Below are 72089 nucleotides of genomic sequence, written 5' to 3'. Positions count from 1 at the left end.
CAAGCCTAGCTGCCAGAGATGTTGTAGAATTTTCAAGTCAATATTGTGTTGATGATGGTGGTTCATGCCACTTGGTTTGCAAGGATGAAAGGTTGGAACATGGGCAATCATCCTGGAGATGGTAATGGTAATATTTCTATTGGCAGGCAGAATTGGAACATGAAATTTAAGGATGCTACCTCTGCTGCTCAAGTAGCGAATGAGTTTGCAGAACATGCAAGCCTAGCTGCCAAAGCTGTTGTAGAACTTTCAAGGCAATATTGTGTTGATAATGGTGGTTCATGCCACTTGGTTTTCAAGGATGAAAGGCTGGAACATGTGCAATCGTTTCCTGGAGATGGTAATGGTAATAATTCTATTGGCAGGCATAATTGGAATATGAAATTTAAGGAAGCTACCTCTGCTGCTCAAGCAGCGGTTGAGTGTGCAGAACATGCAAGCCTAGCTGCCAAAGCTGTTGTAGAACTTTCAAGTCAATATTGTGTTGATAATGGTGGTTCATGCCACTTGGTTTTCAAGGATGAAAGGTTGGAACATGGGCAATCATTTTCTGGAGATGGTAATGGTAATATTTCTATTGGCAGCCAGAATTAGAACATGAAATTTAAAGATTCTACTTCTGCTGCTCAGGTAGCGACTGATTTTGCAGAACATGCAAGCCTAGCTGCCAGAGCTGTTCTAGAACTTTCAAGGCAATATTGTGTTGATGATGGTGGTTCATGCCACTTAGTTTTAAAGGATGAAAGGTTGGAACATGGGCAATCATTTCCTGGAGATGGTAATGGTAATTTTTTTATTGGCAGGCATAATTGGAATAGGAAATTTAAGGATGCTACCTCTGCTGCTCAAGCAGCGGTTGAGTTTGCCAAACATGCAAGCCTAGCTGCCAGAACTGTTGTAGAACTTTCAAGGCAATATTGTGTTGATGATGGTGGTTCATGCCACTTCGTTTTCAAGGATAAAAGGTTGGAACATGGGCAATCACTTCCTGGAGATGGTAATGGTAATATTTCTATTGGCAAGCAGAATTGGAACATGAAATTTAAGGATGCTACCTCTGCTGCTCAAGTAGCGACTGAGTTTGCAGAACATGCAAGCCTAGCTGCCAGAGCTGTTCTAGAACTTTCAAGGCAATATTGTGTTGATGATGGTGGTTCATGCCACTTAGTTTTAAAGGATGAAAGGTTGGAACATGGGCAATCATTTCCTGGAAATCGTAATGGTAATTTTTCTATTGGCAGGCATAATTGGAATATGAAATTTAAGGATGCTACCTCTGCTGCTCAAGCAGTGGTTGAGAATGCAGAACATGCAAGCCTAGCTGCTAGAGCTGTTGTAAGATTTTCAAGGCAATATTGTGTTGATGATGGTGGTTCATGCCACTTGGTTTTCAAGGATGAAAGGTTGGAACATGGGAAATCATTTCCTTGAGATGGTACTGGAAATTTTTCTATTGGCAGGCAGTATTGGAACATGAAATTTATGCATGCTATCTCTACTGCTCAAGCAGCGGCTAAGTTTGCAGAACATGCAAGCCTAGCTGCCAAAGCTGTTGTAGAACTTTCAAGGAAATATTGTGTTGATGATGGTGGTTCATGCCACTTCGGTTTCAAGGATGAAAGGTTGGAACAAGGACAATCGTTTCCTGGAGATGGTAATGGTAATTTTTTTATTGGCAGGCAGAATTGGAACATGAAATTTAAGGATGCTACCTCTGCGGCTCAAGTTGCGGCTGAGTGTGCAGAACATTCAAGCCTAGCTGCCAGAGCTGTTGTAGAACTTTCAAGTCAATATTGTGTTGAAGATGGTGGTTCATGCCACTTGGGATTCAAGGATGAATGGTTGAAATAAGGGCAATCCTTTCGTGGAGATGGTAATGGTAATTTTTCTATTGGCAGCCAGAATTAGAACATGAAATTTAAGGATTCTACCTCTGCTGCTCAAGTAGCGACTGAGTTTGCAGAACATGCAAGCCTAGCTGCCAGAGCTGTTCTAGAAATTTCAAAGCAATATTGTGTTGATGATGGTGGTTCATGCCAATTAGTTTTAAAGGATGAAAGGTTGGAACATGGGCAATCATTTCATGGACATGGTAATGGTAATTTTTCTATTGGCAGGCATAATTGGAGTATGAAATTTAAGGATGCTACCTCTGCTACTCAAGCAGCGGTTGAGTTTACAGAACATGCAAGCCTAGCTGCCAGAGCTGTTGTATAACTTTCAAGGCAATATTGTGTTGATGATGGTGGTCCATGCCACTTGGATTTCAAGGATGGAACATGGGCAATCATTTCCTGGAGATGGTAATAGTAATATTTCTATTGGCAGGTAGAATTGGAACATGAAATTTAAGGATGCTACCTCTGCTGCTCAAGCAGCGGTTGAGTTTGCAGAACATGCAAGCCTAACTGCCAGAGCTGTTGTAGGATTTTCAAGGCAATATTGTGTTGATGATAGTGGTTCATGCCACTTGGTTTTCAAGGATGAAAGGTTGGAACATGGGCAATCATTTCCTTAAGACGGTACCGGAAAATTTTTTATTGGCAGGCAGTATTGGAACATGAAATTTAAGCATGATATCTCTACAGCTCACGCATCGGCTAAGTTTGTAGAACATGCAAGCCTAGCTGCCAAAGCTGTTGTAGAACTTTCAAGGAAATATTGTGTTGATGATGGTGGTTCATGCCACTTGGGTTTCAAGGATGAAAGGTTGGAACAAGGGCAATCGTTTCCTGGAGATGGTAATGGTAATTTTTCTATTGCTAGGCGGAATTGGAACATGAAATTTAAGGATGCTACCTCTGCTGCTCAAGTAACGGCTGAGTGTGCAGAACATGCAAGCCTAGCTGCCAGAGCTGTTGTAGAACTTTCAAGTCAGTATTGTGTTGATGATGGTGGTTCATGCCACTTGGGATTCAAGGATGAAAGGTTGGAATAAGGGCAATCGTTTCTTGGAGATGGTAATGGTAATTTTTCTATTGGCAGCCAGAATTAGAACATGAAATTTATGGATTCTATCTCTGTTGCTCAAGCAGCGGCTGAGTTTGCAGAACATGCAAGCCTAGCTGCCAGAGCTGTTGTAGAACTCTCAAGGCAATATTATGTTGATGATGGTGGTTCATGCCACTTGGGTTTCAAGGATGAAAGGTTGGAACAAGGGCAATCGTTTCCTGGAGATGGTAATGGTAATTTTTCTATTGGCAGGCATAATTGGAACATGAAATTTAAGGATTCTACCTCTGTTGCTCAAGCAGCGGTTGAGCTTGCAGAACATGCAAGCCTAGCTGCCAGAGCTGTTGTAAAAGTTTAAAGGCAATATTGTGTTGATGGTGGTGGTTCATGCCACTTAGTTTTCAAGGATGAAAGGTTGGAACATGGGCAATCATTTCCAGGAGATGGTAATGGTAATATTTCTATTGACAGGCAGAATTGGAACATGAAATTTAAGGATGCTACCTCTGCTGCTCAAGTAGCGACAGAGTTTGCAGAACATGCAAGCCTAGCTGCCAGAGCTGTTGTAGAACTTTCAAGGCAATATTGTTTTGATGATGGTGGTTCATGCCATTTAGTTTTAAAGGCTGAAAGGTTGGAACATGGGCAATCATTTTCTGGAGATGGTAATGGTAATTTTTCTATTGGCAGGCATAATTGTAATATGAAATTTAAAGATGCTACCTCTGCTGCTAAAGCAGGGGTTGAGTTTACAGAACATGCAAGCCTAGCTGCCAGAGGTGTTGTAGAACTTTCAAGGCAATATTGTGTTGATGATGGTGGTTCATGCCACTTGGGTTTCAAGGATGAAAGGTTGGAACAAGGGCAATCGTTTCTTGGAGATGGTAATGGTAATTTTTCTATTGGCAGGTATAATTAGAACATGAAATTTAAGGATGCTACCTCTGCTGCTCAAGTAATGACTGAGTTTGCAGAACATGCAAGCCTAGGTGCCAGAGTTGTTATAGAACTTTAAAGGCAATATTGTGTTGATGGCGGTGGTTCATGCCACTTAGTTTTCAAGGATGAACGGTTGAAACATGGGCAATCATTTCCTGGAGATGGTAATGGTAATATTTCTATTGGCAGGCATAATTGGAATATGAAATTTAAGGATGCTACCTCTGCTGCTCAAGTACCGGTTGAGTTTGCAGAACATGCAAGCCTAGCTGCCAGAGCAGTTGTAGTATTTTCAAGGCAATATTGTGTTGATGATGGTCGTTCATGCCACTTGGTTTTCAAGGATGAAAGGTTGGAACATGGGCAATCATTTCCTGGAGATGGTAATGGTAATATTTCTATTGGCAGGCATAATTGGAATATGAAATTTAAGGATGCTACCTCTGCTGCTCAAGTAGCGACTGCGTTTGCAGAACATGCAAGCCTAGCTGCCAGAGCTGTTGTAGAACTTTCAAGACAATATTGTATTGATGATGGTGGTTCATGCCACTTAGTTTTCAAGGATGAAATGTTGGAACATGGGCAATCATTTCCTGGAGATGGTAATGGTAATTATTCAATTGGCAGGCATAATTGGAATATAAAATTTAAGGATGCTACCCCTGCTGCTCAAGCAGCGGTTGAGTTTGCAGAACATGCAAGCCTAGCTACCAGAGCTGTTGTAGGATTTTCAAGGCAATATTGTGTTGATGATGGTGGTTCATGCCACTTGGTTTTCAAGGATGAAAGGTTGGAACATGGGCAATCATTTCCTTGAGATGGTACTGGAAATTTTTCTATTGGCAGGCAGTATTGGAACATGAAATTTAAGCATGCTATCTCTACTGCTCAAGCAGCGGCTAAGTTTGCAGAACATGCAAACCTAGCTGCCATAGCTGTTGTAGAACTTTCTAGTCAATATTGTGTTGATGATTGTGGTTCATGCCACTTGGAATTCAAGGATGAAAGGTTGGAATAAGGGCAATCGTTTCCTGGAGATGGTAATGGTAATTTTTCTATTGGCAGCCAGAATTAGAACATGAAATTTAAGGATTCTACCTCTGCTGCTCAAGTAGCGACTGAGTTTGCAGAACATGCAAGCCTAGCTGCCAGAGCTGTTCTAGAACTTTCAAGGCAATATTGTGTTGATGATGGTTGTTCATGCCACTTAGTTTTAAAGGATGAAAGGTTGGAACATGGGCAATCATTTCCTGGAGATGGTAATGGTAATTTTTCTATTGGCAGGCATAATTGTCATATGAAATATAAAGATGCTACCTCTGCTGCTCAAGTAGTGGTTGAGTTTACAGAACATGCAAGCCTAGTTGCCAGAGCTGTTGTAGAACTTTCAAGGCAATATTGTGTTGATGGTGGTGGTTCAGGACACTTGGGTTTCAAGGATGAAAGGTTGGAACAAGGGCAATCATTTCCTATAGATGGTAATGGTAATTTTTCTATTGGCAGGTAGAATTGGAATATGTAATTTAAGGATGCTACCTCTGGTGCTCAAGCAGCGGTTGAGTTTACAGAACATGCAAGCCTAGCTGCCAGAGCTGTTGGAGGATTTTCAAGGCATTATTGTGTTGATGATGGTGGTTCTCGCCACTTCGTTTTCAAGGATGAAAGGTTTGAACATGGGCAATCATTTCCTTGAGATGGTAATGGTAATTTTTCTATTGGCAGGCAGTATTGGAACATGATATTTAAGCATGCTATCTCTACTGCTCAAGCAGCGGCTGAGTTTGCAGAACATGCAAGCCTAGCTGCCAGAGGTGCTGTAGAACTTTTAAGTCAATATTGTGTTGATGATGGTGGTTCATGCCACTTGGGATTCAAGGATGAAAGGTTGGAACAAGGGCAATCGTTTCCTGGAGATCGTAATGGTAATTTTTCAATTGGCAGGCATAATTGGAATATGAAATTTAAGCATGCTATCTCTGTTGCTCAAGCAGCAGCTGAGTTTGCAGAACATGCAAGCCTAGCTGCCAGAGCTGTTGTAGAACTCTCAAGGCAATATTGTGTTGATGATGGTGGTTCATGCCACTTGGGTTTCAAGGATGAAAGGTTGGAACAAGGGCAATCGTTTCCTGGAGATGGTAATGGTAATTTTTCTATTGGCAGGCATAATTGGAACATGAAATTTAAGGATGCTACCTCTGTTGCTCAAGTAGTGGTTGAGCTTGCAGAACATGCAAGCCTAGCTACCAGAGCTGTTGTAAAACTTTAAAGGCAATATTGTGTTGATGGTGGTGGTTCATGCCACTTAGTTTTCAAGGATGAAAGGTTGGAACATGGGCAATCATTTCCTGGAGATGGTAATGGTAATATTTCTATTGGCAGGCAGAATTGGAACATGAAATTTAAGGATGCTACCTCTGCTGCTCAAGTAGTGACTGAGTTTGCAGAACATGCAAGCCTAGCTGTCAGAGCTGTTGTAGAACTTTCAAGGCAATATTGTTTTGATGATGGTGGTTCATGTCATTTAGTTTTCAAGGATGAAAGGTTGGAACATGGGAAATCATTTCCTGGAGATGGTAATGGTAATTTTTCTATTGGCAAGCATAATTGGAATATGAAATTTAAGGATGCTACCTCTGCTGCTCAAGCAGCGGTTGAGTTTGCAGAACATGCAAGCCTAGCTGCCAGAGCTATTGGAGGATTTTCAAGGCAATATTGTGTTGATGATGGTGGTTCATGCCACTTCGTTTTCAAGGATGAAAGGTTGGAACATGGGCAATCATTTCCTTGAGATGGTAATGGTAATTTTTCTATTGGCTGGCAGTATTGGAACATGAAATTTAAGCATGCTATCTCTACTGCTCAAGCAGTGGATGAGTTTGCAGAACATGCAAGCCTAGCTGCCAAAGGTGCTGTAGAACTTTTAAGTCAATATTGTGTTGATGATGGTGGTTCATGCCACTTGGGATTCAAGGATGAAAGGTTGGAACAAGGGCAATCGTTTCCTAGAGATGGTAAGGGTAGTTTTTCTATTGGCAGGCAGAATTGGAACATGAAATTTAAGGATGCTACCTCTGCTGCTCAAGTAGCTACTGAGTTTGCAGAACATGCAAGCTTAGCTGCCATAGCTGTTGTAGAACTTTCAAGGCAATATTGTGTTGATGATGGTGGTTCATGCCACTTAGTTTTCAAGGATGAAAGGTTGGAACATGGGCAATCATTTCCTGTAGATTGTAATGGTAATTTTTCAATTGGCAGGCATAATTGGAATATAAAATTTAAGGATGCTACCTCTGCTGCTCAAGCAGCGGTTGAGTTAGCAGAACATGCAAGCCTAGCTCCCAGAGCTGTTGTAGGATTTTCAAGGCAATATTGTGTTGATGATGGTGGTTCATGCCACTTGGTTTTCAAGGATGAAAGGTTGGAACATGGGCAATCATATCCTTGAGATGGTACTGGAAATTTTTCTATTGGCAGGCAGTATTGGAACATGAAATTTTAGCATGCTATCTCTACTGCTCAAGCAGCGGCTAAGTTTGCAGAACATGCAAGCCTAGCTGCCAGAGCTGTTGTAGAACTTTCAAGTCAATATTGTGTTGATGATGGTGGTTCATGCCACTTGGGATTCAAGGATGAAAGGTTGGAACAAGGGAAATCGTTTCCTGGACATGGTCATGGTAATTTTTCTATTGGCAGGCATAACTGGAACATGAAATTTAAGGATGCTACCTCTGCTGCTCAAGTAATGACTGAGTTTGCATAACATGCAAGCCTAGCTGCCAGAGCTGTTGTAGAACTTTCAAGTCAATATTGTGTTGATGATGGTGGTTCATGCCACTTGGGATTCAAGGATGAAAGGTTGGAAAAAGGGCAATCGTTTCCTGGAGATGGTAATGGTAGTTTTTCTATTGGCTGGCAGAATTGGAACATGAAATTTAAGGATGCTACCACTGCTGCTCAAGTAGCAGCTGAGTGTGCAGAACATGCAAGCCTAGCTGCCAGAACTGTTGTAGAACTTTCAAAACAATATTGTGTTGATGATGGTGGTTCATGCCACTTGGGATTCAAGGATGAAAGGTTGGAATAAGGGCAATCGTTTCCTGGAGATGGTTATGGTAATTTTTCTATTGGCAGCCAGAATTAGAACATGAAATTAAAGGATTCTATCTCTACTGCTCAAGTAGCGACTGAGTTTGCAGAACATGCAAGCCTAGCTGCCTGAGCTGTTCTAGAACTTTCAAGGCAATATTGTGTTGATGATGGTGGTTCATGCCACTTAGTTTTAAAGGATGAAAGGTTGGCACATGGGCAATCATTTCCTGGAGATGGTAATGGTAATTTTTCTATTGGCAAGCATAATTGTAATATGAAATTTAAAGATGCTACCTATGCTGCTCAAGCAGCGGTTGAGTTTACAGAACATGCAAGCCTAGCTGCCAGATCTGTTGTAGAACTTTCAAATCAATATTGTGTTGATGATGGTGGTTCATGCCACTTGGGTTTCAAGGCTGAAAGGTTGGAACAAGGGCAATCGTTTCTTGGAGATGGTAATGATAATTTTTCTATTGGCAGGCATAATTGGAACATGAAATTTAAGGATGCTACCTCTACTGCTCAAGTAATGACTGAGTTTGCAGAACATGCAAGCCTAGCTGCCAGAGCTATTCTAGAACTTTAAAGGCAATATTGTGTTGATGGTGGTGGTTCATGCCAATTAGTTTCCAAGGATGAAAGGTTGGAACATGGGCAATCATTTCCTGGAGATGGTAATGGTAATATTTCTATTGGCAGGCATAATTGGAATATGAAATTTAAGGATGCTACCTCTGCTGCTCAAGTAGCGGTTGAGTTTGCAGAACATGCAAGCCTAGCTGCCAGAGCTGTTGTAGTATTTTCAAGGCAATATTGTGTTGATGATGGTAGTTCATGCCACTTAGGTTTCAAGGATGAAAGGTTGGAACATGGGCAATCATTTCCTTGAGATGGTAATAGTAATTTTTCTGTTGGCAGGTAGAATTGGAACATGAAATTTAAGGATGCTACCTCTGCTGCTCAAGCAGCGGCTGAGTTTGCAGAACATGCAGGCCTAGATGCCAGAGCTCTTGTAGAACTTTCAAGGCAATATTGTATTGATGATGGTGGTTCATGCCACTTAGGTTTCAAGGATGAAAGGTTGGAACATGGGCAATCATTTCCTGGAGATGGTAATGGTAATTTTTCTATTGGCAGACAGAATTGGAACATGAAATTTAAGGATGCTACCTCTGCTGCTCAAGTAGCGACTGAGTTTGCAGAACATGCAAGCCTAGCTGCCAGAGCTGTTGTAGAACTTTTAAGTCAATATTGTGTTGATGATGGTGGTTCATGCCACATGGGATTCAAGGATGAAAGGTTGGAACATGGGAAATCATTTCTTGGAGATGGTAATGGTAATTTTTCTATTGGCAGGCATAATTGGAATATGAAATTTAAGGATGCTACCTCTGCTGCTCAAGCAGTGGTTGAGTTTGCAAAACAAGCAAGCCTAGCTGCCAGAGCTGTTGTAGGACTTTCAAGGCAATATTGTGTTGATGATGGTGGTTCATGCCACTTGGTTTTCAAGGATGAAAGGTTGGAACATGGGCAATCATTTCCTTGAGATGGTAATGGTAATTTTTCTATTGGCAGGCAGTATTGGAACATGAAATTTAAGCATGCTATCTCTATTGCTCAAGCAGCGGGTGAGTTTGCAGAATATGCAAGCCTAGCTGCCAGAGCTGTTGTAGAACTTTCAAGGCAATATTGTGTTTATGATGGTGGTTCATGCCACTTTGGTTTCAAGGATGAAAGGTTGGAACAAGGGCAATCGTTTCCTGGAGATGGTATTGGTAGTTTTTCTATTGGCATGCAGAATTGGAACATAAAATTTAAGGATGCTACCTCTACTGCTCAAGTAGTGACTGAGTTTGCAGAACATGCAAGCCTAGCTACCAGAGCTGTTGTAGAACTTTCAAGGCAATATTGTGTTGATGATGGTGGTTCATGCCACTTGGGTTTCAAGGCTGAAAGGTTGGAACATGGGCAATCATTTCCTGTAGATTGTAATGGTAATTTTTCAATTGGCAGGCATAATTGGAATATAAAATTTAAGGATGCTACCTCTGCTACTCAAGTAGCTACTGAGTTTGCAGAACATGCAAGCTTAGCTGCCATAGCTGTTGTAGAACTTTCAAGGCAATATTGTGTTGATGATGGTGGTTCATGCCACTTAGTTTTCAAGGATGAAAGGTTGGAACATGGGCAATCATTTCCTGTAGATTGTAATGGTAATTTTTCAATTGGCAGGCATAATTGGAATATAAAATTTAAGGATGCTACCTCTGCTGCTCAAGCAGCGGTTGAGTTAGCAGAACATGCAAGCCTAGCTCCCAGAGTTGTTGTAGGATTTTCAAGGCAATATTGTGTTGATGATGGTGGTTCATGCCACTTGGTTTTCAAGGATGAAAGGTTGGAACATGGGCAATCATATCCTTGAGATGGTACTGGAAATTTTTCTATTGGCAGGCAGTATTGGAACATGAAATTTAAGAATGCTATCTCTACTGCTCAAGCAGCGGCTAAGTTTGCAGAACATGCAAGCCTAGCTGCCAGAGCTGTTGTAGAACTTTCAAGTCAATATTGTGTTGATGATGGTGGTTCATGCCACTTGGGATTCAAGGATGAAAGGTTGGAATAAGGGAAATCGTTTCCTGGACATGGTCATGGTAATTTTTCTATTGGCAGGAAGAATTGGAACATGAAATTTAAGGATTCTACCTCTGCTGCTCAAGTAGCGACTGAGTTTGCAGAACATGCAAGCCTAGCTGCCATAGCTGTTCTAGAACTTTCAAGGTAATATTGTGTTGATTATGGTGGTTCATGCCACTTAGTTTTAAAGGATGAAAGGTTGGAACATGGGCAATCATTTCCTAGAGATGGTAATGGTAATTTTTCTATTGGCAGGCATAATTGTAATATGAAATTTAAAGATGCTACCTCTACTTCTCAAGCAGCGGTTGAGTTTACAGAACATGCAATCCTAGCTGCCAGAGCTGTTGTAGAACTTTCAAGGCAATATTTTGTTGATGATGGTGGTTCATGCCACTTGGGTTTCAAGGATGAAAGGTTGGAACAAGGGCAATCGTTTCTTGGAGATGGTAATGGTAATTTTTCTATTGGCAGGCATAATTGGAACATGAAATTTAAGGATGCTACCTCTGCTGCTCAAGTAATGACTGAGTTTGCATAACATGCAAGCCTAGCTGCCAGAGTTGTTATAGAACTTTAAAGGCAATATTGTGTTGATGGTGGTGGTTCATGCCACTTAGTTTTCAAGGATGAAAGGTTGAAACATGGGCAATCATTTCCTAGAGATGGTAATGGTAATATTTCTATTGGCAGGCATAATTGGAATATGAAATTTAAGGATGCTGCCTCTGCTGCTCAAGTAGCGGTTGAGTTTGCAGAACATGCAAGCCTAGCTGCCAGAGCTGTTGTAGTATTTTCATGGCAATATTGTGTTGATGATGGTGGTTCATGCCACTTGGTTTTCAAGGATGAAAGGTTGGAACATGGGCAATCATTTCCTAGAGATGGTAATGGTAATATTTCTATTGGCAGGCATAATTGGAATATGAAATTTAAGGATGCTACCTCTGCTGCTCAAGTAGCGACTGCGTTTGCAGAACAGGCAAGCCTAGCTGCCAGAGCTGTTGTAGGATTTTCAAGGCAATATTGTGTTGATGATGGTGGTTCATGCCACTTCGTTTTCAAAGATGAAAGGTTGGAACATGGGCAATCATTTCCTTGAGATGGTAATGGTAATTATTCTATTGGCAGGCAGTTTTGGAACATGAAATTTAAGCTTGCTATCTCTACTGCTCAAGCAGCGGCTGAGTTTGCAGATCGTGCAATTCTAGCTGCCAGAGGTGCTGTAGAACTTTTAAGTCAATATTGTGTTGATGATGTTGGTTCATGCCACTTGGGATTCAAGGATGAAAGGTTGGAACAAGGGCAATCGTTTCCTGGAGATGGTAATAGTAGTTTTTCTATTGGCAGGCATAATTGGAACATGAAATTTAAGGATGCTACCTCTGCTGCTCAAGTAGTGACTGAGTTTGCAGAACATGCAAGCCTAGCTGCCAGAGCTGTTGTAGAACTTTCAAGGCAATATCGTGTTGATGATGGTGGTTCATGCCACTTAGTTTTCAAGGATGAAAGGTTGGAACATGGGCCATCATTTCCTGGAGATGGTAATGGTAATTTTTCTATTGGCAGGCATAATTGTAATATGAAATTTAAAGATGCTACCTCTACTGCTCAAGCAGCGGTTGAGTTTACCGAACATGCAAGCATAGCTGCCAGAGCTGTTGTAGAACTTTCAAGGCAATATTGTGTTGATGATGGTGGTTCATGCCACTTGGGTTTCAAGGATGAAAGGTTGGAACAAGGGCAATCGTTTCTTGGAGATGGTAATGGTAATTTTTCTATTGGCAGGCATAACTGGAACATGAAATTTAAGGATGCTACCTCTGCTGCTCAAGTAATGACTGAGTTTGCATAACATGCAAGCCTAGCTGCCAGAGCTGTTGTAGAACTTTCAAGTCAATATTGTGTTGATGATGGTGGTTCATGCCACTTGGGATTCAAGGATGAAAGGTTGGAAAAGGGCAATCGTTTCCTGGAGATGGTAATGGTAGTTTTTCTATTGGCTGGCAGAATTGGAACATGAAATTTAAGGATGCTACCACTGCTGCTCAAGTAGCAGCTGAGTGTGCAGAACATGCAAGCCTAGCTGCCAGAACTGTTGTAGAACTTTCAAAACAATATTGTGTTGATGATGGTGGTTCATGCCACTTGGGATTCAAGGATGAAAGGTTGGAATAAGGGCAATCGTTTCCTGGAGATGGTAATGGTAATTTTTCTATTGGCAGCCAGAATTAGAACATGAAATTAAAGGATTCTATCTCTACTGCTCAAGTAGCGACTGAGTTTGCAGAACATGCAAGCCTAGCTGCCTGAGCTGTTCTAGAACTTTCAAGGCAATATTGTGTTGATGATGGTGGTTCATGCCACTTAGTTTTAAAGGATGAAAGGTTGGCACATGGGCAATCATTTCCTGGAGATGGTAATGGTAATTTTTCTATTGGCAAGCATAATTGTAATATGAAATTTAAAGATGCTACCTATGCTGCTCAAGCAGCGGTTGAGTTTACAGAACATGCAAGCCTAGCTGCCAGATCTGTTGTAGAACTTTCAAGGCAATATTGTGTTGATGATGGTGGTTCATGCCACTTGGGTTTCAAGGCTGAAAGGTTGGAACAAGGGCAATCGTTTCTTGGAGATGGTAATGATAATTTTTCTATTGGCAGGCATAATTGGAACATGAAATTTAAGGATGCTACCTCTACTGCTCAAGTAATGACTGAGTTTGCAGAACATGCAAGCCTAGCTGCCAGAGCTATTCTAGAACTTTAAAGGCAATATTGTGTTGATGGTGGTGGTTCATGCCAATTAGTTTCCAAGGATGAAAGGTTGGAACATGGGCAATCATTTCCTGGAGATGGTAATGGTAATATTTCTATTGGCAGGCATAATTGAAATATGAAATTTAAGGATGCTACCTCTGCTGCTCAAGTAGCGGTTGAGTTTGCAGAACATGCAAGCCTAGCTGCCAGAGCTGTTGTAGTATTTTCAAGGCAATATTGTGTTGATGATGGTGGTTCATGCCACTTGGTTTTTAAGGATGAAAGGTTGGAACATGGGCAATCATTTCCTGGAGATTGTAATGGTAATATTTCTATTGGCAGGCATAATTGGAATATGAAATTTAAGGATGCTACCTCTGTTTCTCAAGCAGCGGTTGAGTTTGCAGAACATGCAAGCCTAGCTGCCAGAGATGTTGTAGAATTTTCAAGTCAATATTGGGTAGATGATGGTGGTTCATGCCACTTGTTTTTCAAGGATGAAAGGTTGGAACATGGGCAATCATTTCATGGAGATGGTAATGGTAATATTTCTATTGGCAGACAGAATTGGAACATGAAATTTAAGGATGCTACCTCTGCTGCTCAAGTAGCGACTGAGTTTGCAGAACATGCAAGCCTAGCTGCCAGAGCTGTTGTAGAACTTTTAAGTCAATATTGTGTTGATGATGGTGGTTCATGCGACATGGGATTCAAGGATGAAAGGTTGGAACATGGGAAATCATTTCTTGGAGATGGTAATGGTAATTTTTCTATTGGCAGGCATAATTGGAATATGAAATTTAAGGATGCTACCTCTGCTGCTCAAGCAGTGGTTGAGTTTGCAAAACAAGCAAGCCTAGCTGCCAGAGCTGTTGTAGGACTTTCAAGGCAATATTGTGTTGATGATGGTGGTTCATGCCACTTGGTTTTCAAGGATGAAAGGTTGGAACATGGGCAATCATTTCCTTGAGATGGTAATGGTAATTTTTCTATTGGCAGGCAGTATTGGAACATGAAATTTAAGCATGCTATCTCTATTGCTCAAGCAGCGGGTGAGTTTGCAGAATATGCAAGCCTAGCTGCCAGAGCTGTTGTAGAACTTTCAAGGCAATATTGTGTTTATGATGGTGGTTCATGCCACTTTGGTTTCAAGGATGAAAGGTTGGAACAAGGGCAATCGTTTCCTGGAGATGGTATTGGTAGTTTTTCTATTGGCATGCAGAATTGGAACATAAAATTTAAGGATGCTACCTCTACTGCTCAAGTAGTGACTGAGTTTGCAGAACATGCAAGCCTAGCTACCAGAGCTGTTGTAGAACTTTCAAGGCAATATTGTGTTGATGATGGTGGTTCATGCCACTTGGGTTTCAAGGCTGGAAGGTTGGAACAAGTGCAATCATTTCTTGGAGATGGTAATGGTAATTTTTCTATTGGCAGGCATAATTGGAAGATGAAATTTAAGGATGCTACCTCTGCTGCTCAAGTAATGACAGATTTTGCAGAACATGCAAGCCTAGCTGCCAGAGCTATTGTAGAACTTTCAAGTCAATATTGTGTTGATAATAGTGGTTCATGCCACTTGGGATTCAAGGATGAAAGGTTGGAAAAAGGGCAATCATTTCCTGGAGATGGTAATGGTAATTTTTCTATTGGCATCTAGAATTGGAACATAAAATTTAAGGATTCTACCTCTGCTGCTCATGTAGCGACTGAGTTTGCAGAACATGCAAGCCTAGCTACCAGAGCTGTTGTAGAACTTTCAAGGCAATATTGTGTTGATGATGGTGGTTCATGCCACTTAGTTTTCAAGGATGAAAGGTTGGAACATGGGCAATCATTTCCTGGAGATGGTAAAGGTAATTTTTCTATTGGCAGGCATAATTGGATTATGAAATTTAAGGAAGCTACCTCTGCTTCTCCATCTACGGTTGAGTTTGCAGAAAATGCAAGCCTAGCTGCCAGAGCTGTTGTAGTATTTTCAAGGCAATATTGTGTTGATGATGATGGTTCATGCCACTTGGTTTTCAAGGATGAAAGGTTGGAACACGGGCAATCATTTCCTGGAGATGGTAATGGTAATATTTCTATTGGCAGGCATAATTGGAATATGAAATTTAAGGATGCTACCTCTGTTTCTCAAGCAGTGGTTGAGTTTGCAGAAAATGCAAGCCTAGTTGCCAGAGATATTGTAGAATTTTCTAGGCAAAATTGTGTTGATGATGGTGGCTAATGCCACTTGGTTTTCCAGGATGAAATGTTGGAACATGGGCAATCATTTCCTGGAGATGGTAATGGTAATATTTCTATTGGCAGGCATAATTGGAATATGAAATTTAAGGATGCTACCTCTGTTTCTCAAGCAGCGGTTGAGTTTGCAGAACATGCAAGCCTAGCTGCCAGAGATGTTGTAGAATTTTCAAGGCAATATTGTGTTGATGATGGTGGCTAATGCCACTTAGTTTTCAAGGATGAAAGGTTGGAACATGGGCAATCATTTCCTGGAGATGGTAATGGTAATATTTCTATTGGCATGCATAATTGGAATATGAAATTTAAGAATGCTACCTCTGCTTCTCAAGCAGCGGTTGAGTTTGCAGAACATGCAAGCCTAGCTGCCAGAGCTGTTGTAGAACTTTCAAGGCTATATTGTTTTGATGATGGTGGTTCATGCCACTTAGTTTTCAAGGATGAAAGGTTGGAACATGGGAAATCATTTCCTGGAGATGGTAATGGTAATTTTTCTATTGGCAGGCATCATTGGAATATAAAATTTAAGGATGCTACCTCTGCTGCTCAAGCAGTGGTTGAGTTTGCAGAACATGCAAGTCTAGCTGCCACAGCTGTTGTAGGATTTTCAAGGCAATATTGTGTTGATGATGGTGGTTCATGCCACTTCGTTTTCAAAGATGAAAGGTTGGAACATTGGCAATCATTTCCTGGAGATGGTAATGGTAATATTTCTATTGGCAGGCATAATTGGAATATGATATTTAAGGATGCTACCTCTGCTTCTCGAGCAGCGGTTGAGTTTGCAGAACATGCAAGCCTAGCTGCCAGAGGTGCTGTAGAACTTTTAAGTAAATATTGTGTTGATGATGGTGGTTCATGCCACTTGGGATTCAAGGATGAAAGGCTGGAACATGGGCAATCATTTACTGGAGATGGTAATGGTAATATTTCTATTGGCAGGCATAATTGGAATATGAAATTTAAGGATGCTACCTCTATTGCTCAAGCAGCGGTTGAGTTTGCAGAACATGCAAGCCTAGCTGCCAGAGATGTAGTAGAATTTTCAATGCAATATTGTGTTGATGATGGTTGTTCATGCCACTTGGTTTTCAAGGATGAAAGGTTGGAACATGGGCAATCATTTCCTGGAGATGGTAATGGTAATATTTCAATTGGCAGGCAGAATTGGAACATGAAATTTAATGATGCTACCTCTGCTGCTCAAGTAGCGACTCAGTTTGCAGAACATGCAAGCCTAGCTGCCAGAGCTGTTGTAGAACTTTCAAGGCAATATTACGCTGATGTTGGTGGTTCATGCCACATAGTTTTCAAGGAGGAAAGGTTGGAACATGGGCAATCATTTCCTGGAGATGGTAATTGTAATTTTTCTATTGGCAGGCATAATTGGAATATGAAATTTAAGGATGCTACCTCTGCTGCTCAAGCAGCGGTTGAGTTTGCAGAACATGCAAGCCTAGCTTCCATAGCCGTTGTAGGATTTTCAAGGCAATATTGTGTTGATGATGGTGGTTCATGCCACTTGGTTTTCAAGGATGAAGGGTTGGAACATGGGCAATCATTTCCTTGAGATGGTACTGGTAATTTTTCTATTGGCAGGCAGTATTGGAATATGAAATTTAAGCATGCTATCTCTACTGCTCAAGCAGGGCTGAGTTTGCAGAACATGCAAGCCTAGCTGCCAGAGCTGTTGCAGAACTTTCAAGGAAATATTGTGTTGATGATGGTGGTTCATGCCACTTGGGTTTCAAGGATGAAAGGTTGGAACAAGGGAAATCGTTTCCTGGAGATGGTAATGGTAATTTTTCTATTGGCAGGCAGAATTGAAACATGAAATTTAAGGTTGCTACCTCTGCTGCTCAAGTAGCGGCTGAGTGTGCAGAACAGGCAAGCCTAGCTGCCAGTGCTATTGTAGAATTTTCAAGTCAATATTATGTTGATGATGGAGGTTCATGCCACTTGGTTTTCAAGGATGAAAGGTTGGAACATGGGCAATCATTTCCTGGAGATGGTAATGGTAATATTTCTATTGGCAGGCATAATTGGAATATGAAATTTAAGGATGCTACCTCTGTTGCTCAAGCAGCGGTTGAGCTTGAAGAACATGCAAGCCTAGCTGCCAGAGATGTTGTAGAATTTTCAAGGTAATATTGTGTTGATGATGGAGGTTCATGCCACTTAGTTTTCAAGGATGTAAGGTTGGAATATAGGCAATCATTTCCTTGAGATGGTACTGGAAATTTTACTATTGGAAGGCAGTATTGGAACATGAAAGTTAAGCATGCTATCTCTACTGCTCAAGCAGCGGCTGAGTTTGCAGAACATGCAAGCCTAGCTGCCAAAGCTGTTGTAGAACTTTCAAGGCAATATTGTGTTGATGATGGTGGTTCATGCCACTTGGGTTTCAAGGATGAAAGGTTGGAACAAGGGCAATCGTTTCCTGGAGATGGTAATGGTAATTTTTCTATTGGCAGGCAGAATTGGATTATGAAATTTAAGGATGCTACCTCTGCTGCTCAAGTAGCGGCTGAGTGTGCAGAACATACAAGCCTAGCTGCCAGAGCTGTTGTAGAACTTTCAAGGCAATATTATGCGGATGATGGTGGTTCATGCCACTTAGTTTTCAAGGATTAAAGGTTGGAACATGGGCAACCATTTCCTTGAGATGGTACTGGAAATTTTACTATTGGAAGGCAGTATTGGAACATGAAAGTTAAGCATGCTATCTCTACTGCTCAAACAGCGGCTGAGTTTGCAGAACATGCAAGCCTAGCTGCCAAAGCTGTTGTAGAACTTTCAAGGCAATATTGTGTTGATGATGGTGGTTCATGCCACTTGGGATTCAAGGATGAAAGGTTGGAACAAGGGCAATCGTTTCCTGGAGATGGTAATGGTAATTTTTCTATTGCCAGGCAGAATTGGATTATGAAATTTAAGGATGCTACCTCTGCTGCTCAAGTAGCGGCTGAGTGTGCAGAACATACAAGCCTAGCTGCCAGAGCTGTTGTAGAACTTTCAAGGAAATATTATGCTGATGATGGTGGTTCATGCCACTTAGTTTTCAAGGATTAAAGGTTGGAACATGGGCAATCATTTCCTGGAGATGGTAATGGTAATTTTTCTATTGGCAGGCATAATTGGAATATGATATTTAAGGATGTTACCTCTGCTTCTCAAGTAGCGGTTCAGTTTGCAGAACATGCAAGCCTAGCTGCCAGAGCTGTTGTAGAACTTTCAAGGCAATATTGTGCTGATGATGGTGGTTCATGCCACTTGGTTTTCAAGGATAAAAGGTTGGAACATGGGCAATCATTTCCTTGAGATGGTAATGGTAATTTTTCTATTGGCAGACAGTATTGGAATATAAAATTTAAGGATGCTACCTCTACTGCTCAAGTAGCGACTGAGTTTGCAGAACATGCAAGCCTAGCTACCAGAGCTGTTGTAGAAATTTTAAGGCAATATTGTGTTGATAATGGTGGTTCATGCCACTTAGTTTTCAAGGATGTAAGGTTGGAACATAGGCAATCATTTCCTGGAGATGGTAATGGTAATATTTCTATTGGCAGGCATAATTGGAATATGATATTTAAGGATGCTACCTCTGCTTCTCAAGCAGCGGTTGAGTTTGCAGAACATGCAAGCTTAGCTGGCAGAGCTGTTGTAAAACTTTCAAGGCAATATTGTGTTGATAATGGAGGTTCATGCCACTTGGTTTTCAAGGATGAAAGGCTGGAACATGGGCAATCATTTACTGGAGATGGTAATGGTAATATTTCTATTTGCAGGCATAATTGGAATATGAAATTTAAGGATGCTACCTCTATTGCTCAAGCAGCGGTTGAGTTTGCAGAACATGCAAGCCTAGCTGCCAGAGATGTTGTAGAATTTTCAATGCAATATTGTGTTGATGATGGTTGTTCATGCCACTTGGTTTTCAAGGATGAAAGGTTGGAACATGGGCAATCATTTCCTGGAGATGGTAATGGTAATATTTCAATTGGCAGGCAGAATTGGAACATGAAATTTAATGATGCTACCTCTGCTGCTCAAGTAGCGACTCAGTTTGCAGAACATGCAAGCCTAGCTGCCAGAGCTGTTGTAGAACTTTCAAGGCAATATTACGCTGATGTTGGTGGTTCATGCCACATAGTTTTCAAGGAGGAAAGGTTGGAACATGGGCAATCATTTCCTGGAGATGGTAATTGTAATTTTTCTATTGGCAGGCATAATTGGAATATGAAATTTAAGGATGCTACCTCTGCTGCTCAAGCAGCGGTTGAGTTTGCAGAACATGCAAGCCTAGCTTCCATAGCCGTTGTAGGATTTTCAAGGCAATATTGTGTTGATGATGGTGGTTCATGCCACTTGGTTTTCAAGGATGAAGGGTTGGAACATGGGCAATCATTTCCTTGAGATGGTACTGGTAATTTTTCTATTGGCAGGCAGTATTGGAATATGAAATTTAAGCATGCTATCTCTACTACTCAAGCAGGTCTGAGGTTGCAGAACATGCAAGCCTAGCTGCCAGAGCTGTTGTAGAACTTTCAAGGCAATATTGTGTTGATGATGGTGGTTCATGCCACTTGGGTTTCAAGGATGAAAGGTTGGAACAAGGGAAATCGTTTCCTGGAGATGGTAATGGTAATTTTTCTATTGGCAGGCAGAATTGAAACATGAAATTTAAGGTTGCTACCTCTGCTGCTCAAGTAGCGGCTGAGTGTGCAGAACATACAAGCCTAGCTGCCAGAGCTGTTGTAGAAATTTCAAGGAAATATTATGCTGATGATGGTGGTTCATGCCACTTAGTTTTCAAGGATTAAAGGTTGGAACATGGGCAATCATTTCCTGGAGATGGTAATGGTAATTTTTCTATTGGCAGGCATAATTGGAATATGAAATTTAAGGATGCTACCTCTGTTGCTCAAGCAGCGGTTGAGCTTGCAGAACATGCAAGCCTAGCTGCCAGAGATGTTGTAGAATTTTCAAGGTAATATTGTGTTGATGATGGAGGTTCATGCCACTTAGTTTTCAAGGATGTAAGGTTGGAATATAGGCAATCATTTCCTTGAGATGGTACTGGAAATTTTACTATTGGAAGGCAGTATTGGAACATGAAAGTTAAGCATGCTATCTCTACTGCTCAAGCAACGGCTGAGTTTGCAGAACATGCAAGCCTAGCTGCCAAAGCTGTTGTAGAACTTTCAAGGCAATATTGTGTTGATGATGGTGGTTCATGCCACTTGGGTTTCAAGGATGAAAGGTTGGAACAAGGGCAATCGTTTCCTGGAGCTGGTAATGGTAATTTTTCTATTGGCAGGCAGAATTGGATTATGAAATTTAAGGATGCTACCTCTGCTGCTCAAGTAGCGGCTGAGTGTGCAGAACATACAAGCCTAGCTGCCAGAGCTGTTGTAGAACTTTCAAGGCAATATTATGCTGATGATGGTGGTTCATGCCACTTAGTTTTCAAGGATTAAAGGTTGGAACATGGGCAACCATTTCCTTGAGATGGTACTGGAAATTTTACTATTGGAAGGCAGTATTGGAACATGAAAGTTAAGCATGCTATCTCTACTGCTCAAACAACGGCTGAGTTTGCAGAACATGCAAGCCTAGCTGCCAAAGCTGTTGTAGAACTTTCAAGGCAATATTGTGTTGATGATGGTGGTTCATGCCACTTGGGATTCAAGGATGAAAGGTTGGAACAAGGGCAATCGTTTCCTGGAGATGGTAATGGTAATTTTTCTATTGCCAGGCAGAATTGGATTATGAAATTTAAGGATGCTACCTCTGCTGCTCAAGTAGCGGCTGAGTGTGCAGAACATACAAGCCTAGCTGCCAGAGCTGTTGTAGAACTTTCAAGGAAATATTATGCTGATGATGGTGGTTCATGCCACTTAGTTTTCAAGGATTAAAGGTTGGAACATGGGCAATCATTTCCTGGAGATGGTAATGGTAATTTTTCTATTGGCAGGCATAATTGGAATATGATATTTAAGGATGTTACCTCTGCTTCTCAAGTAGCGGTTCAGTTTGCAGAACATGCAAGCCTAGCTGCCAGAGCTGTTGTAGAACTTTCAAGGCAATATTGTGCTGATGATGGTGGTTCATGCCACTTGGTTTTCAAGGATAAAAGGTTGGAACATGGGCAATCATTTCCTTGAGATGGTAATGGTAATTTTTCTATTGGCAGACAGTATTGGAATATAAAATTTAAGGATGCTACCTCTACTGCTCAAGTAGCGACTGAGTTTGCAGAACATGCAAGCCTAGCTACCAGAGCTGTTGTAGAAATTTTAAGGCAATATTGTGTTGATAATGGTGGTTCATGCCACTTAGTTTTCAAGGATGTAAGGTTGGAACATAGGCAATCATTTCCTGGAGATGGTAATGGTAATATTTCTATTGGCAGGCATAATTGGAATATGATATTTAAGGATGCTACCTCTGCTTCTCAAGCAGCGGTTGAGTTTGCAGAACATGCAAGCTTAGCTGGCAGAGCTGTTGTAGAACTTTCAAGGCAATATTGTGTTGATAATGGAGGTTCATGCCACTTGGTTTTCAAGGATGAAAGGCTGGAACATGGGCAATCATTTACTGGAGATGGTAATGGTAATATTTCTATTTGCAGGCATAATTGGAATATGAAATTTAAGGATGCTACCTCTGTTGCTCAAGCAGCGGTTGAGCTTGCAGAACATGCAAGCCTAGCTGCCAGAGATGTTGTAGAATTTTCAAGGTAATATTGTGTTGATGATGGAGGTTCATGCCACTTAGTTTTCAAGGATGTAAGGTTGGAATATAGGCAATCATTTCCTTGAGATGGTACTGGAAATTTTACTATTGGAAGGCAGTATTGGAACATGAAAGTTAAGCATGCTATCTCTACTGCTCAAGCAACGGCTGAGTTTGCAGAACATGCAAGCCTAGCTGCCAAAGCTGTTGTAGAACTTTCAAGGCAATATTGTGTTGATGATGGTGGTTCATGCCACTTGGGTTTCAAGGATGAAAGGTTGGAACAAGGGCAATCGTTTCCTGGAGCTGGTAATGGTAATTTTTCTATTGGCAGGCAGAATTGGATTATGAAATTTAAGGATGCTACCTCTGCTGCTCAAGTAGCGGCTGAGTGTGCAGAACATACAAGCCTAGCTGCCAGAGCTGTTGTAGAACTTTCAAGGCAATATTATGCTGATGATGGTGGTTCATGCCACTTAGTTTTCAAGGATTAAAGGTTGGAACATGGGCAACCATTTCCTTGAGATGGTACTGGAAATTTTACTATTGGAAGGCAGTATTGGAACATGAAAGTTAAGCATGCTATCTCTACTGCTCAAACAGCGGCTGAGTTTGCAGAACATGCAAGCCTAGCTGCCAAAGCTGTTGTAGAACTTTCAAGGCAATATTGTGTTGATGATGGTGGTTCATGCCACTTGGGATTCAAGGATGAAAGGTTGGAACAAGGGCAATCGTTTCCTGGAGATGGTAATGGTAATTTTTCTATTGCCAGGCAGAATTGGATTATGAAATTTAAGGATGCTACCTCTGCTGCTCAAGTAGCGGCTGAGTGTGCAGAACATACAAGCCTAGCTGCCAGAGCTGTTGTAGAACTTTCAAGGAAATATTATGCTGATGATGGTGGTTCATGCCACTTAGTTTTCAAGGATTAAAGGTTGGAACATGGGCAATCATTTCCTGGAGATGGTAATGGTAATTTTTCTATTGGCAGGCATAATTGGAATATGATATTTAAGGATGTTACCTCTGCTTCTCAAGTAGCGGTTCAGTTTGCAGAACATGCAAGCCTAGCTGCCAGAGCTGTTGTAGAACTTTCAAGGCAATATTGTGCTGATGATGGTGGTTCATGCCACTTGGTTTTCAAGGATAAAAGGTTGGAACATGGGCAATCATTTCCTTGAGATGGTAATGGTAATTTTTCTATTGGCAGACAGTATTGGAATATAAAATTTAAGGATGCTACCTCTACTGCTCAAGTAGCGACTGAGTTTGCAGAACATGCAAGCCTAGCTACCAGAGCTGTTGTAGAAATTTTAAGGCAATATTGTGTTGATAATGGTGGTTCATGCCACTTAGTTTTCAAGGATGTAAGGTTGGAACATAGGCAATCATTTCCTGGAGATGGTAATGGTAATATTTCTATTGGCAGGCATAATTGGAATATGATATTTAAGGATGCTACCTCTGCTTCTCAAGCAGCGGTTGAGTTTGCAGAACATGCAAGCTTAGCTGGCAGAGCTGTTGTAGAACTTTCAAGGCAATATTGTGTTGATAATGGAGGTTCATGCCACTTGGTTTTCAAGGATGAAAGGCTGGAACATGGGCAATCATTTACTGGAGATGGTAATGGTAATATTTCTATTTGCAGGCATAATTGGAATATGAAATTTAAGGATGCTACCTCTGTTGCTCAAGCAGCGGTTGAGCTTGCAGAACATGCAAGCCTAGCTGCCAGAGATGTTGTAGAATTTTCAAGGTAATATTGTGTTGATGATGGAGGTTCATGCCACTTAGTTTTCAAGGATGTAAGGTTGGAATATAGGCAATCATTTCCTTGAGATGGTACTGGAAATTTTACTATTGGAAGGCAGTATTGGAACATGAAAGTTAAGCATGCTATCTCTACTGCTCAAGCAACGGCTGAGTTTGCAGAACATGCAAGCCTAGCTGCCAAAGCTGTTGTAGAACTTTCAAGGCAATATTGTGTTGATGATGGTGGTTCATGCCACTTGGGTTTCAAGGATGAAAGGTTGGAACAAGGGCAATCGTTTCCTGGAGCTGGTAATGGTAATTTTTCTATTGGCAGGCAGAATTGGATTATGAAATTTAAGGATGCTACCTCTGCTGCTCAAGTAGCGGCTGAGTGTGCAGAACATACAAGCCTAGCTGCCAGAGCTGTTGTAGAACTTTCAAGGCAATATTATGCTGATGATGGTGGTTCATGCCACTTAGTTTTCAAGGATTAAAGGTTGGAACATGGGCAACCATTTCCTTGAGATGGTACTGGAAATTTTACTATTGGAAGGCAGTATTGGAACATGAAAGTTAAGCATGCTATCTCTACTGCTCAAACAGCGGCTGAGTTTGCAGAACATGCAAGCCTAGCTGCCAAAGCTGTTGTAGAACTTTCAAGGCAATATTGTGTTGATGATGGTGGTTCATGCCACTTGGGATTCAAGGATGAAAGGTTGGAACAAGGGCAATCGTTTCCTGGAGATGGTAATGGTAATTTTTCTATTGCCAGGCAGAATTGGATTATGAAATTTAAGGATGCTACCTCTGCTGCTCAAGTAGCGGCTGAGTGTGCAGAACATACAAGCCTAGCTGCCAGAGCTGTTGTAGAACTTTCAAGGAAATATTATGCTGATGATGGTGGTTCATGCCACTTAGTTTTCAAGGATTAAAGGTTGGAACATGGGCAATCATTTCCTGGAGATGGTAATGGTAATTTTTCTATTGGCAGGCATAATTGGAATATGATATTTAAGGATGTTACCTCTGCTTCTCAAGTAGCGGTTCAGTTTGCAGAACATGCAAGCCTAGCTGCCAGAGCTGTTGTAGAACTTTCAAGGCAATATTGTGCTGATGATGGTGGTTCATGCCACTTGGTTTTCAAGGATAAAAGGTTGGAACATGGGCAATCATTTCCTTGAGATGGTAATGGTAATTTTTCTATTGGCAGACAGTATTGGAATATAAAATTTAAGGATGCTACCTCTACTGCTCAAGTAGCGACTGAGTTTGCAGAACATGCAAGCCTAGCTACCAGAGCTGTTGTAGAAATTTTAAGGCAATATTGTGTTGATAATGGTGGTTCATGCCACTTAGTTTTCAAGGATGTAAGGTTGGAACATAGGCAATCATTTCCTGGAGATGGTAATGGTAATATTTCTATTGGCAGGCATAATTGGAATATGATATTTAAGGATGCTACCTCTGCTTCTCAAGCAGCGGTTGAGTTTGCAGAACATGCAAGCTTAGCTGGCAGAGCTGTTGTAGAACTTTCAAGGCAATATTGTGTTGATAATGGAGGTTCATGCCACTTGGTTTTCAAGGATGAAAGGCTGGAACATGGGCAATCATTTACTGGAGATGGTAATGGTAATATTTCTATTTGCAGGCATAATTGGAATATGCAATTTAAGGATGCTACCTCTGTTGCTCAAGCAGCGGTTGAGCTTGCAGAACATGCAAGCCTAGCTGCCAGAGATGTTGTAGAATTTTCAAGGTAATATTGTGTTGATGATGGAGGTTCATGCCACTTAGTTTTCAAGGATGTAAGGTTGGAATATAGGCAATCATTTCCTTGAGATGGTACTGGAAATTTTACTATTGGAAGGCAGTATTGGAACATGAAAGTTAAGCATGCTATCTCTACTGCTCAAGCAACGGCTGAGTTTGCAGAACATGCAAGCCTAGCTGCCAAAGCTGTTGTAGAACTTTCAAGGCAATATTGTGTTGATGATGGTGGTTCATGCCACTTGGGTTTCAAGGATGAAAGGTTGGAACAAGGGCAATCGTTTCCTGGAGCTGGTAATGGTAATTTTTCTATTGGCAGGCAGAATTGGATTATGAAATTTAAGGATGCTACCTCTGCTGCTCAAGTAGCGGCTGAGTGTGCAGAACATACAAGCCTAGCTGCCAGAGCTGTTGTAGAACTTTCAAGGCAATATTATGCTGATGATGGTGGTTCATGCCACTTAGTTTTCAAGGATTAAAGGTTGGAACATGGGCAACCATTTCCTTGAGATGGTACTGGAAATTTTACTATTGGAAGGCAGTATTGGAACATGAAAGTTAAGCATGCTATCTCTACTGCTCAAACAGCGGCTGAGTTTGCAGAACATGCAAGCCTAGCTGCCAAAGCTGTTGTAGAACTTTCAAGGCAATATTGTGTTGATGATGGTGGTTCATGCCACTTGGGATTCAAGGATGAAAGGTTGGAACAAGGGCAATCGTTTCCTGGAGATGGTAATGGTAATTTTTCTATTGCCAGGCAGAATTGGATTATGAAATTTAAGGATGCTACCTCTGCTGCTCAAGTAGCGGCTGAGTGTGCAGAACATACAAGCCTAGCTGCCAGAGCTGTTGTAGAACTTTCAAGGAAATATTATGCTGATGATGGTGGTTCATGCCACTTAGTTTTCAAGGATTAAAGGTTGGAACATGGGCAATCATTTCCTGGAGATGGTAATGGTAATTTTTCTATTGGCAGGCATAATTGGAATATGATATTTAAGGATGTTACCTCTGCTTCTCAAGTAGCGGTTCAGTTTGCAGAACATGCAAGCCTAGCTGCCAGAGCTGTTGTAGAACTTTCAAGGCAATATTGTGCTGATGATGGTGGTTCATGCCACTTGGTTTTCAAGGATAAAAGGTTGGAACATGGGCAATCATTTCCTTGAGATGGTAATGGTAATTTTTCTATTGGCAGACAGTATTGGAATATAAAATTTAAGGATGCTACCTCTACTGCTCAAGTAGCGACTGAGTTTGCAGAACATGCAAGCCTAGCTACCAGAGCTGTTGTAGAAATTTTAAGGCAATATTGTGTTGATAATGGTGGTTCATGCCACTTAGTTTTCAAGGATGTAAGGTTGGAACATAGGCAATCATTTCCTGGAGATGGTAATGGTAATATTTCTATTGGCAGGCATAATTGGAATATGATATTTAAGGATGCTACCTCTGCTTCTCAAGCAGCGGTTGAGTTTGCAGAACATGCAAGCTTAGCTGGCAGAGCTGTTGTAGAACTTTCAAGGCAATATTGTGTTGATAATGGAGGTTCATGCCACTTGGTTTTCAAGGATGAAAGGCTGGAACATGGGCAATCATTTACTGGAGATGGTAATGGTAATATTTCTATTTGCAGGCATAATTGGAATATGAAATTTAAGGATGCTACCTCTGTTGCTCAAGCAGCGGTTGAGCTTGCAGAACATGCAAGCCTAGCTGCCAGAGATGTTGTAGAATTTTCAAGGTAATATTGTGTTGATGATGGAGGTTCATGCCACTTAGTTTTCAAGGATGTAAGGTTGGAATATAGGCAATCATTTCCTTGAGATGGTACTGGAAATTTTACTATTGGAAGGCAGTATTGGAACATGAAAGTTAAGCATGCTATCTCTACTGCTCAAGCAACGGCTGAGTTTGCAGAACATGCAAGCCTAGCTGCCAAAGCTGTTGTAGAACTTTCAAGGCAATATTGTGTTGATGATGGTGGTTCATGCCACTTGGGTTTCAAGGATGAAAGGTTGGAACAAGGGCAATCGTTTCCTGGAGCTGGTAATGGTAATTTTTCTATTGGCAGGCAGAATTGGATTATGAAATTTAAGGATGCTACCTCTGCTGCTCAAGTAGCGGCTGAGTGTGCAGAACATACAAGCCTAGCTGCCAGAGCTGTTGTAGAACTTTCAAGGCAATATTATGCTGATGATGGTGGTTCATGCCACTTAGTTTTCAAGGATTAAAGGTTGGAACATGGGCAACCATTTCCTTGAGATGGTACTGGAAATTTTACTATTGGAAGGCAGTATTGGAACATGAAAGTTAAGCATGCTATCTCTACTGCTCAAACAGCGGCTGAGTTTGCAGAACATGCAAGCCTAGCTGCCAAAGCTGTTGTAGAACTTTCAAGGCAATATTATGCTGATGATGGTGGTTCATGCCACTTAGTTTTCAAGGATTAAAGGTTTGAACATGGGCAACCATTTCCTTGAGATGGTACTGGAAATTTTACTATTGGAAGGCAGTATTGGAACATGAAAGTTAAGCATGCTATCTCTACTGCTCAAGCAGCGGCTGAGTTTGCAGAACATGCAAGCCCAGCTGCCAAAGCTGTTGTAGAACTTTCAAGTCAATATTGTGTTGATGATGGTGGTTCATGCCACTTGGGATTCAAGGATGAAAGGTTGGAACAAGGGCAATCGTTTCCTGGAGATGGTAATGGTAATTTTTCTATTTGCAGGCAGAATTGGATTATGAAATTTAAGGATGCTACTTCTGCTGCTCAAGTAGCGGTTGAGTTTGCAGAACATGCAAGCCTAGCTACCAGAGCTGTTGTAGAACTTTCAAGGCAATATTGTGCTGATGATGGTGGTTCATGCCACTTGGTTTTCAAGGATGAAAGGTTGGAACATGGGCAATCATTTCCTTGAGATGGTAATGGTAATTTTTCTATTGGCAGACAGTATTGGAATATAAAATTTAAGGATGCTACCTCTGCTTCTCAAGCAGCGGTTGAGTTTGCAGAACATGCAAGCTTAGCTGGCAGAGCTGTAGTAGAACTTTCAAGGCAATATTGTGTTGATAATGGAGGTTCATGCCACTTGGTTTTCAAGGATGAAAGGCTGGAACATGGGCAATCATTTACTGGAGATGGTAATGGTAATATTTCTATTGGCAGGCATAATTGGAATATGAAATTTAAGGATGCTACCTCTATTGCTCAAGCAGCGGTTGAGTTTGCAGAACATGCAAGCCTAGCTGCCAGAGATGTTGTAGAATTTTCAATGCAATATTGTGTTGATGATGGTGGTTCATGCCACTTGGGATTCAAGGATGAAAGGTTGGAACAAGGGCAATCGTTTCCTGGAGATGGTAATGGTAATTTTTCTATTTGCAGGCAGAATTGGATTATGAAATTTAAGGATGCTACTTCTGCTGCTCAAGTAGCGGTTGAGTTTGCAGAACATGCAAGCCTAGCTACCAGAGCTGTTGTAGAAATTTTAAGGCAATATTGTGTTGATGATGGTGGTTCATGCCACTTAGTTTTCAAGGATGTAAGGTTGGAACATAGGCAATCATTTCCTGGAGATGGTAATGGTAATATTTCTATTGGCAGGCATAATTGGAATATGATATTTAAGGATGCTACCTCTGCTTCTCAAGCAGCGGTTGAGTTTGCAGAACATGCAAGCTTAGCTGGCAGAGCTGTAGTAGAACTTTCAAGGCAATATTGTGTTGATAATGGAGGTTCATGCCACTTGGTTTTCAAGGATGAAAGGCTGGAACATGGGCAATCATTTACTGGAGATGGTAATGGTAATATTTCTATTGGCAGGCATAATTGGAATATGAAATTTAAGGATGCTACCTCTATTGCTCAAGCAGCGGTTGAGTTTGCAGAACATGCAAGCCTAGCTGCCAGAGATGTTGTAGAATTTTCAATGCAATATTGTGTTGATGATGGTTGTTCATGCGACTTGGTTTTCAAGGATGAAAGGTTGGAACATGGGCAATCATTCCTGGAGATGGTAATGGTAATATTTCAATTGGCAGGCAGAATTGGAACATGAAATTTAATGATGCTACCTCTGCTGCTCAAGTAGCGACTAAGTTTGCAAAACATGCAAGCCTAGCTGCCAGAGCTGTTGTAGAACTTTCAAGGCAATATTACGTTGATGATGGTGGTTCATGCCACATAGTTTTCAAGGAGGAAAGGTTGGAACATGGGCAATCATTTCCTGGAGATGGTAATTGTAATTTTTCTATTGGCAGGCATAATTGGAATATGAAATTTAAGGATGCTACCTCTGCTGCTCAAGCAGCAGTTGAGTTTGCAGAACATGCAAGCCTAGTTTCTATAGCCGTTGTAGGATTTTCAAGGCAATATTGTGTTGATGATGGTGGTTCATGCCACTTGGTTTTCAAGGATGAAGGGTTGGAACATGGGCAATCATTTCCTTGAGATGGTACTGGTAATTTTTCTATTGGCAGGCAGTATTGGAATATGAAATTTAAGCATGCTATCTCTACTGCTCAAGCAGGGCTGAGTTTGCAGAAAATGCAAGCCTAGCTACCAGAGCTGTTGTAGAACTTTCAAGGCAATATTGTGTTGATGATGGTGGTTCATGCCACTTGGGTTTCAAGGATGAAAGGTTGGAACAAGGGAAATCGTTTCCTGGAGATGGTAATGGTAATTTTTCTATTGGCAGGCAGAATTGGAACATGAAATTTAAGGTTGCTACCTCTGCTGCTCAAGTAGCGGCTGAGTGTGCAGAACATGCAAGCCTAGCTGCCAGAGCTGTTGTAGAACTTTCAAGTCAATATTATGTTGATGATGGTGGTTCATGCCACTTGGTTTTCAAGGATGAAAGGTTGGAACATGGGCAATCATTTCCTGGAGATGGTAATGGTAATATTTCTATTGGCAGGCATAATTGGAATATGAAATTTAAGGATGCTACCTCTGTTGCTCAAGCAGCGGTTGAGCTTGCAGAACATGCAAGCCTAGCTGCCAGAGATGTTGTAGAATTTTCAAGGTAATATTATGTTGATGATGGTGGTTCATGCCACTTGGTTTTCAAGGCTGGAAGGTTGGAACATGGGAAATCATTTCATGGAGATGGTAATGGTAATATTTCTATTGGCAGGCAGAATTGGAACATGAAATTTAAGGATTCTACCTCTGCTGCTCAAGTAGCGATTGAGTTTGCAGAGCATGCAAGCCTAGCTGCCAGAGCTGTTGTAGAACTTTCAAGGCAATATTGTGCTGATGATGGTGGTTCATGCCACTTGGGTTTCAAGGATGAAAGGTTGGAACAAGGGAAATCGTTTCCTGGAGATGGTAATGGTAATTTTTCTATTTGCAGGCAGAATTGGAACATGAAATTTAAGGTTGCTACCTCTGCTGCTCAAGTAGCGGCTGAGTGTGCAGAACATGCAAGCCTAGCTGCCAGAGCTGTTGTAGAACTTTCAAGTCAATATTATGTTGATGATGGTGGTTCATGCCACTTGGTTTTCAAGGATGAAAGGTTGGAACATGGGCAATCATTTCCTGGAGATGGTAATGGTAATATTTCTATTGGCAGGCATAATTGGAATATGAAATTTAAGGATGCTACCTCTGTTGCTCAAGAAGCGGTTGAGCTTGCATAACATGCAAGCCTAGCTGCCAGAGATGTTGTAGAATTTTCAAGGTAATATTGTGTTGATGATGGTGGTTCATGCCACTTGGTTTTCAAGGATGAAAGGTTGGAACATGGGCAATCATTTCCTGGAGATGGTAATGGTAATATTTCTATTGGCAGGCAGAATTGGAACATGAAATTTAAGGATGTTACCTCTGCTGCTCAAGTAGCGATTGAGTTTGCAGAGCATGCAAGCCTAGCTGCCAGAGCTGTTGTAGAACTTTCAAGGCAATATTGTGCTGATGATGGTGGTTCATGCCACTTGGTTTTCAAGGATGAAAGGTTGGAACATGGGCAATCATTTCCTTGAGATGGTAATGGTAATTTTTCTATTGGCAGACAGTATTGGAACATAAAATTTAAGGATGCTACCTTTACTGCTCAAGTAGCGACTGAGTTTGCAGAACACGCAAGCCTAGCTACCAGAGCTGTTGTAGATATTTTAAGGCAATATTGTGTTAATGATGGTGGTTCATGCCACTTAGTTTTCAAGGATGTAAGGTTGGAACATAGGCAATCATTTCCTTGAGATGGTACTGGAAATTTTACTATTGGAAGGCAGTATTGGAACATGAAAGTTAAGCATGCTATCTCTACTGCTCAAGCAGTGGCTGAGTTTGCAGAACATGCAAGCCTAGCTGCCAGAGATGTTGTAGAACTTTCAAGGCAATATTGTGTTGATGATGGTGGTTCATGCCAGTTGGTTTTCAAGGATGAAAGGTTGGAACATGGGCAATCATTTCCTGGAGATGGTAATGGTAATATTTCTATTGGCAGGCATAATTGGAATATGAAATTTAAGGATGCTACCTCTGTTGCTCAAGCAGCGGTTGAGCTTGCAGAACATGCAAGCCTAGCTACCAGAGATGTTGTAGAATTTTCAAGGTAATATTATGTTGATGATGGTGGTTCATGCCACTTGGTTTTCAAGGCTGAAAGGTTGGAACATGGGAAATCATTTCCTGGAGATGGTAATGGTAATATTTCTATTGGCAGGAAGAATTGGAACATGAAATTTAAGGATGCTACCTCTGTTGCTCAAGCAGCGGTTGAGCTTGCAGAACATGCAAGCCTAGCTACCAGAGATGTTGTAGAATTTTCAAGGTAATATTATGTTGATGATGGTGGTTCATGCCACTTGGTTTTCAAGGCTGAAAGGTTGGAACATGGGAAATCATTTCCTGGAGATGGTAATGGTAATATTTCTATTGGCAGGCAGAATTGGAACATGAAATTTAAGGATTCTACCTCTGCTGCTCAAGTAGCGATTGAGTTTGCAGAGCATGCAAGCCTAGCTGCCAGAGCTGTTGTAGAACTTTCAAGGCAATATTGTGCTGATGATGGTGGTTCATGCCACTTGGGTTTCAAGGATGAAAGGTTGGAACAAGGGAAATCGTTTCCTGGAGATGGTAATGGTAATATTTCTATTGGCAGGCATAATTGGAATATGAAATTTAAGGATGCTACCTCTGTTGCTCAAGCAGCGGTTGAGCTTGCAGAACATGCAAGCCTAGCTTCCAGAGATGTTGTAGAATTTTCAAGGTAATATTGTGTTGATGATGGTGGTTCATGCCACTTGGTTTTCAAGGATGAAAGGTTGGAACATGGGCAATCATTTCCTGGAGATGGTAATGGTAATATTTCTATTGGCAGGCATAATTGGAATATGAAATTTAAGGATGCTACCTCTGTTGCTCAAGAAGCGGTTGAGCTTGCATAACATGCAAGCCTAGCTGCCAGAGATGTTGTAGAATTTTCAAGGTAATATTGTGTTGATGATGGTGGTTCATGCCACTTGGTTTTCAAGGATGAAAGGTTGGAACATGGGCAATCATTTCCTGGAGATGGTAATGGTAATATTTCTATTGGCAGGCAGAATTGGAACATGAAATTTAAGGATGTTACCTCTGCTGCTCAAGTAGCGATTGAGTTTGCAGAGCATGCAAGCCTAGCTGCCAGAGCTGTTGTAGAACTTTCAAGGCAATATTGTGCTGATGATGGTGGTTCATGCCACTTAGTTTTCAAGGATGAAAGGTTGGAACATGGGCAATCATTTCCTTGAGATGGTAATGGTAATTTTTCTATTGGCAGACAGTATTGGAACATAAAATTTAAGGATGCTACCTTTACTGCTCAAGTAGCGACTGAGTTTGCAGAACACGCAAGCCTAGCTACCAGAGCTGTTGTAGAAATTTTAAGGCAATATTGTGTTAATGATGGTGGTTCATGCCACTTAGTTTTCAAGGATGTAAGGTTGGAACATAGGCAATCATTTCCTTGAGATGGTACTGGAAATTTTACTATTGGAAGGCAGTATTGGAACATGAAAGTTAAGCATGCTATCTCTACTGCTCAAGCAGCGGCTGAGTTTGCAGAACATGCAAGCCTAGCTGCCAGAGATGTTGTAGAACTTTCAAGGCAATATTGTGTTGATGATGGTGGTTCATGCAACTTGGGTTTCAAGGATGAAAGGTTGGAACAAGGTTAATCGTTTCCAGGAGATGGTAATGGTAATTTTTCTATTGGCAGGCAGAATTGGATTATGAAATTTAAGGATGCTACCTCTGCTGCTCAAGTAGCGGCTGAGTTTGCAGAACATACAAGCCTAGCTGCCAGAGCTGTTGTAGAACTTTCAAGGCAATATTGTGCTGATGATGGTGGTTCATGCCACTTGGGTTTCAAGGATGAAAGGTTGGAACAAGGGAAATCGTTTCCTGGAGATGGTAATGGTAATTTTTCTATTGGCAGGCAGAATTGGAACATGAAATTTAAGGTTTCTACCTCTGCTGCTCAAGTAGCGGCTGAGTGTGCAGAACATGCAAGCCTAGCTGCCAGAGCTGTTGTAGAACTTTCAAGTCAATATTATGTTGATGATGGTGGTTCATGCCACTTGGTTTTCAAGGATGAAAGGTTGGAACATGGGAAATCATTTCCTTGAGATGGTACTGGAAATCTTTCTATTGGAAGCCAGAATTGGAACATGAAATTTAAGGATTCTACCTCTGCTGCTCAAGTAGTGGCTGAGTGTGCAGAACATGCAAGCCTAGCTGCCAGAGCTGTTGTAGAACTTTCAAGTCAATATTGTGTTGATGATGGTTGTTCATGCCACTTAGTTTTAAAGGATGAAAGGTTGGAACATGGGCAATCATTTTCTGGAGATGGTAATGGTAATTTTTCTATTGGCAGACATAATTGGAATATGAAATTTAAGGATGCTATATCTGCTGCTCAAGCAGCGGTTGAGTTTGCAGAATATGCAAGCCTAGCTGCCAGAGCTGTTGTAGAACTTTCAAGTCAATATTGGGTTGATGATGGTGGTTCATGCCACTTGGGTTTTAAGTGTGAAAGGTTCGAACAAGGGCAATCATTTCCTGGAGATGGTAATGGTAATTTTTCTATTGGCAAGCAGAATTGGAACACGAAATTTAAGGATTCTACCTCTGCTGCTCAAGTAGCGGCTGAGTGTGCAGAACATGCAAGCCTAGCTGCGAGAGCTGTTGTAGAACTTTCAAGTCAATATTGGGTTGATGATGGTGGTGCATGCCACTTGGGTTTCAAGGATGAAAGGTTGGAACAAGGGCAATAGTTTCCTGGAGATGGTAATGGTAATTTTTCTATTGGCAAGCAGAATTGGAACACGAAATTTAAGGATTCTACCTCTGCTGCTCAAGTAGCGGCTGAGTGTGCAGAACATGCAAGCCTAGCTGCGAGAGCTGTTGTAGAACTTTCAAGTCAATATTGTGTTGATGATGGTGGTTCATGCTACTTGGGTTTCAAGGATGAAAGGTTGGAACAAGGGCAATCGTTTCCTGGAGATGGTAATGGTAATTTTTCTATTGGCAGGCAGAATTGGAATATGAAATTTAAGGATGCTACCTCTGCTGCTCAAGCAGCGGTTGAGTTTGCAGAACATGCAATCCTAGCTGCCAAAGCTGTTGTAGAACTTTCAAGTCAATATTGTGTTGATGATGGTGGTTCATGCAACTTGGGTTTCAAGGATGAAAGGTTGGAACAAGGGAAATCATTTCCTGGAGATAGTAATGGTAATTTTTCTATTGGCAAGCAGAATTGGAACATGAAATTTAAGGATGCTACCTCTGCTGCTCAAGCAGCGGCTGAGTTTGCAGAACATGCAAGCCTAGCTGCCAAAGCTGTTGTAGAACTTTCAAGGCAATATTGTGTTGATGATGGTGGTTCATGCTACTTGGGTTTCAAGGATGAAAGGTTGGAACAAGGGCAATCATTTCCTGGAGATGGTAATGGTAATTTTTCTATTGGCAGGCAGAATTGGAATATGAAATTTAAGGATGCTACCTCTGCTGCTCAAGCAGCGGTTGAGTTTGCAGAACATGCAAGCCTAGCTGCCAGAGCTGTTGTAGGATTTTCAAGGCAATATTGTGTTGATGATGGTGGTTCATGCCACTTGGTTTTCAAGTATGAAAGGTTGGAACATGGGCAATCATTTCCTTGAGATGGTACTGGTAATTTTTCTATTGGCAAGCAGAATTGGAACATGAAATTTAAGGATTCTACCTCTGCTGCTCAAGTAGCGGCTGAGTGTGCAGAACATGCAAGCCTAGCTGCCAGAGCTGTTGTAGAACTTTCAAGTCAATATTGTGTTGATGATGGTTGTTCATGCCACTTAGTTTTAAAGGATGAAAGGTTGGAACAAGGGCAATAGTTTCCTGGAGATGGTAATGGTAATTTTTCTATTGGCAGACATAATTGGAACACAAAATTTAAGGATGCTACCTCTGCTGCTCAAGTAGCGGCTGAGTGTGCAGAACATGCAAGCCTAGCTGCGAGAGCTGTTGTAGAACTTTCAAGTCAATATTGGGTTGATGATGGTGGTTCATGCCACTTGGGTTTCAAGGATGAAAGGTTGGAACAAGGGCAATAGTTTCCTGGAGATGGTAATGGTAATTTTTCTACTGGCAAGTAGAATTGGAACACAAAATTTAAGGATGCTACCTCTGCTGGTCAAGTAGCGGCTGAGTGTGCAGAACATGCAAGCCTAGCTGCCAGAGCTGTTGTAGAACTTTCAAGTCAATATTGTGTTGATGATGGTGGTTCATGCCACTTGGGATTCAAGGATGAAAGGTTGGAACAAGGGCAATAGTTTCCTGGAGATGGTAATGGTAATTTTCTACTGGCAAGTAGAATTGGAACACAAAATTTAAGGATGCTACCTCTGCTGCTCAAGTAGCGGCTGAGTGTGCAGAACATGCAAGCCTAGCTGCCAGAGCTGTTGTAGAACTTTCAAGTCAATATTGTGTTGATGATGGTGGTTCATGCCACTTGGGTTTCAAGGATGAAAGGTTGGAACAAGGGCAATAGTTTCCTGGAGATGGTAATGGTAATTTTTCTACTGGCAAGTAGAATTGGAACACAAAATTTAAGGATGCTACCTCTGCTGCTCAAGTAGCGGCTGAGTGTGCAGAACATGCAAGCCTAGCTGCCAGAGCTGTTGTAGAACTTTCAAGTCAATATTGTGTTGATGATGGTGGTTCATGCCACTTGGGATTCAAGGATGAAAGGTTGGAACAAGGGCAATAGTTTCCTGGAGATGGTAATGGTAATTTTCTACTGGCAAGTAGAATTGGAACACAAAATTTAAGGATGCTACCTCTGCTGCTCAAGTAGCGGCTGAGTGTGCAGAACATGCAAGCCTAGCTGCCAGAGCTGTTGTAGAACTTTCAAGTCAATATTGTGTTGATGATGGTGGTTCATGCCACTTGGGTTTCAAGGATGAAAGGTTGGAACACGGGCAATAGTTTCCTGGAGATGGTAATGGTAATTTTTCTATTGGCAGGCAGAATTGGAATATGAAATTTAAGGATGCTACCTCTGCTGCTCAAGCAGCGGTTGAGTTTGCAGAACATGCAATCCTAGCTGCCAAAGCTGTTGTAGAACTTTCAAGGCAATATTGTGTTGATGATGGTGGTTCATGCTACTTGGGTTTCAAGGATGAAAGGTTGGAACAAGGGAAATCGTTTCCTGGAGATGGTAATGGTAATTTTTCTATTGGCAGGCAGAATTGGAACATGAAATTTAAGGATGCTACCTCTGCTGCTCAAGCAGCGGCTGAGTTTGCAGAACATGCAAGCCTAGCTGCCAAAGCTGTTGTAGAACTTTCAAGGCAATATTGTGTTGATGATGGTGGTTCATGCTAGTTGGGTTTCAAGGATGAAAGGTTGGAACAAGGGCAATCGTTTCCTGGAGATGGTAATGGTAATTTTTCTATTGGCAGACATAATTGGACCACAAAATTTAAGGATGCTACCTCTGCTGCTCAAGTAGCGGCTGAGTGTGCAGAACATGCAAGCCTAGCTGCGAGAGCTGTTGTAGAACTTTCAAGTCAATATTGGGTTGATGATGGTGGTTCATGCCACTTGGGTTTCAAGGATGAAAGGTTGGAACAAGGGCAATAGTTTCCTGGAGATGGTAATGGTAATTTTTCTACTGGCAAGCAGAATTGGAACACAAAATTTAAGGATGCTACCTCTGTTGCTCAAGTAGCGGCTGAGTGTGCAGAACATGCAAGCCTAGCTGCGAGAGCTGTTGTAGAACTTTCAAGTCAATATTGTGTTGATGATGGTGGTTCATGCCACTTGGGATTCAAGGATGAAAGATTGGAACAAGGGCAATAGTTTCCTGGAGATGGTAATGGTAATTTTCTACTGGCAAGTAGAATTGGAACACAAAATTTAAGGATGCTACCTCTGCTGCTCAAGTAGCGGCTGAGTGTGCAGAACATGCAAGCCTAGCTGCCAGAGCTGTTGTAGAACTTTCAAGTCAATATTGTGTTGATGATGGTGGTTCATGCCACTTGGGTTTCAAGGATGAAAGGTTGGAACAAGGGCAATAGTTTCCTGGAGATGGTAATGCTAATTTTTCTACTGGCAAGTAGAATTGGAACACAAAATTTAAGGATGCTACCTCTACTGCTCAAGTAGCGGCTGAGTGTGCAGAACATGCAAGCCTAGCTGCAAGAGCTGTTGTAGAACTTTCAATTCAATATTGTGTTGATGATGGTGGTTCATGCCACTTGGGATTCAAGGATGAAAGGTTGGAACAAGGGCAATAGTTTCCTGGAGATGGTAATGGTAATTTTCTACTGGCAAGTAGAATTGGAACACAAAATTTAAGGATGCTACCTCTGCTTCTCAAGTAGCGGCTGAGTGTGCAGAACATGCAAGCCTAGCTGCCAGAGCTGTTGTAGAATTTTCAAGTCAATATTGTGTTGATGATGGTGGTTCATGCTACTTGGGTTTCAAGGATGAAAGGTTGGAACAAGGGCAATCGTTTCCTGTAGATGGTAATGGTAATTTTTCTATTGGCAGGCAAAATTGGAATATGAAATTTAAGGATGCTACCTCTGCTGCTCAAGCAGCGGTTGAGTTTGCAGAACATGCAATCCTAGCTGCCAAAGCTGTTGTAGAACTTTCAAGGCAATATTGTGTTGATGATGGTGGTTCATGCTACTTGGGTTTCAAGGATGAAAGGTTGGAACAAGGGAAATCGTTTCCTGGAGATGGTAATGGTAATTTTTCTATTGGCAGGCAGAATTGGAACATGAAATTTAAGGATGCTACCTCTGCTGCTCAAGCAGCGGCTGAGTTTGCAGAACATGCAAGCCTAGCTGCCAAAGCTGTTGTAGAACTTTCAAGGCAATATTGTGTTGATGATGGTGGTTCATGCTACTTGGGTTTCAAGGATGAAAGGTTGGAACAAGGGCAATCGTTTCCTGGTGATGGTAATGGTAATTTTTCTATTGGCAGGCAGAATTGGAATATGAAATTTAAGGATGCTACCTCTGCTGCTCAAGCAGCGGTTGAGTTTGCAGAACATGCAAGCCTAGCTGCCAGAGCTGTTGTAGGATTTTCAAGGCAATATTGTGTTGATGATGGTGGTTCATGCCACTTGGTTTTCAAGTATGAAAGGTTGGAACATGGGCAATCATTTCCTTGAGATGGTACTGGTAATTTTTCTATTGGCAAGCAGAATTGGAACATGAAATTTAAGGATTCTACCTCTGCTGCTCAAGTAGCGGCTGAGTGTGCAGAACATGCAAGCCTAGCTGCCAGAGCTGTTGTAGAACTTTCAAGTCAATATTGTGTTGATGATGGTTGTTCATGCCACTTAGTTTTAAAGGATGAAAGGTTGGAACAAGGGCAATAGTTTCCTGGAGATGGTAATGGTAATTTTTCTATTGGCAGACATAATTGGAACACAAAATTTAAGGATGCTACCTCTGCTGCTCAAGTAGCGGCTGAGTGTGCAGAACATGCAAGCCTAGCTGCGAGAGCTGTTGTAGAACTTTCAAGTCAATATTGGGTTGATGATGGTGGTTCATGCCACTTGGGTTTCAAGGATGAAAGGTTGGAACAAGGGCAATAGTTTCCTGGAGATGGTAATGGTAATTTTTCTACTGGCAAGTAGAATTGGAACACAAAATTTAAGGATGCTACCTCTGCTGCTCAAGTAGCGGCTGAGTGTGCAAAACATGCAAGCCTAGCTGCCAGAGCTGTTGTAGAACTTTCAAGTCAATATTGTGTTGATGATGGTGGTTCATGCCACTTGGGATTCAAGGATGAAAGGTTGGAACAAGGGCAATAGTTTCCTGGAGATGGTAATTGTAATTTTCTACTGGCAAGTAGAATTGGAACACAAAATTTAAGGATGCTACCTCTGCTGCTCAAGTAGCGGCTGAGTGTGCAGAACATGCAAGCCTAGCTGCCAGAGCTGTTGTAGAACTTTCAAGTCAATATTGTGTTGATGATGGTGGTTCATGCCACTTGGGTTTCAAGGATGAAAGGTTGGAACAAGGGCAATAGTTTCCTGGAGATGGTAATGGTAATTTTTCTACTGGCAAGTAGAATTGGAACACAAAATTTAAGGATGCTACCTCTGCTGCTCAAGTAGCGGCTGAGTGTGCAGAACATGCAAGCCTAGCTGCCAGAGCTGTTGTAGAACTTTCAAGTCAATATTGTGTTGATGATGGTGGTTCATGCCACTTGGGATTCAAGGATGAAAGGTTGGAACAAGGGCAATAGTTTCTTGGAGATGGTAATGGTAATTTTTCTACTGGCAAGTAGAATTGGAACACAAAATTTAAGGATGCTACCTTTGCTGCTCAAGTAGCGGCTGAGTGTGCAGAACATGCAAGCCTAGCTGCCAGAGCTGTTGTAGAACTTTCAAGTCAATATTGTGTTGATGATGGTGGTTCATGCCACTTGGGTTTCAAGGATGAAAGGTTGGAACAAGGGCAATAGTTTCCTGGAGATGGTAATGGTAATTTTTCTATTGGCAGACATAATTGGAATATGAAATTTAAGGATGCTACCTCTGCTGCTCAAGAAGCGGTTGAGTTTGCAGAATATGCAAGCCTAGCTGCCAGAGCTGTTCTAGAACATTCAAGGCAATATTGTGTTGATGATGGTGGTTCATGCCACTTAGTTTTCAAGGATGAAAGGTTGGAACATGGGCAATCATTTTCTGGAGATGGTGATGGTAATTTTTCTATTGGCAGACATAATTGGAATATGAAATTTAAGGATGCTACCTCTGCTGCTCAAGCAGCGGTTGAGTTTGCAGAACATGCAAGCCTAGCTGCCAGAGCTGTTGTAGAACGTTCAATGCAATATTGTGTTGATGATGGTGGTTCATGCCATTTGGGATTCAAGGATGAAAGGTTGGAACAAGGGCAATCGTTTCATGGAGATGGTTATGGTAATTTTTCTATTGGCAGCCAGAATTGGAACATGAAATTTAAGGATTCTACCTCTGCTGCTCAAGTAGCGACTAAGTTTGCAGAACATGCAAGCCTTGCTGCCAGAGCTGTTCTAGAACTTTCAAGGCAATATTGTGTTGATGATGGTGGTTCATGCCACTTAGTTCTAAAGGATGAAAGGTTGGAACAAGGGCAATCATTTTCTGGAGATGGTAATGGTAATTTTTCTATTGGCAGACATAATTGGAATATGAAATTTAAGGATGCTACCTCTGCTGCTCAAGCAGCGGTTGAGCTTGCAGAACATGCAAGCCTAGCTGCCAGAGCTGTTCTAGAACATTCAAGGCAATATTGTGTTGATGATGGTGGTTCATGCCACTTTGTTTTCAAGGATGAAAGGTTGGAACATGGGCAATCATTTTATGGTGATGGTGATGGTAATTTTTCTATTGCTAGGCATAATTGGAATATGAAATTTAAGGATGCTACCTCTGCTGCTCAAGCAGCGGTTGAGTTTGCAGAATATGCAAGCCTAGCTGCCAGAGCTGTTGTAGAACTTTCAAGGCAATATTGTGTTGATGATGGTGGTTCATGCCACTTGGGTTTCAAGGATGAATGGTTGGAACATGGCAATCATTTCCTGGAGATGGTAATGGTAATATTTCTATTGGCATGCATAATTGGAATATGAAATTTAAGGATGCTACCTCTGTTGCTCAAGCAGCGGTTGAGTTTGTAGAACATGCAAGCCTAGCTGCCAGAGATTTTGTAGAATTTAGAAGGCAATATTGTGTTGATGATGGTGGTTCATGCTACTTGGGTTTCAAGGATGAAAGGTTGGAACAAGGGAAATCGTTTCCTGGAGATGGTAATGGTAATTTTTCTATTGGCAGGCAGAATTGGAACATGAAATTTAAGGATGCTACCTCTGCTGCTCAAGCAGAGGCTGAGTTTGCAGAACATGCAAGCCTAGCTGCCAAAGCTGTTGTAGAACTTTCAAGGCAATATTGTGTTGATGATGGTGGTTCATGCTACTTGGGTTTCAAGGATGAAAGGTTGGAACAAGGGCAATCGTTTCCTGGTGATGGTAATGGTAATTTTTCTATTGGCAGGCAGAATTGGAATATGAAATTTAAGGATGCTACCTCTGCTGCTCAAGCAGCGGTTGAGTTTGCAGAACATGCAAGCCTAGCTGCCAGAGCTGTTGTAGGATTTTCAAGGCAATATTGTGTTGATGATGGTGGTTCATGCCACTTGGTTTTCAAGTATGAAAGGTTGGAACATGGGCAATCATTTCCTTGAGATGGTACTGGTAATTTTTCTATTGGCAAGCAGAATTGGAACATGAAATTTAAGGATTCTACCTCTGCTGCTCAAGTAGCGGCTGAGTGTGCAGAACATGCAAGCCTAGCTGCCAGAGCTGTTGTAGAACTTTCAAGTCAATATTGTGTTGATGATGTTTGTTCATGCCACTTAGTTTTAAAGGATGAAAGGTTGGAACAAGGGCAATAGTTTCCTGGAGATGGTAATGGTAATTTTTCTATTGGCAGACATAATTGGAACACAAAATTTAAGGATGCTACCTCTGCTGCTCAAGTAGCGGCTGAGTGTGCAGAACATGCAAGCCTAGCTGCGAGAGCTATTGTAGAACTTTCAAGTCAATATTGGGTTGATGATGGTGGTTCATGCCACTTGGGTTTCAAGGATGAAAGGTTGGAACAAGGGCAATAGTTTCCTGGAGATGGTAATGGTAATTTTTCTACTGGCAAGTAGAATTGGAACACAAAATTTAAGGATGCTACCTCTGCTGCTCAAGTAGCGGCTGAGTGTGCAGAACATGCAAGCCTAGCTGCCAGAGCTGTTGTAGAACTTTCAAGTCAATATTGTGTTGATGATGGTGGTTCATGCCACTTGGGATTCAAGGATGAAAGGTTGGAACAAGGGCAATAGTTTCCTGGAGATGGTAATTGTAATTTTCTACTGGCAAGTAGAATTGGAACACAAAATTTAAGGATGCTACCTCTGCTGCTCAAGTAGCGGCTGAGTGTGCAGAACATGCAAGCCTAGCTGCCAGAGCTGTTGTAGAACTTTCAAGTCAATATTGTGTTGATGATGGTGGTTCATGCCACTTGGGTTTCAAGGATGAAAGGTTGGAACAAGGGCAATAGTTTCCTGGAGATGGTAATGGTAATGTTTCTACTGGCAAGTAGAATTGGAACACAAAATTTAAGGATGCTACCTCTGCTGCTCAAGTAGCGGCTGAGTGTGCAGAACATGCAAGCCTAGCTGCCAGAGCTGTTGTAGAACTTTCAAGTCAATATTGTGTTGATGATGGTGGTTCATGCCACTTGGGATTCAAGGATGAAAGGTTGGAACAAGGGCAATAGTTTCCTGGAGATGGTAATGGTAATTTTTCTACTGGCAAGTAGAATTGGAACACAAAATTTAAGGATGCTACCTTTGCTGCTCAAGTAGCGGCTGAGTGTGCAGAACATGCAAGCCTAGCTGCCAGAGCTGTTGTAGAACTTTCAAGTCAATATTGTGTTGATGATGGTGGTTCATGCCACTTGGGTTTCAAGGATGAAAGGTTGGAACAAGGGCAATAGTTTCCTGGAGATGGTAATGGTAATTTTTCTACTGGCAAGTAGAATTGGAACACAAAATTTAAGGATGCTACCTCTGCTGCTCAAGTAGCGGCTGAGTGTGCAGAACATGCAAGCCTTTCTGCCAGAGCTGTTGTAGAACTTTCAAGTCAATATTGTGTTGATGATGGTGGTTCATGCCACTTGGGATTCAAGGATGAAAGGTTGGAACAAGGGCAATCGTTTCCTGGAGATGGTAATGGTAATTTTTCTATTGGCAGACATAATTGGAATATGAAATTTAAGGATGCTACCTCTGCTGCTCAAGCAGCGGTTGAGTTTGCAGAATATGCAAGCCTAGCTGCCAGAGCTGTTCTAGAACATTCAAGGCAATATTGTGTTGATGATGGTGGTTCATGCCACTTAGTTTTCAAGGATGAAAGGTTGGAACATGGGCAATCATTTTCTGGAGATGGTGATGGTAATTTTTCTATTGGCAGACATAATTGGAATATGAAATTTAAGGATGCTACCTCTGCTGCTCAAGCAGCGGTTGAGTTTGCAGAACATGCAAGCCTAGCTGCCAGAGCTGTTGTAGAACGTTCAAGGCAATATTGTGTTGATGATGGTGGTTCATGCCATTTGGGATTCAAGGATGAAAGGTTGGAACAAGGGCAATCGTTTCATGGAGATGGTTATGGTAATTTTTCTATTGGCAGCCATAATTGGAACATGAAATTTAAGGATTCTACCTCTGCTGCTCAAGTAGCGACTGAGTTTGCAGAACATGCAAGCCTTGCTGCCAGAGCTGTTCTAGAACTTTCAAGGCAATATTGTATTGATGATGGTGGTTCATGCCACTTAGTTCTAAAGGATGAAAGGTTGGAACAAGGGCAATCATTTTCTGGAGATGGTAATGGTAATTTTTCTATTGGTAGACATAATTGGAATATGAAATTTAAGGATGCTACCTCTGCTGCTCAAGCAGCGGTTGAGCTTGCAGAACATGCAAGCCTAGCTGCCAGAGCTGTTCTAGAACATTCAAGGCAATATTGTGTTGATGATGGTGGTTCATGCCACTTTGTTTTCAAGGATGAAAGGTTGGAACATGGGCAATCATTTTATGGTGATGGTGATGGTAATTTTTCTATTGCTAGGCATAATTGGAATATGAAATTTAAGGATGCTACCTCTGCTGCTCAAGCAGCGGTTGAGTTTGCAGAATGTGCAAGCCTAGCTGCCAGAGCTGTTGTAGAACTTTCAAGGCAATATTGTGTTGATGATGGTGGTTCATGCCACTTGGGTTTCAAGGATGAATGGTTGGAACATGGCAATCATTTCCTGGAGATGGTAATGGTAATATTTCTATTGGCATGCATAATTGGAATATGAAATTTAAGGATGCTACCTCTGTTGCTCAAGCAGCGGTTGAGTTTGTAGAACATGCAAGCCTAGCTGCCAGAGATTTTGTAGAATTTAGAAGGCAATATTGTGTTGATGATGGTGGTTCATGCCCTTGGTTTTCAAGGATGAAAGGTTGGAACATGGGCAATAATTACCTGGAGATAGTATTGGTAATATTTCTATTGGCAGGTAGAATTGGAACTTGAAATTTAAGGATGCTACCTCTGCTGCTCAAGTAGCGATTGAGTTTGCAAAACATGCAAGCCTAGCTGCCAGAGCTGTTGTAGAACTTTCAAGGCAATATTGTGTTGATGATGGTGGTTCATGCCATTTGGGATTCAAGGATGAAAGGTTGGAACAAGGGCAATCGTTTCATGGAGATGGTTATGGTAATTTTTCTATTGGCAGCCAGAATTGGAACATGAAATTTAAGGATTCTACCTCTGCTGCTCAAGTAGCGACTGAGTTTGCAGAACATGCAAGCCTTGCTGCCAGAGCTGTTCTAGAACTTTCAAGGCAATATTGTGTTGATGATGGTGGTTCATGCCACTTAGTTCTAAAGGATGAAAGGTTGGAACAAGGGCAATCATTTTCTGGAGATGGTAATGGTAATTTTTCTATTGGCAGACATAATTGGAATATGAAATTTAATGATGCTACCTCTGCTGCTCAAGCAACGGTTGAGCTTGCAGAACATGCAAGCCTAGCTGCCAGAGCTGTTCTAGAACATTCAAGGCAATATTGTGTTGATGATGGTGGTTCATGCCACTTTGTTTTCAAGGATGAAAGGTTGGAACATGGGCAATCATTTTCTGGAGATGGTGATGGTAATTTTTCTATTGCTAGGCATAATTGGAATATGAAATTTAAGGATGTTACCTCTGCTGCTCAAGAAGCGGTTGAGTTTGCAGAACATGCAAGCCTAGCTGCCAGAGCTGTTGTAGAACTTTCAAGGCAATATTGTGTTGATGATGGTGGTTCATGCCACTTGGGTTTCAAGGATGAAAGGTTGGAACATGGCAATCATTTCCTGGAGATGGTAATGGTAATATTTCTATTGGCATGCATAATTGGAATATGAAATTTAAGGATGCTACCTCTGTTGCTCAAGCAGCGGTTGAGTTTGCAGAACATGCAAGCCTAGCTGCCAGAGATTTTGTAGAATTTAGAAGGCAATATTGTGTTGATGATGGTGGTTCATGCCCTTGGTTTTCAAGGATGAAAGGTTGGAACATGGGCAATAATTACCTGGAGATAGTATTGGTAATATTTCTATTGGCAGGTAGAATTGGAACTTGAAATTTAAGGATGCTACCTCTGCTGCTCAAGTAGCGATTGAGTTTGCAAAACATGCAAGCCTAGCTGCCAGAGCTGTTGTAGAACTTTCAAGGCAATATTGTGTTGATGATGGTGGTTCATGCCATTTGGGATTCAAGGATGAAAGGTTGGAACAAGGGCAATCATTTCATGGAGATGGTTATGGTAATTTTTCTATTGGCAGCCAGAATTGGAACATGAAATTTAAGGATTCTACCTCTGCTGCTCAAGTAGCGACTGAGTTTGCAGAACATGCAAGCCTTGCTGCCAGAGCTATTCTAGAACTTTCAAGGCAATATTGTGTTGATGATGGTGGTTCATGCCACTTAGTTCTAAAGGATGAAAGGTTGGAACATGGGCAATCATTTTCTGGAGATGGTAATGGTAATTTTTCTATTGGCAGACATAATTGGAATATGAAATTTAAGGATGCTACCTCTGCTGCTCAAGCAGCGGTTGAGCTTGCAGAACATGCAAGCCTAGCTGCCAGAGCTGTTGTAGAACTTTCAAGGCAATATTGTGTTGATGATGGTGGTTCATGCCACTTAGTTTTCAAGGATGAAAGGTTGGAACATGGGCAATCATTTCCTGGAGATGGTAATGGTAATTTTTCTATTGCTAGGCATAATTGGAATATGAAATTTAAGGATGCTACCTCTGCTGCTCAAGCAGCGGTTGAGTTTGCAGAACATGCAAGCCTAGCTGCCAGAGCTGTTGTAGAACTTTCAAGGCAATATTGTGTTGATGATGGTGGTTCATGCCACTTGGGTTTCAAGTATGAAAGGTTCGAACAAGGGCAATCATTTCCTGGAGATGGTAATGGTAATTTTTCTATTGGCAAGCAGAATTGGAACATGAAATTTAAGGATTCTACCTCTGCTGCTCAAGTAGCGGCTGAGTGTACAGAACATGCAAGCCTAGATGCGAGAGCTGTTGTAGAACTTTCAAGTCAATATTGGCTTGATGATGGTGGTTCATGCCACTTGGTTTTCAAGGATGAAAGGTTGGAACATGGGAAATCATTTCCTTGAGATGGTACTGGAAATCTTTCTATTGGAAGCCAGAATTGGAACATGAAATTTGAGGATTCTACCTCTGCTGCTCAAGTAGTGGCTGAGTGTGCAGAACATGCAAGCCTAGCTGCCAGAGCTGTTGTAGAACTTTCAAGTCAATATTGTGTTGATGATGGTTGTTCATGCCACTTAGTTTTAAAGGATGAAAGGTTGGAACATGGGCAATCATTTTCTGGAGATGGTAATGGTAATTTTTCTATTGGCAGACATAATTGGAATATGAAATTTAAGGATGCTATATCTGCTGCTCAAGCAGCGGTTGAGTTTGCAGAATATGCAAGCCTAGCTGCCAGAGCTGTTGTAGAACTTTCAAGTCAATATTGGGTTGATGATGGTGGTTCATGCCACTTGGGTTTTAAGTATGAAAGGTTCGAACAAGGGCAATCATTTCCTGGAGATGGTAATGGTAATTTTTCTATTGGCAAGCAAAATTGGAACACGAAATTTAAGGATTCTACCTCTGCTGCTCAAGTAGCGGCTGAGTGTGCAGAACATGCAAGCCTAGCTGCGAGAGCTGTTGTAGAACTTTCAAGTCAATATTGGGTTGAGGATGGTGGTTCATGCCACTTGGGTTTCAAGGATGAAAGGTTGGAACAAGGGCAATAGTTTCCTGGAGATGGTAATGGTAATTTTTCTACTGGCAAGTAGAATTGGAACACAAAATTTAAGGATGCTACCTCTGCTGCTCAAGTAGCGGCTGAGTGTGCAGAACATGCAAGCCTAGCTGCCAGAGCTGTTGTAGAACTTTCAAGTCAATATTGTGTTGATGATGGTGGTTCATGCCACTTGGGTTTCAAGGATGAAAGGTTGGAACAAGGGCAATAGTTTCCTGGAGATGGTAATGGTAATTTTTCTACTGGCAAGTAGAATTGGAACACAAAATTTAAGGATGCTACTTCTGCTGCTCAAGTAGCGGCTGAGTGTGCAGAACATGCAAGCCTAGCTGCCAGAGTTGTTGTAGAACTTTCAAGTCAATATTGTGTTGATGATGGTGGTTCATGCCACTTGGGATTCAAGGATGAAAGGTTGGAACAAGGGCAATCGTTTCCTGGAGATGGTAATGGTAATTTTTCTATTGGCAGACATAATTGGAATATGAAATTTAAGGATGCTACCTCTGCTGCTCAAGCAGCGGTTGAGCTTGCAGAACATGCAAGCCTAGCTGCCAGAGCTGTTCTAGAACATTCAAGGCAATATTATGTTGATGATGGTGGTTCATGCCACTTAGTTTTCAAGGATGAAAGGTTGGAACATGGGCAATCATTTTCTGGAGATGGTAATGGTAATTTTTCTATTGGCAGACATAATTGGAATATGAAATTTAAGGATGCTACCTCTGCTGCTCAAGCAGCGGTTGAGTTTGCAGAACATGCAAGCCTAGCTGCCAGAGCTGTTGTAGAACTTTCAAGGCAATATTGTGTTGATGATGGTGGTTCATGCCACTTGGTTTTCAAGGATGAAAGGTTGGAACATGGCAATCATTTCCTGGAGATGGTAATGGTAATATTTCTATTGGCATGCATAATTGGAATACGAAATTTAAGGATGCTACCTCTGTTGCTCAAGCAGCGGTTGCGTTTGCAGAACATGCAAGCCTAGCTGCCAGAGATTTTGTAGAATTTAGAAGGCAATATTGTGTTGATGATGGTGGTTCATGCCCTTGGTTTTCAAGGATGAAAGGTTGGAACATGGGCAATAATTACATGGAGATAGTATTGGTAATATTTCTATTGGCAGGTAGAATTGGAATTTGAAATTTAAGGATGCTACCTCTGCTGCTCAAGTAGCGATTGAGTTTGCAAAACATGCAAGCCTAGCTGCCAGAGCTGTTGTAGAACTTTCAAGGCAATATTGTGTTGATGATGGTGGTTCATGCCATTTGGGATTCAAGGATGAAAGGTTGGAACAAGGGCAATCGTTTCCTGGAGATGGTTATGGTAATTTTTCTATTGGCAGCCAGAATTGGAACATGAAATTTAAGGATTCTACCTCTGCTGCTCAAGTAGCGACTGAGTTTGCAGAACATGCAAGCCTAGCTGCCATAGCTGTACTAGAACTTTCAAGGCAATATTGTGTTGATGATGGTGGTTCATGCCACTTAGTTCTAAAGGATGAAAGGTTGGAACATGGGCAATCATTTTCTGGAGATGGTAATGGTAATTTTTCTATTGGCAGACATAATTGGAATATGAAATTTAAGGATGCTACCTCTGCTGCTCAAGCAGCGGTTGAGCTTGCAGAACATGCAAGCCTAGCTGCCAGAGCTGTTGTAGAACTTTCAAGGCAATATTGTGTTGATGATGGTGGTTCATGCCACTTAGTTTTCAAGGATGAAAGGTTGGAACATGGGCAATCATTTCCTGGAGATGGTAATGGTAATTTTTCTATTGCTAGGCATAATTGGAATATGAAATTTAAGGATGCTACCTCTGCTGCTCAAGCAGCGGTTGAGTTTGCAGAACATGCAAGCCTAGCTTCCAGAGCTGTTGTAGAACTTTCAAGGCAATATTGTGTTGATGATGGTGGTTCATGCCACTTAGTTTTCAAGGATGAAAGGTTGGAACATGGGCAATCATTTCTTGGAGATGGTAATGGTAATTTTTCTATTGCCAGGCATAATTGGAATATGAAATTTAAGGATGCTACCTCTGCTGCTCAAGCAGCGGTTGAGTTTGATGAACATGCAAGCCTAGCTGCCAGAGCTGTTGTAGAACTTTCAAGGCAATATTGTGTTGATGATGGTGGTTCATGCAACTTAGTTTTCAAGGATGAAAGGTTGGAACATGGGCAATCATTTCCTGGAGATGGTAATGGTAATTTTTCTATTGCGAGGCATAATTGGAATATGAAATTTAAGGATGCTACCTCTGCTGCTCAAGCAGCGGTTGAGTTTGCAGAACATGCAAGCCTAGCTGCCAGAGCTGTTGTAGAACTTCCAAGGCAATATTGTGTTGATGATGGTGGTTCATGCCACTTAGTTTTCAAAAATGAAAGGTTGGAACATGGGCAATCATTTCCTGGAGATGGTAATGGTAATTTTTCTATTGCCAGGCATAATTGGAATATGAAATTTAAGGATGCTACCTCTGCTGCTCAAGCAGCGGTTGAGTTTGCAGAACATGCAAGCCTAGCTGCCAGAGTTGTTGTAGAACTTTCAATGCAATATTGTGTTGATGATGGTGGTTCATGCCACTTGGTTTTGAATGATGAAAGGTTGGAACATGGGCAATCATTTCCTTGAGATGGTACTGGAAATTTCTCTATTGGCAGGCAGTATTGGAACATGAAATTTAAGCGTGCTACCTCTACTGCTCAAGTAGCGACTGATTCTGCAGAACATGCAAGCCTAGCTGCCAGAGCTGTTGCAGAACTTTCAATGCAATATTGTGTTGATGATGGTGGTTCATGCCACTTGGGTTTCAAGGATGAAAGGTTGGAGCAAAGGAAATCATTTCCTGGAGATGGAAATGGTAATTTTTTTATTGGCAAGCAGAATTGGAACTTGAAATTTAAGGATGATACCTCTGCTGCTCAAGTAGCGACTAAGTTTGCAGAGCATGCAAGCCTAGCTGCCAGAGCTATTGTAGAACTTTCAAGGCAATATTGTGTTGATGATGGTGGTTCATGGCACTTGGGTTTCAAGGATGAAAGGTTGGAACAAGGGCATTCGTGTCCTGGAGATGGTAATGGTAATTTTTCTATTGGCAGCCAAAATTGGAACATGAAATTTAAGGATTCTACCTCTGCTGCTCAAGTAGCGACTGAGTTTGCAGAACATGCAAGCCTAGCTGCCAGAGATATTCTAGAAATTTCAAGGCAATATTGTGTTCATGATGGTGGTTCATGCCACTTAGTTTTAAAGGATGAAAGGTTGGAACATGGGCAATCATTTCCTGGAGATGGTAATGGTAATTTTTCTTTTGGCAAGCATAATTGGAATATGAAATTTAAGGATGCTACCTCTGCTGCTCAAGCAGCGATTGAGTTTGCAGAACATGCAAGCCTAGCTGCCAGAGCTGTTGTAGAACTTTCAATGCAATATTGTGTTGATGATGGTGGTTCATACCACTTAGTTTTCAAAGCTGAAAGGTTGGAACATGGGCAATCATTTCTTGGAGATGGTAATGGTAATTTTTCTATTGACAGGCATAACTGGAATATGAAATTTAAGGATGCTACCTCTGCTGCTCAAGCAGTGGTTGAGTTTGCAGAACATGCAAGCCTAGCTACCAGAGCTGTTGTAGAACTTTCAAGGCAATATTGTGTAGATGATGGTGGTTCATGCCACTTGGTTTTCAAGGATGAAAGGTTGGAACATGGGCAATCATTTCCTGGAGATGGTAATGGTAATATTTCTATTGGCAGGCATAATTGGAATATGAAATTTAAGGATGCTACCTTTGTTGCTCAAGCAGCGGTTGAGTTTGCAGAAAATGCAAGCCAAGCTGCCAGAGCTGTTGTAGAACTTTCAAGGCAATATTGTGTTGATGATGGTGGTTCATGCCACTTGTGTCTCAAGGATGAAAGGTTGGAACAAGGGCAATCGTTTCCTGGAGATGGTAATGGTAATTTTTCTATTGGCAGGCAGAATTGGAATATGAAAGTTAAGGATGCTACCTCTACTGCTCAAGTAGCGACTGGGTTTGCAGAACATGCAAGCCTAGCTGCCATAGCTGTTGTAGAACTTTCAAGGCAATATTGTGTAGATGATGGTGGTTCATGCCACTTGGTTTTCAAGGATGAAAGGTTGGAACATGGGCAATCATTTCCTGGAGATGGTAATGGTAATATTTCTATTGGCAGGCTTAATTGGAATATGAAATTTAAGGATGCTACCTCTGTTGCTCAAGTAGCGACTGGGTTTGCAGAACATGCAAGCCTAGCTGCCATAGCTGTTGTAGAACTTTCAAGGCAATATTGTGTAGATGATGGTGGTTCATGCCACTTGGTTTTCAAGGATGAATGGTTGGAACATGGGCAATCATTTCCTAGAGATAGTAATGGTAATTTTTATATTGGCAGGTATAATTGGTATATGAAATTTAAGGATGCTACCTCTGCTGCTCAAATAGCGGTTGAGTTTGCAGAACATGCAAGCCTAGCTTCCAGAGCTGTTGTAGAACTTTCAAGGCAATATTGTGTTGATGATGGTGGTTCATGCCACTTTGTTTTCAAGGATGAAAGGTTAGAACATGGGCAATCATTTCCTAGAGATGGTAATGGTAATGTTTCTATTGGCAGGCATAATTGGTATATGAAATTTAAGGATGCTACCTCTGCTGCTCAAATAGCGGTTGAGTTTGCAGAACATGCAAGCCAAGCTGCCAGAGCTGTTGTAGAACTTTCAAGGCAATATTGTGTTGATGATGGTGGTTCATGCCCCTTGGTTTTCAAGGATGAAAGGTTGGAACGTGGGCAATAATTTCCTGGAGATGGTAATGGTAATATTTCTATTGGCAGGCAGAATTGGAACATGAAATTTAAGAATGCTACCTCTGCTGCTCAAGTAGCGATTTAGTGTGCAGAACATGCAAGCCTAGCTGCCAGAGCTGTTGTAGAACTTTCAAGGCAATATTATGTTGATGATGGTGGTTCATGCCACTTTGTTTTCAAGGATGAACGGTTAGAACATGGGCAATCATTTCTAGAGATGGTAATGGTAATTTTTCTATTGGCAGGCATAATTGGTATATGAAATTTAAGGATGCTACCTCTGCTGCTCAAATAGCGGTTGAGTTTGAAGAACATGCAAGCCTAGCTGCCAGAGCTGTTGTAGAACTTTCAAGGCAATATTGTGTTGATGATGGTGGTTCATGCCCCTTGGTTTTCAAGGATGAAAGGTTGGAACGTGGGCAATAATTTCCTGGAGATGGTAATGGTAATATTTCTATTGGCAGGCAGAATTGGAACATGAAATTTAAGGATGCTACCTCTGCTGCTCAAGTAGTGACTGAGTGTGCAGAACATGCAAGCCTAGTTGCCAGAGCTGTTGTAGAACTCTCAAGGCAATATTGTGTTGATGATGGTTGTTCATGCCACTTAGTTTTCAAGGATGAAAGGTTGGAACATGGCCAATCATTTCCTGGAGATGGTAATGGTAATTTCTCTATTGGCAGGCATAATTGGAATATGAAATTTAAGGATGCTACCTCTGCTGCTCAAGCAGCGGTTGAGTTTGCAGAACATGCAAGCCTAGCTGCCAGAGCTGTTGTAGAACTTTCAAGGCAATATTGTGTTCATGATGGTGGTTCATGCCACTTGGTTTTCAAGGATGAAAGGGTGGAACGTCGGCAATAATTTCCTGGAGATCGTAATGGTAATATTTCTATTGGCAGGCAGAATTGGAACATGAAATTTAAGGATGCTACCTCTGCTGCTCAAGTAGCGATTGAGTGTGAAGAACATGCAAGCCTAGCTGCTAGAGCTGTTGTAGAACTTTCAAGGCAATATTCTGTTGGTGATGGTGGTTCATGCCACTTTGTTTTCAAGGATGAACGGTTAGAACATGGGCAATCATTTCCTAGAGATGGTAATGGTAATTTTTATATTGGCAGGTATAATTGGTATATGAAATTTAAGGATGCTACCTCTGCTGCTCAAATAGCGGTTGAGTTTGCAGAACATGCAAGCCTAGCTGCCAGAGCTGTTGTAGAACTTTCAAGGCAATATTGTGTTGATGATGGTGGTTCACGCCCCTTGGTTTTCAAGGATGAAAGGTTGGAACGTGGGCAATAATTTCTTGGAGATGGTAATGGTAATATTTCTATTGGAAGGCAGAATTGGAACATGAAATTTAAGGATGCTACTTCTGCTGCTCAAGTAGTGACTGAGTGTGCAGAAAATACAAGCCTAGCTGCCAGAGCTGTTGTAGAACTCTCAAGGCAATATTGTGTTGATGATGGTTGTTCATGCCACTTTGTTTTCAAGGATGAAAGGTTAGAACATGGGCAATCATTTCCTAGAGATGGTAATGGTAATTTTTCTATTGGCAGGCATAATTGGTATATGAAATTTAAGGATGCTACCTCTGCTGCTCAAATAGCGGTTGAGTTTGCAGAACATGCAAGCCAAGCTACCAGAGCTGTTGTAGAACTTTCAAGGCAATATTGTGTTGATGATGGTGGTTCATGCCCCTTGGTTTTCAAGGATGAAAGGTTGGAACGTGGGCAATAATTTCCTAGAGATGGTAATGATAATATTTCTATTGGCAGGCAGAATTGGAACATGAAATTTAAGGATGCTACCTCTGCTGCTCAAGTAGCGATTTAGTGTGCAGAACATGCAAGCCTAGCTGCCAGAGCTGTTGTAGAACTTTCAAGGCAATATTGTGTTGATGATGGCGGTTCATGCCACTTTGTTTTCAAGGATGAACGGTTAGAACATGGGCAATCATTTCCTAGAGATGGTAATGGTAATTTTTCTATTGGCAGGCATAATTGGTATATGAAATTTAAGGATGCTACCTCTGCTGCTCAAATAGCGGTTGAGTTTGAAGAACATGCAAGCCTAGCTGCCAGAGCTGTTGTAGAACTTTCAAGGCAATATTGTGTTGATGATGGTGGTTCATGCCCCCTGGTTTTCAAGGATGAAAGGTTGGAACGTGGGCAATAATTTCCTGGAGATGGTAATGGTATTATTTCTATTGGCAAGCAGAATTGGATCATGAAATTTAAGGATGCTACCTCTGCTGCTCAAGTAGTGACTGAGTGTGCAGAACATGCAAGCCTAGCTGCCAGAGCTATTGTAGAACTCTCAAGGCAATATTGTGTTGATGATGGTTGTTCATGCCACTTAGTTTTCAAGGATGAAAGGTTGGAACATGGCCAATCATTTCCTGGAGATGGTAATGGTAATTTCTCTATTGGCAGGCATAATTGGAATAAGAAATTTAAGGATGCTACCTCTGCTGCTCAAGCAGCGGTTGAGTTTGCAGAACATGCAAGGCTAGCTGCCAGAGCTGTTGTAGAACTTTCAAGGCAATATTGTGTTCATGATGGTGGTTCATGCCACTTGGTTTTCAAGGATGAAAGGTTGGAACGTGGGCAATAATTTCCTGGAGATGGTAATGGTAATATTTCTATTGGCAGGCAGAATTGGAACATGAAATTTAAGGATGGTCCCTCTGCTGCTCAAGTAGCGATTGAGTGTGCAGAACATGCAAGCCTAGCTGCCAGAGCTGTTGTAGAACTTTCAAGGCAATATTGTGTTGATGATGGTGGTTCATGCCACTTGGTTTTCTAGGATGAATGGTTGGAACATGGGCAATCATTTCCTGGAGATGGTAATGGTAATATTTCTATTGGCAGGCATAATTGGAATATGAAATTTAAGGATGCTACCTCTGCTGCTCAAGCAGCGGTTGAGTTTGCAGAACATGCAAGCCTAGCTACCAGAGCTGTTGTAGAACTTTAAAGGCAATATTGTGTAGATGATGGTGGTTCATGCCACTTGGTTTACAAGGATGAAAGGTTGGAACATGGGCAATCATTTCCTAGAGATGGTAATGGTAATTTTTATATTGGCAGGTATAATTGGTATATGAAATTTAAGGATGCTACCTCTGCTGCTCAAATAGCGGTCGAGTTTGCAGAACATGCAAGCCTAGCTGCCAGAGCTGTTGTAGAACTTTCAAGGCTATATTGTGTTGATGATGGTGGTTCACGCCCCTTGGTTTTCAAGGATGAAAGGTTGGAACGTGGGCAATAATTTCTTGGAGATGGTAATGGTAATATTTCTATTGGCAGGCAGAATTGGAACATGAAGTTTAAGCATGCTATCTCTACTGGTCAAGCAGCGGCTAAGTTTGAAGAACATGCAAGCCTAGCTGCCAGAGCTGTTGTAGAACTTTCAAGGCAATATTGTGTTGATGATGGTGGTTCATGCCACTTGGGTTTCAAGGATGAAAGGGTGGAACAAGGGCAATCGTTTCCTGGAGATGGTAATGGTAATTTTTCTATTGGCAGGCATAATTGGTATATGAAATTTAAGGATGCTACCTCTGCTGCTCAAGTAGCGGCTGAGTGTGCAGAACATGCAAGCCAAGCTGCCAGAGCTGTTGTAGAACTTTCAAGGCAATATTGTGTTGATGATGGTGGTTCATGCCCCTTGGTTTTCAAGGATGAAAGGTTGGAACGTGGGCAATAATTTCCTGGAGATGGTAATGGTAATATTTCTATTGGCAGGCAGAATTGGAACATGAAATTTAAGGATGCTACCTCTGCTGCTCAAGCAGCGGTTGAGTTTGCAGAACATGCAAGCCTAGCTGCCAGAGCTGTGGTAGAACTTTCAAGGCAATATTGTGTTGATGATGGTGGTTCATGCCACTTTGTTTTCAAGGATGAAAGGTTGGAACATGGGCAATCATTTCCTAGAGATGGTAATGGTAATTTTTATATTGGCAGGCATAATTGGTATATGAAATTTAAGGATGCTACCTCTGCTGCTCAAGTAGCGGTTGAGTTTGCAGAACATGCAAGCCTAGCTGCCAGAGCTGTTGTAGAACTTTCAAGGCAATATTGTGTTGATGATGGTGGTTCATGCCACTTAGTTTTCAAGGATGAAAGGTTGGAACATGGGCAATCATTTCCTGGAGATGGTAATGGTAATTGTTCTGTTGGCAGGCAGTATCGGAACATCAAATTTAAGCATGCTACCTCTGCTGCTCAAGTAGCGTCTGAGTTTGCAGAACATGCAAGCCTAGCTGCCATAGCTGTTGTAGAACTTTCAATGCAATATTGTGTTGATGATGGTGGTTCATGCCACTTAGTTTTCAAGGATGAAAGGTTGGAACATGGGCAATCATTTCCTGGAGATGGTAATGGTAATTGTTATGTTGGCAGGCAGTATTGGAACATCAAATTTAAGCGTGCTACCTCTGCTGGTCAAGTAGCGACTGATTCTGCAGAACATGCAAGCCTAGTTGCCAGAGTTGTTGTAGAACTTTCAATGCAATATTGTGTTGATGATGGTGGTTCATGCCACTTGGGTTTCAAGAATGAAAGGTTTGAGCAAGGGCAATCATTTCCTAGAGATGGTAATGGTAATATTTCTATTGGCAGGCATAATTGAATATGAAATTTAAGGATGCTACCTCTGTTGCTCAAGCAGCGGCTGAGTGTGCAGAACTTGCAAGCCTAGCTGCCAGAGCTATTGTAAAACTTTCAAGGTAATATTATGTTGATGATGGTGGTTCATGCCACTTGGGTTTCAAGGATGAAAGGTTAGAACAAGGGCAATCGTTTCCTGGAGATGGTAATGGTAATTTTTCTATTGGCAGCCAGAATTGGAACATGAAATTTAAGGATTCTACCTCTGCTGCTCAAGTAGTGACTGAGTTTCCAGAACATGCAAGCCTAGCTGCCAGAGCTGTTGTAGAACTTTCAAGGCAATATTGTGTTGATGGTGGTGGTTCATGCCACTTAGTTTTAAAGGATGAAAGGTTGGAACATGGACAATCATTTCCTAGAGATGGTAATGGTAATTTTTCTATTGGCAAGCATAATTGGAATATGAAATTTAAGGATGCTACCTCTGCTGCTCAAGCAATGGTTGAGTTTGTATAACATGCAAGCCTAGGTGCCGATGCTGTTGTAGAATTTTCAAGGCAATATTGTGTTGATGATGGTGATTCATGCCACTTAGTTTTCAAGGATGAAAGGTTGGAACATGGGCAATCATTTCCTGGAATATTGGAATATGAAATTTAAGGATGCTACCTCTGTTGCTCAAGCAGCGGTTGAATTAGCAGAACATGCAAGCCTAGCTGCCAGAGCTGTTGTAGGATTTTCAAGGCAATATTGTGTTGATGATGGTGATTCATGCCACTTGGTTTTCAAGGATGAAAGGTTGGAACAAGGGCAATCGTTTCCTGGAGATGGTAATGGTAATTTTTCTATTGGAAGGCAGAATTGGAACAAGAAATTTAAGGATGCAACCTCTGCTGCTCAAGTAGCGACTGAGTTTGCAGAACATGCAAGCCTAGCTGCCAGAGCTGTTGTAGAACTATCAAGTCAATATTGTGTTGATGATGGTGGTTCATGCCACTTAGTTTTCAAGGATGAAAGGTTGGAACATGGGCAATCATTTCCTGGAGATGGTAATGGTAATTTTTCTGTTGGCAGGCAATATTGGAACATGAAATTTAAGCATGCTACCTCTGCTTCTCAAGCAGCGGCTGAGTTTGCAGAACATGCAAGCCTAGGTACCAGAGCTGTTGTAGAACTTTCAAAGAAATATTGTTTTGATGATGGTGGTTCATGCCACATGGGTTTCAAGGATGAAAGGTTGGAACATGGGCAATCATTTCCTTGAGATGGTAAAGGTAAGTTTTGTGTTGCCAGGCAGTATTGGAACATGAAATTTAAGCATGCTATCTCTGCTGCTCAAACATCTGCTGAGTTCGCAAAACATGCAAGCCTAGCCGCCAGAGCTGTTGTAGAACTTTCAAGGCAATATTGTGTTGATGATGGTGGTTCATGCCACTTTGTTTTCAAGGATGAAAGGTTGGAACATGGGCAATCATTTCCTATAGATTGTAATGGTAATCTTTCTATTGGCAGGCATAATTGGTATATGAAATTTAAGGGTGCTACCTCTGCTGCTCAAGTAGCGGTTGAGTTTGCAGAACATGCAAGCCTAGCTGCCATAGCTGTTGTAGAACTTTCAAGGCAATATTGTGTTGATGATGGTGGTTCATGCCACTTGGTTATCAAGGATGAAAGGTTGGAACATGGGCAATCATTTCCTTGAGATGGTAATGGTAATTTTTTTACTGGCAGGCATTATTGGAACATGAAATTTAAGCATGCTATCTCTGCTGCTCATGCAGCGGCTGAGTTTGCAGAGCATGCAAGCCTAGCAGCCAGAGCTGTTGTAGAACTTTCAAGGCAATATTGTGTTGATGGTGGTGGTTCATGCCACTTGGTTTTCAAGGATGAAACGTTTGAACATGGGCAATCATTTCCTGGAGATGGTAATGGTAATTTTTCTATTGGCAGGCAAAATTGGAATATGAAATTTAAGGATGCTACCTCTGCTGCTCAAGTAGCGGTTGAGTTTGCAGAACATGCAAGCCTAGCTGCCAGAGCTGTTGTAGAACTTTCAAGGCAATATTGTGTTGATGATGGTGGTTCATGCCACTTAGTTTTCAAGGATGAAAGGTTGGAACATGGGCAATCATTTCCTGGAGATGGTAATGGTAATTGTTCTGTTGGCAGGCAGTATTGGAACATCAAATTTAAGCATGCTACCTCTGCTGCTCAAGTAGCGGTTGAGTTTGCAGAACATGCAAGGCTAGCTGCCAGAGTTGTTTTAGGATTTTCAAGGCAATATTTTGTTGATGATGGTGGTTCATGCCCCTTGGTTTTCAAGTATGAAAGGTTGGAACATGGGCAATCATTTCCTGGAGATGGTAATGGTAATTTTTCTATTGGCAGGCATAATTGGAATATGAAATTTAAGGATGCTACCTCTGTTGCTCAAGCAACGATTGAGTTTGTAGAACATGCAAGCCTAGATGTCGATGCTGTTGTAGAACTTTCAAGGCAATATATTGTTGATGATGATGGTTCATGCCACTTGGTTTTCAAGGATGAAACGTTGGAACATGGGCAATCATTTCCTTGAGATGGTAATGGTAATTGTTCTATTGGCAGGCAGTATTGGAACATGAAATTTAAGCATGCTATCTCTGTTGCTCAAGCAGCTGCTGAGTTTACAAAACATGAAAGCGTAGCTGCCAGAGCTGTTGTAGAACTTTCAAGGCAATATTGTGTTAATGATGGTGGTTCATACCACTTAGATTTCAAGGATGAAAGGTTGGAACAAGGGCAATCGTTTCCTGGAGATGGTAATGGTAATTTTTCTATTGGCAGGCAGAATTGGACCATGAAAGTAAGGATGCTACCTATGCTGCTCAAGCAGCGGCTGAGTTTGCAGAACATGCAAGCCTAGTTGCCAGAGCTGTTGTAGAACTTTCAAGTCAATATTGTGTTGATGATGGTGGTGCATGCCATTTGGGTTTCAAGGATGAAAGGTTGGAACAAGGGCAATCATTTCCTGGAGATGGTAATGGTAATTTTTCTATTGGCAGACAGAATTGGAACATGAAATTTAAGGATGATACCTCTACTGCTCAACTAGCGAATTAGTTTGCAGAACATGCAAGCCTAGCTTCCAGAGCTGTTGTAGAACTTTCAAGGCAATATTGGGTTGATTATGGTGGTTCAATCCACTTAGTTTTCAAGGATGAAAGGTTGGAACATGGGCAATCATTTCCTGGAGATGGTAATGGTAATTTTTCTATTGGAAGGCAGAATTGGAATATGAAATTTAAGGATTCTACCACTGCTGCTCAAGCAGCGGTTTAGTTTGCAGAACATGCAAGCTTAGCTGCTAGAGCTGTTGTAGGATTTTCAAGGCAATATTGTGTTGATGATGGTGGTTCATGCCACTTTGTTTTCAAGGATGAAAGGTTGGAACATGGGCAATCATTTCCCGGAGATGGTAATGGTAATTTTTCTATTGGCAGGCAGAATTGGAACATGAACTTTAAGGATGCTACCTCTGCTGCTCAAGTAGCGACTAAGTTTGCAGAACATGCAAGCCTAGCTGCCAGAGATGTTGTAGAACTTTCAAGGCAATATTGTGTTGATGGTTGTGGTTCATGCCACATAATTTTCAACGATAAAAGGTTGGAACATGGGCAATCATTTCCTGGAGATGGTAATGGTAATTTTTCTATTGGCAGGCATAATTGGAATATGAAATTTAAGGATGCTACCTCTGTTGCTCAAGCAACGGTTGAGTTTGTAGAACATGCAAGCCTAGGTGCCAATGCTGTTGTAGAACTTTCAAGGCAATATATTGTTGATGATGATGGTTCATGCCACTTGGTTTTCAAGGATGAAAGGTTGGAACATGGGCAATCATTTCCTTGAGATGGTAATTGTAATTGTTCTATTGGCAGGCAAGATTGGAATATGAAATTTAAGCATGCTATCTCTGCTGCTCAAGCAGCTGCTGAGTTTACAAAACATGAAAGCGTAGCTGCAAGAGCTGTTGTAGAACTTTCAAGGCAATATTGTGTTAATGATGGTGGTTCATGCCACTTAGGTTTCAAGGATGAAAGGTTGGAACAAGGGCAATCGTTTCCTTGAGATGGTAATGGTAAGTTTTGTGTTGCCAGGCAGTATTGGAACATGAAATTTAAGCATGCTATATCTGCTGCTCAAACAGCGGATGAGTTTGCAGAACATGCAAGCCTAGCCGCCAGAGCTGTTGTAGAACTTTCAAGGCAATATTGTGTTGATGATGGTGGTTCATGCCACTTTGTTTTCAAGGATGAAAGGTTGGAACATGGGCAATCATTTCCTATAGATGGTAATGGTAATATTTCTATTAAGGATGCTACCTCTGCTGCTCAAGTAGCGGTTGAGTTTGCAGAACATGCAAGCCTAGCTGCCATAGCTGTTGCATAACTTTCAAGGCAATATTGTGTTGATGATGGTGGTTCATGCCACTTGGTTATCAAGGATGAAAGGTTGGAACATGGGCGATCATTTCCTTGAGATGGTAATGGTAATTTTTCTATTGGCAGGCAGTATTGGAACATGAAATTTAAGCATGCTATCTCTGCTGCTCATTCAGCGGCTGAGTTTGCAGAGCATGCAAGCCTAGCAGCCAGAGCTGTTGTATAACTTTCAAGGCAATATTGTGTTGATGATGTTGGTTCTTGCCACTTGGGTTTCAAGGATGAAAGGTTGGAACAAGGGCAATCATTTCTTGGAGATGGTAATGGTAATTTTTCTATTGGCAGGCAGAATTGGAACATGAAATTTAAGGATGCTACCTCTGCTGCTCAAGTAGCGACTGAGTTTGCAGAACATGCAAGCCTTGCTGCCAAAGATGTTGTAGAACTTTCAAGGCAATATTGTGTTGATGGTGGTGGTTCATGCCACTTAGTTTTCAAGGATGAAAGATTGGACCATGGGCAATCATTTCCCGGAGATGGTAATGGTAATTTTTCTATTGGCAGGCAGAATTGGAACATGAACTTTAAGGATGCTACCTCTGCTGCTCAAGTAGCAGCTAAGTTTGTAGAACATGCAAGCCTAGCTGCTAGAGCTGTTGCAGAACTTTCAAGGCAATATTGTGTTGATGATTATGGTTCATGCCACTTTGGTTTCAAGGATGAAAGGTTGGAATAAGGGCAATCATTTCCTGGAGATGGTAATGGTAATTTTTCTATTGGCAGGCAAAATTGGAACATGAAAGTAAGGATGCTGCCTCTGCAGCTCAAGCAGCGGCTGAGTTTGCTGAACATACAAGCCTAGCTGCCAGAGCTGTTGTAGAACTTTCAAGGCTATATTGTGTTGATGATGGTCATGGATGAAAGGTTGGAACATGGGCAATCATTTCCTGGAGATGGTAATGGTAATTTTTCTATTGGCAGGCCGAATTGGAACATGAAATTTAAGGATGCTACCTCTGCTGCTCAAGCAGCAGCTGAGTTTGCAGAACATGCAAGCCTAGCAGCCAGAGCTATTGTAGAACTTTCAAGGCAATATTGTGTTGATGGTGGTGGTTCATGCCACTTGGTTTTCAAGGATGAAACGTTGGAACATGGGCAATCATTTCCTAGAGATGGTAATGGTAATTTTTCTATAGGCAGGCAAAATTGGAATATGAAATTTAAGGATGCTACCTCTGCTGCTCCAGTAATGGCTGAGTTTGTAGAACATGCAAGCCTAGCTGCCAGAGCTGTTGTAGAACTTTCAAGGCAATATTGTGTTGATGGTGGTGGTTCATGCCACTTAGTTTTCCAGGTTGAAAGGTTGGAACATGGGCAATCATTTCCTGGAGATGGTAATGGTAATATTTCTATTGGCAGGCATAATTGGAATATGAAATTTAAGGATGCTACCTCTGCTGCTCAAGTAGCGGTTGAGTTTGCAGAACATGCAAGGCTAGCTGCCAGAGCTGTTTTAGGATTTTCAAGGCAATATTTTGTTGATGCTGGTGGTTCATGCCCCTTGGTTTTCAAGTATGAAAGGTTGGAACATGGGAAATTATTTCCTGGAGATGGTAATGGTAATTTTTCTATTGGCAGGCAAAATTGGAATATGAAATTTAAGGATGCTACCTCTGCTGCTCAAGTAATGACTGAGTTTGCAAAACATGCAAGCCTAGCTGCCAGAGCTGTTGTAGAACTTTCAAGGCAATATTGTGTTGATGATGGTGGTTCATGCCACTTGGGTTTCAAGGATGAAAGGTTGGAACAAGGGCAACCATTTCCTGGAGATGGTAATGGTAATATTTCTATTGGCAGGCAGAATTGGAACATGAAAGTAATGATGCTGCCTCTGCTGCTCAAGCAGCGGCTGAGTTTGCAGAACATGCAAGCCTAGCTGCCGGAACTGTTGTACAATTTTCAAGGCAACATTGTATTGATGATGGTGGTTCATGCCACTTAGTTTCAAGGATGAAAGGTTGGAACATGGGCAATCATTTCATGGAGATGCCAATGGTAATTTTTCTATTGGCAGGCATAATTGGAAAATGAAATTTAAGGATGCTACCTCTGCTGCTCAAGCAGCGTTTTAGTTTGCAGAACATGCAAGCCTAGCTGCCAGAGCTGTTGTAGGATTTTCAAGGAAATATTGTGTTGATGATGGTGGTTCATGCCACTTTGTTTTCAAGGATGAAAGGTTGGAACATGGGCAATCATTTCCTTGAGATGGTAATGGTAATTGTTCTATTGGCAGGCAGTATTGGAACATGAAATTTAAGCATGCTATCTCTGTTGCTCAAGCAGCAGCTGAGTTTGCAAAACATGAAAGCCTAGCTGCCAGAGCTGTTGTAGAACTTTCTAGGCAATATTATGTTAATGATGGTGGTTCATGCCACTTGGGTTTCAAGGATGAAAGGTTGGAACATGGGCAATCATTTCCTTGAGATGGTAATGGTAATTTTTCTATTGGCAGGCAGAATTGGAACATGAAAGTAAAGATGCTGCCTCTAGTGCTCAAGCAGCGGCTGAGTTTGTAGAACATGCAAGCCTAGCTGCCAGAGCTGTTGTAGAACTTTCAAGGCAATATAGTGTTGATGGTGGTGGTTCATGCCAATTAGTTTTAAAGGATGAAAGGTTGGAACATGGGCAATCATTTCATGGAGATGCTAATGGTAATTCTTCTATTGGCAGGCATAATTGGAAAATGAAATTTAAGGATGCTACCTCTGCTGCTCAAGCAGCGGTTTAGTTTGCAGAACATGCAAGCCTAGCTGCCAGAGTTGTTGTAGGATTTTCAAGGCAATATTGTGTTGATGATGGTGGTTCATGCCACTTTGTTTTCAAGGATGCAAGGTTGGAACATGGGCAATAATTTCCTTGAGATGGTAATGGTAATTGTTCTATTGGTAGGCAGTATTGGAACATGAAATTTAAGCATCCTATCTCTGCTGCTCAAGCAGCGGTTGAGTTTGCAAAACATGAAAGCCTAGCTGCCAGAGCTGTTGTAGAACTTTCAAGGCAATATTGTGTTAATGATGGTGGTTCATGCCACTTGGGCTTCAAGGATGAAAGGTTGGAAGAAGGGCAATCGTTTCCTGAGATGTTAATGGTAATTTTTCTATTGGCAGGCAGAATTGGAACATGAAAGTAAGGATGCTACCTCTACTGCTCAACTAGCAAATTAGTTTGCAGAACCTGCAAGCCTAGCTGCCAGAGATGTGGTAGAACTTTTAAGGCAATATTGTGTTGATGATGGTGGTTCATGCCACTTAGTTTTCAAGGATGAAAGGTTGGAACTTGGGCAATCATTTCCTGGAGATGGTAATGGTAATTATTTTATTGGCAGGCAGAATTGGAACATGAAATTTAAGGATGCTACCTCTGCTGCTCAAGTAGCGACTGAGTTTGCAGAACATGCAAGCCTACCTGCCAGAGCTGTTGTAGAACTTTCAAGGCAATATTGTGTTGATGATGGTGGTTCATGCCACTTAGTTTTCAAGGATGAGAGGTTGGAACATGGGCAATCATTTCATGGAGATGCTAATGGTAATTTTTCTATTGGCAGGCATAATTGGAAAATGAAATTTAAGGATGCAACCTCTGCTGCTCAAGCAGTGGTTTAGTTTGCAGAACATGCAAGCCTAGCTGCCAAAGCTGTTGCAGGATTTTCAAGGCAATATTGTGTTGATGATGGTGGTTCATGCCACTTGGTTTTCAAGGATGAAAGGTGGGAACATGGGCAATCATTTCCTGGAGATGGTAATGGTAATTTTTCTATTGGCAGGCAGAATTGGAACATGAAATTTATGGATGCTAGCTCTGCTGCTCAAGTAGCAACTGAGTTTGCAGAACATGGAAGCCTAGCTGCCAGAGCTATTGTAGAACTTTCAAGGCAATATTGTGTTGATGATGGTAGTTCATGCCACTTAGGTTTCAAGGATAAAAGGTTGGAACATGGGCAATCATTTCCTTGAGATGGTAATGGTAATTGTTCTATTGGCAGGCAGTATTGGAACATGAAATTTAAGCATGCTATCTCTGCTGCTCAAGCAGCGGCTGAGTTTACAAAACATGAAATCCTAGCTGCAAGAGCTGTTGTAGAACTTTCAAGGCAATATTGTGTTAATGATGGTGGTTCATGCCACTTTGGTTTCAAGGATGAAAGGTTGGAATAAGGGAAATCATTTCCTGGAGATGGTAATGGTAATTTTCTATTGGCAGGCAGAATTGGAACATGAAAGTAAGGATGCTGCCTCTGCAGCTCAAGCAGCGGCTGAGTTTGCTGAACATACAAGCCTAGCTGCCAGAGCTGTTGTAGAACTTTCAAGGCTATATTGTGTTGATGATGGTCATGGATGAAAGGTTGGAACATGGGCAATCATTTCCTGGAGATAGTAATGGTAATTTTTCTATTGGGAGGCCGAATTGAAACATGAAATTTAAGGATGCTACCTCTACTGCTCAAGCAGCAGCTGAGTTTGCAGAACATGCAAGCCTAGCAGCCAGAGCTATTGTAGAACTTTCAAGGCAATATTGTGTTGATGGTAGTGGTTCATGCCACTTGGTTTTCAAGGATAAAAGGTTTGCACATGGTCAATCATTTCCTGTAGATGGTAAATTTTCTATTGACAGGAAGAATTGGAACATGAAATTTAAGGATGCTACCTCTGCTGCTCAAGCAGCAGCTTAGTTTGGAGATTATGCAAGCCTAGCTACCAGAGCTGTTGTAGAACTTTCAAGGCAATGTTGTGTTGATGATGGTGTTTCATACCACTTAGGTTTCAAGGATAAAAGGTTGGCACATGGTCAATCATTTCCTGGAGATGGTAAATTTTCTATTGACAGGCAGAATTGGAACATGAAATTTAAGGATGCTGCTGCTCAAGCAGCGGCTGAGTTTTCAGAACATGCACGCCTAGCTTAAAGAGCTGTGGTAGAACTTTAAAGGCAATATTGTGTTAATGATGGTGGTTCATGCCACTTAAGTTTCAAGGATGAAAGGTTGGAACATGGACACTCATTTCCTTGAGATTGAAATGGTAATTTTTTAATTGGCAGGTAGAATTGGAACATGAAATTTAAGGATGCTACCTCTGCTGCTCAAGTAGCAGCTCAGTTTGGAGAACATGCAAGCCTAACTGCCAGAGCTGTTGTAGAACTTTCAAGGCAATATTGTGTTGATGATGGTCAAGGATGAAAGGTTGGAACATGGGCAATCATTTCCTGGAGATGGGAATGGTAATTTTTCTATTGGCAGGCAGAATTGGAACATGAAATTTAAGGATGCTACCTCTGCTGCTCAAGCAGCAGCTAAGTTTGGAGAACATGCAAGCCTAGCTGCCAGAGCTGTTGTAGAACTTTCAAGGCAATATTGTGTTGATGATGGTCAAGGATGAAAGGTTGGAACATGGGCAATCATTTCCTGGAGATGGTAATGGTAATTTTTCTATTGGCAGGCAGAATTGGAACATGAAATTTAAGGATGCTACCTCTGCTGCTCAAGCAGCAGCTAAGTTTGGAGAACATGCAAGCCTAGCTGCCAGAGCTGTTGTAGAACTTTCAAGGCAATATTGTTTTCATGATGGTGGTTCATGCCACTTAGGTTTCAAGGATAAAAGGTTGACACATGGTCAATCATTTCCTGGAGATGGTAAATTTTCTATTGACATGCAGAATTGGAACATGAAATATAAGGATGCTACCGCTGCTGCTCAAGCAGCGGCTGAGTTTTCAGAACTTGCATGCCTAGCTGCAAGAGCTGTTGTAGAACTTTCAATGCAATATTGTATTGATGATGGTGGTTCATGCCACTTAAGTTTCAAGGAGGAAAGGTTGGAACATGGGCAATCATTTCCTTGAGATTGTAATGATAATTTTTCTATTGGCAGGCAGAATTGAAACATGAAATTTAAGGATGCTACCTCTGTTGCTCAAGCAGCAACTGAGTTTGCAGAACATGCAAGCCTAGCTGCCAGAGCTGTTGTAGAACTTTCAACGCAATACTGTGTTGATGATGGTGGTTCATTCCACTTAAGTTTCAAGAATGAAAGGTTGGAACATGGGCAATCATTTCCTTGAGATTGTAATGGTAATTTTTCTGTTGGCAGGCAGAATTGGAACATGAAATTTAAGGATGCTACCTCTGCTGCTCAAGCAGCAGCTGAGTTTGCAGACCATGCAAGCCTAGCTGCCAGAGCTGTTGTAGAACTTTCAAGGCAATATTGTGTTGATGATGGTCAAGGATGATAATGGTAATTTTTCTATTGGCAGGCAGAATTGGAACATGAAATTTAAGGATGCTACCTCTGCTACTCAAGCAGCAGCTGAGTTTGCAAAACATGCAAGCCTAGCTGCCAGAGCTGTTGTAGAACTTTCAAGGTAATATTGTGTTGATGATGGTGGTTCATGCCAATTAAGTTTCAAGGATAAAAGGTTGGCACATGGTCAATCATTTCCTGGAGATGGTAAATTTTCTATTGACAGACAGAATTGGAACATGAAATTTAAGGATGCTACCTCTGCTGCTTAAGATGCGGCTGAGTTTTCAGAACATGCACGCCAAGCTGCAAGAGCTGTTGTAGAACTTTCAAGGAAATATTGTGTTGATAATGGTGGTTCATTCCACTTAAGTTTCAAGAATGAAAGGTTGGAACATGGGCAATCATTTCCTTGAGATTGTAATGGTAATTTTTCTATTGGCAGGCAGAATTGGAACATGAAATTTAAGGATGCTACCTCTGCTGCTCAAGCAGCAGCTGAGTTTGGAGAATATGCAAGCCTAGCTGCCAGAGCTGTTGTAGAACTTTCAAGGCAATATTGTGTTGATTATGGTGGTTCATGCCACTTAGGTTTCAAGTATAAAAGGTTGGCACATGGTCAATCATTTCCTGGAGATGGTAAATTTTCTATTAACAGGCAGAATTGGAACATGAAATTTAAGGATGCTACCTCTGTTGCTCAAGCAGCGGCTGAGTTTTCAGAACTTGCATGCCTAGCTGCAAGAGCTGTTGTAGAACTTTCAAGGCAATATTGTATTGATGATGGTGGTTCATGCCACTTAAGTTTCAAGGATGAAAGGTTGGAACATGGGCAATCATTTCCTTGAGATTGTAATGATAATTTTTCTTTTGGCAGGCAGAATTGGAACATGAAATTTAAGGATGCTACCTCTGCTGCTCAAGCAACAGCAGAGTTTGCAGAACATGCAAGCCTAGCTGCCAGAGCTGTTGTAGAACTTTCAAGGAAATATCGTGTTGATGATGGTCAAGGATGAAAGGTTGGAACATGGGCAATCATTTCCTGCAGATGGTAATGGTAATTTTTCTATTGGCAGGCAGAATTGGAACATGAAATTTAAGGATGCTACCTCTGCTGCTCAAGCAGCAGCTGAGTTTGCAGAACATGCAAGCCTAGCTGCCAGAGCTGTTGTAGAACTTTCAAGGTAATATTGTGTTGATGATGGTGGTTCATGCCAATTAAGTTTCAAGGATAAAAGGTTGGCACATGGTCAATCATTTCCTGGAGATGGTAAATTTTCTATTGACAGACAGAATTGGAACATGAAATTTAAGGATGCTACCTCTGCTGCTTAAGATGCGGCTGAGTTTTCAGAACATGCACGCCAAGCTGCAAGAGCTGTTGTAGAACTTTCAAGGAAATATTGTGTTGATAATGGTGGTTCATTCCACTTAAGTTTCAAGGATGAAAGGTTGGAACATGGGCAATCATTTCCTTGAGATTGTAATGGTAATTTTTCTATTGGCAGGTAGAATTGGAACATGAAATTTAAGGATGTTACCTCTGCTGCTCAAGCAGCAGCTGAGTTTGGAGAATATGCAAGCCTAGCTGCCAGAGCTGTTGTAGAACTTTCAAGGCAATATTGTGTTGATTATGGTGGTTCATGCCACTTAGGTTTCAAGTATAAAAGGTTGGCACATGGTCAATCATTTCCTGGAGATGGTAAATTTTCTATTGACAGGCAGAATTGGAACATGAAATTTAAGGATGCTACCTCTGCTGCTCAAGCAGCGGCTGAGTTTTCAGAACTTGCATGCCTAGCTGCAAGAGCTGTTGTAGAACTTTCAAGGCAATATTGTATTGATGATGGTGGTTCATGCCACTTAAGTTTCAAGGATGAAAGGTTGGAACATGGGCAATCATTTCCTTGAGATTGTAATGATAATTTTTCTTTTGGCAGGCAGAATTGGAACATGAAATTTAAGGATGCTACCTCTGCTGCTCAAGCAACAGCAGAGTTTGCAGAACATGCAAGCCTAGCTGCCAGAGCTATTGTAGAACTTTCAAGGAAATATCGTGTTGATGATGGTCAAGGATGAAAGGTTGGAACATGGGCTATCATTTCCTGCAGATGGTAATGGTAATTTTTCTATTGGCAGGAAGAATTGGAACATGAAATTTAAGGATGCTACCTCTGCTGCTCAAGCAGCAGCTGAGTTTGCAGAACATGCAAGCCTAGCTGCCAGAGCTGTTGTAGAACTTTCAAGGTAATATTGTGTTGATGATGGTGGTTCATGCCACTTATGTTTCAAGGATAAAAGGTTGGCACATAGTCAATCATTTCCTATAGATGGTAAATTTTCTATTGACAGGCAGAATTGGAACATGAATTTTAAGGATGCTACCTCTGCTGCTCAAGCTGCGGCTGAGTTTTCTGAACATGCACGCCAAGCTGCAAGAGCTGTTGTAGAACTTTCAAGGCAATATTGTGTTGATGATGGTGGTTCATTCCACTTAAGTTTCAAGGATGAAAGGTTGGAACATGGGCAATCATTACCTTGAGATTGTAATGATAATTTTTCTGTTGGCAGGCAGAATTGGAACATGAAATTTAAGGATGCTACCTCTGCTGCTCAAGAGACAGCAGAGTTTGCAGAACGTGCATGCCTAGCTGCCAGAGCTGTTGTAGAACTTTCAAGGAAATATTGTGTTGATGATGGTCAAGGATGAAAGGTTGGAACATGGGTAATCATTTCCTGGAGATGGTAATGGTAATTTTTCTATTGGCAGGTAGAATTGAAACATGAAATTTAAGGATGCTACCTCTGTTGCTCAAGCAGCAACTGAGTTTGCAGAACATGCAAGCCTAGCTGCCAGAGCTGTTGTAGAACTTTCAAGATAATATTGTGTTGATGATGGTGGTTCATGCCACTTATGTTTCAAGGATAAAAGGTTGGCACATAGTCAATCATTTCCTGGAGATGGTAAATTTTCTATTGACAGGCAGAATTGGAACATGAATTTTAAGGATGCTACCTCTGCTGCTCAAGCTGCAGCTGAGTTTTCAGAACAAGCACGCCAAGCTGCAAGAGCTGTTGTAGAACTTTCAAGGCAATATTGTGTTGATGATGGTGGTTCATTTAACTTAAGTTTCAAGGATAAAAGGTTGGAACATGGGCAATCATTTCCTTGAGATTGTAATGGTAATTTTTTTGTTGGCAGGCAGAATTGGAACATGAAATTTAAGGATGCTACCTCTGCAGCTCAACCAGCAGCTGAGTTTGCAGAACATGCAAGCCTAGCTGCCAGAGCTGTTGTAGAACTTTCAAGGCAATATTGTGTTGATGATGGTGGTTCAGGCCACTTAGGTTTCAAGGATAAAAGGTTGGCACATGGTCAATCATTTCCTGGAGATGGTAAATTTTCTATTGACAGGCAGAATTGGAACATGAAATTTAAGAATGCTACCTCTGCTGCTCAAGTAGCAGCTTAGTTTGGAGAACATGCAAGCCTAGCTGCCAGAGCTATTGTAGAACTTTCAAGGCAATATTGTGTTGATGATGGTGTTTCACGCCACTTAGGTTTCAAAGATAAAAGGTTGGCACATGGTCAATCATTTCCTGGAGATGGTAAATTTTCTATTGACAGGCAGAATTGGAACATAAAATTTAAGGATGCTACCTCT

Source organism: Nicotiana tomentosiformis, unplaced genomic scaffold (genome assembly GCF_000390325.3).
Source record: "Nicotiana tomentosiformis unplaced genomic scaffold, ASM39032v3 Un00001, whole genome shotgun sequence".
Taxonomy (NCBI): domain Eukaryota; kingdom Viridiplantae; phylum Streptophyta; class Magnoliopsida; order Solanales; family Solanaceae; genus Nicotiana; species Nicotiana tomentosiformis.
Note: the sequence above shows the minus strand (reverse complement) of the source record.